Source organism: Muscardinus avellanarius, assembly GCF_963383645.1.
Source record: "Muscardinus avellanarius genome assembly, chromosome: 4".
Lineage (NCBI taxonomy): Eukaryota > Metazoa > Chordata > Mammalia > Rodentia > Gliridae > Muscardinus > Muscardinus avellanarius.
Genome location: NC_137789.1, coordinates 103,483,316 through 103,555,404, shown reverse-complemented (window position 1 = coordinate 103,555,404; position 72,089 = coordinate 103,483,316). Strand labels below are relative to the sequence as shown.

The 72,089-nt window shown below is 44.0% G+C and overlaps 1 protein-coding gene across 1 annotated transcript; it reads left to right on the top strand.

Annotated features, from left to right (window-relative positions):
- Nucleotides 1-43,915: 43,915 nt before the first annotated feature.
- Nucleotides 43,916-71,174, top strand: TMEM273 (transmembrane protein 273; the record flags this gene model as incomplete). Its single annotated transcript, XM_080694797.1, has 3 exons — nucleotides 43,916-43,961; nucleotides 69,697-69,750; nucleotides 70,873-71,174. The coding sequence occupies 3 exons, from the start codon at nucleotides 43,916-43,918 to the stop codon at nucleotides 71,172-71,174; spliced, it is 402 nt and encodes a 133-aa protein (XP_080550923.1).
- Nucleotides 71,175-72,089: the final 915 nt, after the last annotated feature.

The following is a 72,089-nucleotide window of genomic DNA, read 5'->3' as shown; positions in this document are numbered from 1 at the left end:
TCAACTGATGATTCGTGTCTAAATAAAATCTTTACAATTGACGAGTGACAACACCTCCCATTTCAAATCTACTTTTGTTTGTTGGCTTTCTATTGTAAAGAAGAGCATTTCCTTTCCATTGGTTGATTGATTAACATTAGGATTGATTCTTGGTTCAGTAGGTTATCACTTATTACCACCATTATTTATTTTGATGTTCTAATTTGTTCCAAATTAGAACAGTTCCAAATCTGACCAGTGAGAGCCCTTTGTGCTGAATCCAGTCATGTCGCCATACATTTTTGAGCACCTTATAACACGAGATGTTTCAGTCTCATCTTGTAAATGTCAGGCTCTAGCCTTGGAATCAGCTACTTTACTGAGCAGTGCCCGCTTCTCCAGGTAGAGATGGCACTTAGAAACTAAGGTGTGGCCACTAGCTGTGCACCTGTCAGAGGATCATTGCTTCCTGTGGTCCGTGCTATGAACACACCACACCCCACACAAACATGCATGTCTGTACATCTGCTTAGCTGTTTTACATGTATATCCATACATTTATAGTGGTGCCTCTAATTCCAATCCAACACCATAAGGCTCCTTTATCTTTCCTACATTCTTGATTTGTACTTCCTCTTCTCTACCATAACACACCTAGTTTCCATTACCCACCAAGTATTTGTTTCTTTGTGCCATCAAGTTGTTTGAAGTTTGGACATTTTCTGTCTTTTAATTGCAGAGTTTTGTGTGATTTTATTTGTTCTTTGTGGTTTGACTTTCTTTCTTTCTTTCTGGAGGTTATGTTGGGAAATTTAGGTTTAGTCAGAAACACAGTGTTGGCTACCAACTGTAATTTCTTTTCTTTTTTTTTTTTGTTACTGGGGATTAAACCCAGGGGTATTATACCTCCAAGCCACACCCCAACCCTCCTTATTTTTATTTTAAAACAGGGTTTTGCTAAGTCACTGGGGCTCTTGGTGGCTTCGAACCTGTGATCCTCCTCTCTCAGCCTCTGAAGCACTGGGATTACAGGCATGCGCCACCATGGCCGGCTACCAACTGTAATTTCTTAACACTATTGAATCCTCTGCTGGTGCCCAACTTCTCTTGATTTTCCATACACTTGACTTGTTTTGATTAGGATCTAAACAAATTTCCTATTTTTTCTTGGTAATAAGTCTCTTAAACTATTTAACTAATCCGCAATAGCACCCTTTCCATATTTATTTGTAGAAGATCTAAATTACTATGTAGAACTTTTCATGTTCTGGATTTGTTGGCTTTTCTCTGAGAGGTGTCATTTAGCCTGTTGCTCCAGCTCCCAGATTTCTTTTAGTGGGAAGTTGGGCCTAGAGCCATGGTCCTGGTCAGGTTTCACTTTGTTCTGGGAAAAGCTCTTTCTGGATGGATGGCATTTTTAAAAAATTTATTATTATTGTACCATGTCATAAGGAGCATGGTGTCTGGTGGTGCCTGACTACCAACCAGTAGTCTCAGGTGACGCCAGCTCCTGTTACCCTGGAGGCCCCATGAAGCCAAAGGCTGACTGAGGCCATCGATGACTATCATCGCAATTTTTTTCTTCAACACTATAACTATGGTTACTGACAGAGTTATATAGTTCAAAAGAGCTAGCAGGAAGGGCTTTGAGTGTTTTAACACTGCTCTTTGTCTGAGGTGGTGAATATGTCAGTCACCCTCCTGATCTTTACACCCTCCTGATCTTTACACCCTCCTTACATTATACCTAGGTATCAAAATGACACACTGGACCCCAGAAGCACATAAAATTGCTGTGTGACAATTAAAAATAAATTAATGAAAATTTTATTCCCTTGAGATAACAAAACTGATTTGCTTATTCTGTATGAATGCATTTTTTGTTTCCATGCTCTTTGCAATGTAATATACTTATAATTAAAAATATAAGTGAAAGTGTAGAGTCTTTTGAGCTCTTTGTATATTCTGGATATTAGCCCTCTATCAGAGTGGTGGCTGGTAAAAATCTTCTCCCATTCTGTAGGCTTCCTCTTTAGGTTCTCAATGGTTTCCTTTGATGAGCAGAAACTTTTTTTTTTTTTTTTGGTGGTACTGGGGATGGAATCCTTCTCCAGGCTACACTCCCAGACCTATTTTATATTTTTATTTGGAAACAGGGTCTCTTAAGCCAGCGAGGCTGGCTTTGAACCTGCGTGATCCTCCTGTCTCTGCCTCCCAAGTGCGGGGATTACAAGTGTGCTCCACCATGCCTGGTGAACAGAAACTTTTTAGTTTGATGCCATCCCACTTGTTAAGTTTTGCTTTAATTTCCTGTGCTTTGAAGGTCTTGTTGAGAAAGTTACTGCCTGTGCCTATATGTTGGAAGGTTGAGCCTATGGCCTCTTCTAATAACTTCACAGTCTCAGGTCTAATTTCTAAGTCTTTGATCCATGTCAAGTTGATTCCTGTGCACAGTGAGAGGTAAGGATTTAGTTCCATCTTTCTAGAGTGGCAAGCATAAATAAATCAAATAACAACAAGTGCTGGTGAGGATGCGGGGAAAGAGGAATTCTTTTAAATTGTTGGTGGTAGTGCAAACTAGTTCAGCCGCTATGAAGATCAGTGTGGAGATTCCTTAGAAAACTGGGAATGGATCCACCATATGATCCAGTTATATCACTCCTGGGTATCTTTCCAAAGGGGGTGGAAATCAGAGAACTACAGTAACACAAGCATACCCATTTTCATAGCAGCATAATTTGTAATAGCCAAAATATGGAACCAACCTAGGTCTCCATCAACAGATGAATGGATTGGAAAATTATGGGCAACACACACAATGGAATTCTACCCAGCAATAAAGAAGAACAAAATAATGTCATTTGCAAGAACATGGAAAGACCTGGAGAACAAGTGAGATTGCCAAGCACAGAAAGAGAAGGGACATATATTTTCTATAATATGCCCACTAGGGAGTATTGGGGATACCAGAGGGACTCCAGATAATGGAGGGGAAACCTCAGCAAAGCTAGAATGGAAGGGTAAGAGAGGAAGAAGGCTGAGGTTGATTAATGGAGGAGCTACATCCGAATATGTGTAAAAGTATGAATATAGCATGGTTAACCTGGACACTCATTGTTGGGAGGGGGAAATGGGGAGAGGAGAGGGCACCAAGCACGGTCTGAATGTATGCCATTTTCAATATGATCTACATAAAAATTTAAAAATAAAAAAAGAAGAAGAAAATATAATAGACCCTGGGGAAAAAATAAAAATATAAATGCATAAGAGTGAAATTTCTTGCCAATATCACTAGCAAGCAAGGGCCAAATAACATCATCCACGTGACAGATGTCTTAACCTTGGTCCCTGGTGGCCCCTTCATGAGCTCCTTAGGAGGGTCAGTAGGCATTTCCTGACTCTGGGGTTTATTTCAGGGTCAGTTGAAGCTCTGTGTAGAAGAAAAAGGATTTAAAATGCACATCCCATCACTCAACAATTTCCCTTTAGGTGTCAGCTCCAGAGGAATGAAGATTTTCTCAGGAAGTAGTTTTCATGGCCTGGAAGACAGAAATAATTTAGTGTGACAGTTTTAGGGTGGAAATCAGGAGAGATGCTTAGGTGTTCATGGCAGCAATGTCTATAATAAACTCTAACACTCCACAGGTAGTGGGGGGGGGAGGATAGGTTTAATGTACTCCTTGGAAACATAAGCTCACTACATAGCAGGCAAAAAGCAGATTTGGGGCTGCCTGAGTCAACTGAATAAATCTCAAAGTTAATGCTTAATAAAACAAACAAACAAACAAACAAACAAACATCAACAAGGTACAGAAACCCCTTTGCATGATGGCTATGGAAACAGAAACATGCCAAATGATATCATTCATTGTCTATGAATATGTGTTTAATTATTTCTCTCTCTATTATATTTATTTACTTATTTAATTTTGGTACTGTTGATTAAATCCAGGGACATTTTGCCTCTGAGATAAACACTCCAGGCTATTTTATTTTTATTTTGAAACAGGGTTTCACTAGGTTGATGAGAGTTTCACTACTTCCTGAGGCTGTGGTGAAATCTATGATTCTCCTGTCTCAGCCTGCCAAGTAGTGAGATTACAAACCTGCACTGCTATGCCCGGTCTGTGTGTAATTCTTTCTATTCCTATCCCTCGGTACCTGCAGGAAGTCAGATCCAGGAACCCCTGGAGTTCAAACCCATCAATGCTCCGATCCTTCCATAAAAGGATGCAATATTTGCACATGTACATGTACATCCTCTTGTATATTTTGTATCAATTGTAGATTATTTATAATTAATAATACAATGTAAATGCTGTAAAATGTTGTACTACATTGTGTACAGAATGAGGACAATAAAAAAGTTGGTATTATAGTTAGCCAAGATGCAATGTTTCTCTCCCTCAAACATTTTCAAGCCACCATTGGATCCAAGGTGGCGGATCCTGTGGATATGGAAGACTGACCAAATTATATAACTATGAATGAGTTGAGGACAATGCAGAACCCAGGCAAGAGAAAACCACGGGGTTAAGGTGAGGGTAAAGGATCTTAAATGTATTGGAAGTTTTTTTTTTTATCATCGGTTAATAAAAGCAATATATTCCATTGTAGTTTTTTAAAAAGTATACAAATCCCCAAATAGAGAGAAAATATCCCAAAATATTCTCAATAATGGTTAGTTCTCGGGTCTGAACTGTGGGTCAATGACTTTTTCTTTCCTTTGTATTATTCGTTATTTAAAAAAAAAAATCTAAATATTCTAAAAAGAAAGGCCTGATCTTCCTTAGCAGCAGCAAAAACACTTGTCTAAAAAGACTTGTACAGCAGGTATGGTGGTACACACCTGTAATCCTAGTACTTGGGAGACTGAGACAGGAGGAAGATTTGATCACAAATTCAAAGCTAGTCAGCAATTTAGCAAAACCCTCAGAAACTTAGAAAGACTTTGTTTCAAAATAAAAAATAGAGGCCTGTGAGATCATATATATATATATATATATATATATATATATATATATATATATATATATATAATCAAAGAGGTAGAATGCCCCTGGGTTTTATCTCCAGTATCACAAAATAAATAAATAAATAAATAAATGATTGGATGGATAACTTGTGCAGCCGGTCCCTTGAGTGATGGCCGCCTTTGGTGCAGCCGGTCCCTTGAGTGATGGCCGCCTTTGGTGGCTCAGAGGCTCAGCCGAGCTGGCAGCTCTTGTAGGCCGAGGCTCTCTCAGTACAGACTTGATCTCAACTCCTCTCCTGATCCAATCCTACCTGGATGTTTCCTGCAGACCTAAGTCAAAGACACCCAAAGAGACTGCAGAACAGGTCTTGGAGGGCAGGTGCCACCCGAAAATGAGCCTCTGGCCTGGGCAGAGATGTGGGCTCCTGCACACCAGGAAGCTCTGCAAAGGAGTGTGTTTGAGGCAGTGCTCCCAATGCCCTCATCTTCCGGAACGGATGATGGAGGAGTTTGCACATGGCTGGTTTTATTTTTACCCCACGTTTCTAGAGGAAGCTTAATGGCTTCGAGTGCTCCTCTCTGTTCATGAAATTTAAAAGGGGGGGGGAGCACACATAATTATAATCCCACAGCAGGGCAATGGCTCGCCTCGATTAGGTCCCATTAAAGATGTAATATCTGCGGTGTCCCAGGAGAAATTCCTACTTATTTATGCTTAGTATTAGGGTGAGTATTAGTTAGCATCAAAACAGGATGCAGCGGAGTCTCAGCTGATGTCACCAGCAGTGCTTGCCTTATAAACAAAATAAGTGGCAATTACTTTTGAGCCGAAGTAATAATTTTCTCCAGTGTTTCCATTTTCCCGAGAATGTCTAGCGAAGGAAGGTGTGTGTTTCAGGAAATGTCTGGGGTGTGATTTTTAATCACACTTTATTTAAATGTACACATGAAGGCTGAGAGCCCGCTTCTCCCTTCTCCTCCTCCCTGGATTTTCCTTTGGGACAGTAATTAGGAAATACAACCCAATATAGGAAATGAGCGTTGTTGCTTTTATGAGGATTTTAAACCAAATGGCTTTGCTCCTGTAGCGGAAGGAGCTGCTCTCTTGCTCAGAAGCCCAGCAGGTCCATCCACCCTACCTGGTGTTTCATGCCTTTTGGAAAAGGGCTCCTTGGCCTTTTGGAAAACCATTTCCAGAGAGAAAGGCTGGGGACAGGACTGAGGTGGGACCTGCCACAATGGCAGGGTTGGCTATCTAGGAGAAGTGGGCAAATCTCACTGCAGACTCAGACAGGGCTTCCCTGCCCACCTGTGCCAGATCCTGCATCATCTCCTGCATCTCCCCTTGTCCCAGGTCTGTGCTCCCCGGGTTCTGGCTGAGTCTACCGTCCTGGCTGGCAGCTGGTGACCATGCCACTTTGACCTTCGAGTCCCTCTCCCTCTGGCTCTTCCAAGGTGCACACTCAGCCTCCTGGGCCCTGGGTATTGAGTAAGGAGCGGACAGATGCTCCTGTGTTGCAGGATGGGGCCGGGGCTGAGGCTGGGATCCAAGTCACCTGCACCAAGTGATAGGAGGCCTCAGCAGCTCCAATGTGGAGGGAAGGCAGAGGTGAGAGCAGGTGACTTCAGCTCAGAGTTCTTTCTTCCGGAGAAAGAACTCCCGGAGCCTCTAAATGAGGGAGAAGATGGGAATGGAGATGCTGAGCCACCAAGATCCCAACCCTGGACCCCAGCTGGTCTCCGTGCCGCTGCTCTGGTGGACAAGGCCTGCACCCTCCCTGCTAGAGTCTGTTCCATATGCCAGCCCCTCTACCCACCTCCCCCAGCGCACTCCCAAGCAATGAATGCTTTTGTGGTCCTACAGCTGCAGGCGTGCCCGGGTAGGGGCAGGCTTCTGAGTGCGGGTTATAGCATCACAGAAACGTGGGTTCCCCTATCTGACTTGGGCATTCAGTAATAGCTCTGGCCCTTGGTTTCCCTGTGTGCAGTGGTGATAACTGTGGTCTGTACCCCTGTCATGGGGACTAACTGGACACTGAATGTGAAGCCCCAGCACTGTGCAGAGCTCAGTGACCACCCCAGTGGCCATGACTGGCTTTGAAAAATACAGCAGTCCCAAGGAGAGGAGTGAAGAGGCGTTAGAACCCAGTAGATCTGCCTTGCATTAGCCTCCTGTCCCACCTCAGCCTACACTTTATAATATCTAATGACATTTAATATCTACTTAATAAATCTTTCCCTTTCACAGGCATTCTGATGCAGGGGAGAATTTTTGAGAATTGCAGTGAATACATAGCTTGAAACACCCCTTTCATTTTGTAAGACTTGATGTTAATGTTAACATTGGGTAAGATCTGGCTGACTACAATAAAAATAATATGTTATCCCTGTTGACAGAATTATTTTGGAGATTCTCAAAGTCTTCAGCAAAGCTTTTTAAAATACTTTTATTGTAGAGGGGGGAGGGGAGGGGAGGGGAGAGAGAGAAAGGAAAAGAGAGAGAGAGGGAGAGAGAGAGAGGGAGAGAGAGAGCGTGAGAGAGAGAGAGGAGGGAGACAGAGGGAGAGGGAGAGGGAGAGGGAGAGGGAGAGGGAGGGAGGGAGGGAGGGAGAGAGAGAGAGAGAGAGAGAGAGAGAGAGAGAGAGAGAGAGAGAGAGAAGTTTGACTAAGACTGGTGTTCTGGGGATTGAAGCCAGGGTATTCTACCTCTGAACTCACCCCCAACCTTATATTATTTTTTATTTTTGAAATAGGGTCTCACTAAGTTGCTGAGGTTTTGAGTAAGTTGCTGAGGCTGGCCATGAACTTACAATCCTCCTGTCTCAGCCCCCCAAGTACTGAAATTACAAATGTACTCCCTTCTTAAGACACCCTGGATAGTGGGCAGAGAATTGGGGTCCAGGTTAGGTGTCTTCTACCCAGACTCCTTGCAGACCTGTTTCTTGGCTGGGCCTCTCTCAAGGTGAGCTTCCCTTAGACCCCTCTATACTTTGTTTTTTTTTTTTTTTTTTTTTGGTGGTACTGGGGTTCCTGGAAGCCCTTCTACCTCCGGGTTACACTCCCAGACCTATTTTTGCATTTTTATTTGGAAACAGGGTCTCCTAAGCCAGCACGCGGGGCTAGCTTCGAACCTGCGCGATCCTCCTGTCTCCGCCTCCCAAGCGCGGGGATTACAAGCGTGCGCCACCACGCCTGGCTATACTTTGTTTCCTCCTGATTCTTCTAGCTTCTGTCTTCTCAGTTCCCTACAAGTCTAGGGTTGGTAATACCTCTGCCATGGAGCTGGGCCTGGTGATACATGCTTATAATCCCAGTACTTGGGAGGCTGAGACAGGAGGATTGAAGGTTGGGGTCAAGTCTGAGCAGCTTAGTGAGACCCTTAGCAACTTAAGGAAATCCTCTTTCAAATAAATAATAATAATAATAATAATAATAATAATAATAATAAATAGGGCTGTGATATGGTTTAGAGGTAGATACCTCTGAGTTTAATCCTGAAAAAAAAAGGAAAGAAAGAAAAAGAGAAAAAGAAAAAGAAATATTGGTGCCATATTCTTTATGAGCTGGCTTTTAAAGCTTTCTCTTTTACTGTTTTATTAGCTATGTGTTTTACCAGTTACTGAGGGAGAGGTCTTAAAATTCTACCACTGTGATCCTGGGCTTGTTTAGATTCACTTTAAGTTTTTAATTCTTCTTATATATATTCTGGGGCTATGTAATTAGATGTAACACTTAAGATTTGCTCTTCTGCTTGGTGACATTTTCTCTATGATGAAACATCTCTGTTTCTAATAATGCTTCTTCCCTCAAATTTTGATATTTTTATAGACACTTTGACTTTCTTTTGATTAGTATTTGCATAATACAACAAATTCCATTCTTTAACATTTTAAAAATAATAAGCTGAAACCAGGTGTGTTGGCACACACTTGTAATCCCAGCATTTGGGAGGTTGAGACTGGAGGATCAAGGTTCGTGGACAGCCTCAGCTACTTAGTGAGGCCCTTTGCAACTCAGTGAGACCCGATTTCAAAAAACAGAAAGACCAATTGTGCTCAGAGGCACAATGCCGCTGGGTTCCATCCTTGGTACCACACACACACACACACACACACACACACACACACACACACACACAGAATAAGCTTAAAATTTTGTTGATGTGCTGTAATTGTTTACGATGGTGGGATTCATCGTAATCCATTCATGTATGCACACACATCATTTGCTCCATTTCGCCTCCTATACTCCTCCTTCCCCGCCACTTCCCTCTCTCCTGATCCCCTTTCACTGTCTATCACTCTTCTAATTTTTATGAGGTCCTTTTTCTTTCCTTTTGTCTCTGGCTTTCACATAGAAAACATGTGGCCCTTGATTTTGTGAGTCTGGCTGATCTCAGCATGATATTCTCCAGTTCCATCCATTTTCCTGCAAATGCCACAATTTTGTTCTTCTTTTAATGGATGAACAAAACTCTACTCTGTATATACACCACATTTTGTCGAGGGATACCTTAGTTGGTTCCATAACTTGAGTATTATGAATTGTGCTGCTATAAACATGGTTGGATGTAAAGAGAGTTTTTTTTTTAAAGAAAACTTTAGGTTCATAGTAAGATCTCACAAAGGAGATAGGGTTCCCATATCCCTTAGCCCGCACATGCATCATCAACATGACCCACCAAAGTGGTGCATGCCGCAGTTATCAACAGCAAAAGTGCATTTGTTACACTCGATGAGCATGAAAATCACCCACCCTTATCACTCAAGAGGCTGAAGTTTACATCAGGGGTCACACTTGGCACTGGCATTCTGTGGGTTTCCACAAGCGTCTAAGGATATTTATCTACCACTCACGTATCACACGGGATTGCTTCACTGTTCTCAAAGTGCTTTGGGCTCCACTGATTCACCCCCTCCTCCCCTCTGGCTCCTGATGGCCACATTTATTTTTACTGTCGCCATAGTTGTTCCTCTTCCAGGCGTCCTGTGGTTGGAATCCTATGGCAGGCGACCTTTTCAAACCAACTTCTTTCACCTAGCAATATACATCTAGGGTTTCCCCAGGCACTTTCTGTTCTACTTCTAACTGTTTTGCACCATCCAAAGCATATATTTTGCAACGAATTTTTCTCTCCAGTCCAACGATTTGCATCTTTATGGAGATATTTATTTTTATGTTTTTACTTATAGCATTTACACATATATTTAGGTTTATAGTGGTCCTTTCCACTCCTTTCTTGCCTTCTTTTAGATTAAGTATTTTTTAAATTATTTCACCCTTTCCCCTTTATTCATAAGTTTCCCACATATTACTTTACTAATTTTAATTGCTCCCTTGTATATTGCAACATGCATCATTGACTTATTAGCATCTAATATAGATTAATATCTTTACGGCTTCCTGTAGTATGTAAGGACATTATTCTTTCCTAATGTACTTAATTTTTTTATTTTAGGCTGGTTTTAAAAAATTTATTGGTGCATTATAATTGCACATAAGATTGTTTGGTCTGTTCCTTCTCTGAAGTCCCCTCAGGACGTTAGTTTTTATTTCCACTGTTTTATGTGTTTTTGCTATCACGCGTTTCAGTTGTACACCTCTTTAAATCCCACACGGCACGATTATTGCTGCGTACACAGTCAACAGCCATTTATACTTAGGTGCAATTCTTTTCTCTTTCTATTGCTCATCATTCGGCCCTTCATTTAGGCTTCTATCTGGAACAATTTCCCTCTGTTAGAAGAAAACCTCTGGCATTTCCTTTCGTGATCCATCTGCTGGTGGATAAACTATTTTTGTTTACTTGAAAACATCTTCGTTTTGATTTTATTTTCAAAGGGCATTTTTGCTGGACATGGAACCCGAGATCTGTGGCTGCTTTTCCTTCAGACTTTGAATAGAAAATTTTGTTATCCTGGATTCCATCATTTCTACTGAGACATCCGTGTGGATTTATTGGTGTTCTCTGGAAGGCAATTCCTCCCCCACCCGCACTTCTTTGAATATTTTCTGTTTATCTTTAACTCACCTTAGATTCCCTCAGATGTGTGTAGCTGTGGTTTTCTTGGTACTCATCCTGCTCAAATGAATTCCATAGGGCCCAGCTCTGTTGCCTCACTCTAGAGATGGAAAAGCCCAGCCATAGCAAGGACAAAGCATGGCGGCTGCAACCTAGTGTTCTGGGTCTTTAGGATCTGAGCTTACCAGCCCCAAGCCAGCAGCAGCACGCTCGCCCGGGCCCGGCACAGCTTCAGTCTTGCCTGTCTGCACTACCTTCCCTTTTACTCTGGGGTTTCTCATAGAGAACGCAGTAGGGCAAGCAGGTCTGGGATACTCTGGTGCTGCAGTCTGGATGTTTGCTCTCCCCAGGTTCATTGGCTGAAATGCTTCACCCTGAGTTGATGGTGTGAAGAGATGGGTCCTTTAGAGATTAGTTCACAAGAGTGGAGCCCTTAAAAACGAGGCCTGCTGAGATCCCCTCCTCATCGTACCATGTGGGGACCTAGCAAAAGACAGACAGCCTCAAGAAACTCACCACCAAAAATCAAATAGCCCAATCAAAAAATGGGCCAGTGAACTAAATAGAAACTCCACAAAAGAAGAAATACAAATGGCTAATAAGTATATGAAAAATATTCATCATAATTAGCAACGTGAGAGATGCAAGTCAAAACTACCCTGAGATTTCTCCTAACCCCAATTAGAATGGCAATCATTAAAAACACAAATAACAACAAATGCTGGCGAGGGCGTGGAGAAATAGGAATCTCGTACACTGCTGGTGAGATTATAAATTAGTGCAACCACTTTGAAAAACAGTGTGGTGGATCCTCAGAAGAATAGAAATTAATCTACCATATGATCCAGCAGTACTACTTCTGGGTAGCTATCCAAAGGAATTAAAATCAGAATTTCATAGTAACGGTTGCATATCTATGTTTATAGCTGTGCAATTCATAATTGCCAAACTATGGAACCAGCTGAGATATCCATCAACAGATGGATTGCAAAATTATTATGGGATACATACACAATAGAATTTTACTCAGCCATAAAGAACACAATTATGTCATTTACAGGGAAATGGATGGGACTGCAGTATATTATGCTAAGTGAGATTAGTCAGTAAAAAAAAAAGGTCAGCTGGGAGTGGTGGCACACGCTTGTAATCTCAGTATTTGGGGGGCTGAGATAGGAGGATCTGGGTTCAAAGCCAGCCTCAGCTAAGTAGTGAGGCCCTTTGCAACTCAGTGAGAGCCTGTTTCAAATAAAGAATAAAACATAGGGCTGGGGGTGTTGATCAGAGGTAGAATGCCCCTAGGTTCAACCCCTGGTACGTACACACACACACACACACACACACACACACACACACACACACGGGTCAGCTGTTCTCCCTTATATGTGGAAGCTAGGACATAGTTGGGACTCAGGAGGGACTCCAGACTAAGGAGGAGAAACCGTAGTGAAGTGAGGGAGATGGGAGAGGGGAGGAAGATTTGAAGAGGGACACATCTCAGTGGTCATGATGTACGTACAAGACTTAGGGGAAGGAGGGGGGGAAGCAGGCTGGGAACTGGGAGAGCTCAGTGAGTACTGTGCGCATGTATGCCTCTGTCACCCTGAACTTCATCAAGATGTATGATTACAGTGCACCAAAAAAATAGACAGACAGATAGACAAACAAGACAGCCATCTCCAGATCTGAGGTGAGCCTGCACCTGACCCCAAATCTGCTGGTGCTTTGATTTCAGACTGCAGCCTCCAGAGCTGAGAACAACAAAAGTCTGTTGTCCACAAGCCACCCAGTGGATGGTGTTCTGTTCTAGCAGCCTAAGTGAACGGAGACATTCACAAAGAAACCTTCTTCCAGAAATGCCCACGTGCTCAGGCTGGTGGGGATGGCATCAGACAGGACCTCTCCTCCTCATCATGTACTGAGAACCTCTATTTAGAGATTGCTTAGAATGGCAATTAAGGTCTAGTTCTTGGATCAGATCCCCTGGGTGTATGTCCCAGTTTGGCCACCCAGTCTTCTGCTAACTGTGTGACAGAAGGAAGATGCTGTGGTTTGGATATATGCCCCTCACAGGTCCACATGTTAAAGGCTTAGTCCCCAGAGTAATGCCATTGGGCAGGGCTGTGAGCCTTTAAGAAGTTATGCCTACAAACACAGATGTGCCTGCACTGCTCTGATAGCCTGGGTGATACCCAGGAGTGGTATATGGAACTGAAGAGTATTATGCTTAGTGAGATTAGTCAGTAAAAATAAATAAAAAAATAAAAGGTTGGATGTTCTATCTCATATGCAGAAACTAGGGAGAAATTTGAACACAAGGCTGACTCCAGATATAGGAGAAGAAACCTTTGTGGAGTGAGGAAGGGGACCTCAGAGAGGGAGGTGGGAGTGGGGAGGAAGACTTGAAGAGGGAAGCAACTCAGTGGTCACGAGGTACATACACAACTTATCAGAGTCCATAGCTGTGCTGAGCGCGGGAAGGTGGGGAGGGGAGGGAGAGGGAATGGGATGGGAACTGGGGAGGGCTCACCCAGTGCTGTGTGTGTATGCCTCTATCACCCTGAACTTCATCAGGATGTATGATTATAATGCACCAATAAAAAATATTAAAAAAAAAAAAAGCCGGGCATGGTGGTGCACGCCTGTAATCCCCATGCTTGGGAGGCGGAGACAAGGAAGATCACATAGGTTCAAAGCCAGCCGTGCTGGCTTAAGAGACCCTGTTTCCAAATAAAAATATAAAATAGGTCTGGGAGTGTAGCCCGGAGGTAGAAAGGCTTCCAGGAACCCCAGTACCACATAAAAAAAAAATCATAAAAAAAGCCACTGTGGTGGCACACGCTTGTAATCCCAGTACCTAGAAGGCAGAAGAGAAGGGTCATGGTTTGAAGACAGCCTCAGCTTAGTGACACTCTCTGCAAGCGAGTGAGACCTTATTTCAAAAATATAAAATAAAAAGTAGGGCTGGGGTTGTATCTCAAAGGTAGAATGCCCCTGGATTCCATCTTCAGTAACACACACACACACACACACACACACACACACACACACACACACGGGTATGCCTAGCAGGAGGTCTTTAGTCACTGGGGATGTGCCCTTGAAGGGGACTCTGACACCTTGAGCACTTCTTGTTTCTCTCTTTGCTTTCCTAACCATGTGCTACTGCCATGGTGCACCACAGGCCCAAAGCCAATTTTCCCTTCCTAAGTTGACTATCTCCAATACTTTGTTACAGTGACGGGGGAATATGACTGACATAGAAGGTGATGCGGCGGTCCTTCAGTTTTTATCTGCAAAATGTGTGGCTGAGTGAGTGACTTTGTCTCGTAGTGAATTTTTTTGGTTGTTGTTTTTGCCCTTGAAGAACAAAGTAATTATTACCAAGAAGGTATTAGAAGAGTGTCTGAGATCAAAGTTACCTGTTATGTTTGTCGCGTGAAGGACCTGGCCCCTGTCTTCTGCATATGTACAGTGAGTGGAACCGGGGAACACGATGGATGACAGAGACTGTACAGAGCCCAGCGCAAGAGATGCAGGCCGGAGCCTCTCAGGGTCTCTATGACTGATGCCAGCAGATTGGTCCGTCCCTTCTGGTCTGTGCATGTAGTATCCCTGCCAGACCCCAGGCCTGCCTGTCGGGTATACAGGTGACCCACTTTAAAGGAAAGAGGACTCCATTTAGTGTAAAAAAGGTCACGGACCCAAGCGCGAGCTCATCAGCACTAATCGAGCCTCAGCAGCCAATTGGCCTCATTTCTGCAGCCACCAGACATGGCTGCTCTCATTTCCCCCCAACAATTAATAGAGGAGGCGTCGAGAGCTATTTCAGGGAACATGAAGAGCCACTCAAAGTGGCCAAATTGCTAGCAGCCATGCCTTCAAGTACAGCATGACAGTAATGCTTAATTCTAGAGCGACCACTGTCCCTGAATGCTAGGGACAGATGACATCCCAGGGGAACTGCCTGTCCTGAATGCCTGGGGACAGGTAACATCCCCAGGGGAACCCTTTACTGACTTCCTCCGTGGTGTTTTTGCTCTGAAGCGTTAAGGTGTGAAAAGCACAGGGGTTGAGACAGACAGGCTCAGATGTGGATCTCAGTTCCTGCCTCTGTGAACCTGGGCCAGTCTCCCAGCACTGCCCAGCCTCAGCCCAATGTCCTCAGCTGGTGCCTCTGACACTATTACAGGGGCTTCAGATGGGGCACACAGGGCAGAGGAGTTCACTGCCCTTCAAGCTGTCAGCAGGCTGGTTCTCCCCTGATCCCACTGGACCTGAAAGCCTTGCAGGGCTCTGGAGCCTGATTTCCCAGGAACTAACTAACTTCCTTCCTTCCTTCCTTCCTTCCTTCCTTCCTTCCTTCCTTTTTTCCTTCCTTCCTTCGGCATTCTACCTTTGAGATGTATTCCCAGCTCTATTTATATTTTTTGTTTTTATTTAGAAACAGGGTCTTCCTAAGCTGCCAAGGGCCTAAGTTGCAGAGGCTGGCTTCAAACTTTCCATACTCCTGTCTCAGCCTCCTAAGTACTCAGCACCACCGTGCCTGGCTAACTTCATTCTTATGACCACTTCCATCTGGAGATCCTCACTTCCTTTATGGGGACATCTTCTCTGCATGACATTGATACTAGCCAGTAACTCAGTCCTGGCTCTCTTAGTGCCATGGGGCACACTTACACCTGTGGAAATGGGGTAGGGGGAGGAGTCAGAGAGAAAGCCACAGTCAGACTGCCTACTTGAAGCCAGATGTGTAATTACAGTTGTGATGCATGCTTGTAATCCCAATACTTGGGAGGCTGAGACAGGAGGATTGAGGTTCGAGGACAGCCTCAGCTACTTAGTGAGGCTTCTGCAACGTAGTGAGACCTTGTTTCTAAGTAAAGAATAAAAAATAGGGTTAGGGGTGTATCTTAGAGGTAGAATGTCCCTGGGTTTCATCCCCAGTACTGAAAAAAAAAAAGCTTATTATTACTTTTTTTTTTTTTTTGGTACTGGGGAATGAACCCAGGGCCTATCTCTGAGCTATACCCCTAGCCTTATTTATTTATTTATTTATTTATTTATTTATTTATTTATTTAGTGGTACTGGGGGTAGAACCCAGAGGCTTTCTACTTCCGGGCTATAATCCCAAACCAATTTTTATATTTTATTTGGAAACAGGGTTTCACTAAGTTGCTGAGAGCCTCACTCAGTAGCTGAGGCTGGCTTCAAACCTGTGCGATCCTCCTGCCTCTGCCTCTCAAGTGTGGGGATTACAAGCGTGCATGACCACGCCTGGCTATTATTCTTTTATTTTTGAAATTAATTCCCCCCCCCCAATCCCCTGGGTGCCTTCAGCTAAGCTCTTCCCTCGATCCGTCTCTGCCAGTGTCCCTCCTTGGCTCCCATTCCTCATCTCCTGCTGTATCTTCCTCACCCCATCTGCATCAGGGAGCCCAGGAATTACAAATTCTTCTCTCCTGATTTCGCCCCAAATCTTCGGCATTCTACCTGTGAGACGTATTCCCGGCTCTATTTATATTTTTTGTTTTTATTTAGAAACAGGGTCTTCCTAAGTTGCCAAGGGCCTAAGTTGCAGGGGCTGGCTTCAAACCAATTTGTATTGGGGCAGAGACTGAGATGAACCCTTGGGGACCCGGGAAGCTATGTGAGGAGGCAGGAGTGCAGAAATAGGGAGGAGGTGGGGAGGGAAAAGCCCATGGAAGGCATGTCAGCAAGATGATGTGTTCAGACAGCAGAGACTGGACAGAAGGAACCGCCGAAGAGAGTCATCAGGAACCTTCTGGGTCAAATTCAGGAGGCTGAATATGATTTGTCTCCCAGCTCCCACCTGCCACCCGAGTTGCTGAGGGAGAAATGACTGGAATCTCTGCCTTTCTAGGCTGCATTTCATCTGAGTAGATTGCTGTATCCTTAGAGAATGCTCAAAGGCACAGAAGTTAGCAGACCTAGAGCTGGCCAAGTTGACATGAAATGAGAAATTTTCAGCATCTGCCACGTAGCGGAGCCCTGAGTGTGCCCAGCACAGGCCTGACATTCAGAAAGGGCACAGGCGACCTCCCTCCCCTCTCTCTAGTGGATCCTTTGGCCCTTCTTGCTGTCTGGCTTTCCATGAGATGTTGATGGGACCAGGATCCCAGCCAGGGCTGTCTGATTGAATTTAAGTGCCCTCTTTCCATGACCTCAGCTTGTCTTTGATCAATTTATGAGTGGAAGCAAAGCTTGGTTTCAGTTCTTATGTCGCTGGTTTGTCTCTGGGAATTAGATATTTGCTAACTCTCATGAAAGGACATAAGAGATCAAAGATCTGGCAAGCTAGCACTTTGCAAGTGCATCAAATGGAGCCCATCTCTTCCTTTAAGCTTAGAATGTATTGGGAGAGAAAATGAATGGAAGATGGGGTCAGGACTCTGCAGGGAAAGGAGAAAAAGAAGAGAGGGCAGCCCTTGGAGACAGGTGAGCCCTAAGGGGTACACCAGATGCGCCACCTTATGTAGGATGTTTCAGATACATGAAAGCTGGATTTCCAAGTATGGCCTCTGTGGAAGTGAAGACTCAGAGGGAACAATCTGATATAATAAGAAAAATTCCTTTCACTTGCTTGCCTTCAACCAGTGACAGCTCACCTGATGTTTTATACTGGCTCTAAAATGAGCTTTAATTTTCTTCCCAACAAATTCACTTTTGGAGGACAAAACTGTGCCTAATTCAAGGAGAAAGAGAGGTAGGCACTCAGTTGTAGGACTGATAAGAGATGGGTTAGGAGAAAGGAGACCCAAGTCTGATGAATAACAGCCCAACAGCATTGGGTCCTCACATCCCCAGCCCTCACGCCTGCTCCAGGTGGGTGAGCTTAGGTATCCTCCCAGGCTCTTTCCTTCTGCTCGGTATGTATGTCCTCCTTCCCTGGGAGGGCTTTTATGAACATCAGTCGCTTGGGGTTTAGTTGGGCAGGCCCAATGGAGATGGGGCAAACAAAAGCATTGAAGACATGTGGCACAGTAGAAATCAAATTGTAGGAGTAAATGCCTTTGAGACTGAAAGCCATCACACGTTGAATGACCAAAGGGCCTTTCCACACCCAGCTTTTAGAGCCAGAATAGGTGCCAAGGCCATCCTTAAGGTGGTGGAATTCACGAGTGGTCTCTTATCCAAGATGCACACCCAGAATCTCTTGTTGCTTGAAGTAGCAGTCACAGAAATCAGACACAGGAGGCTGGTTCCTAACTGCTGATGCAGACATACTCGGAGCTTCTGGAACCACTTCTTTTGTGTGTTGGCTCTTTAGGAAAAAAAAATCAGCACTAAAGATATTTTAGACAGTCCAGATAAATCAATATGGTGGATACCACGATGATTCCTTTTATGAACAGCCTTTGAAATGCTAAATGTCTTTCCAGTTGTGCTCCAAAAATCATTTGATCCCTGTAACCCTGAACCACTCGGAAGATCACAGCTAATCTGTTCTTTGGTCCAAATCCTATCATGGGCCTTTGGCCAGAAGTGATAAAATCTGACCTAAGCCACAAACCCTATGCAGAGAGAAAGGTGCAGATAAATTTATTTTTCTTTTCTGTAATTTTTAAATTCTGAAAAATAATACAATAGAATAAAATCATGTCAGGCAATGGTTTAATTCCATCCTGGAGCTGCTGTCAATTTCCTTTCTAAGGGGAAAATTGATTTCCTGGAAGGGCGAGAGAGGCTGTCCCTGGCATCTGCTTTTTTGGGTTGAGAAGTGCATCTGGGTCTTCAGTTTCCTTATCCAGACAACTAACTGCCTCCTGTGAGATGACTGGCTCCAAACCAGCCTCAGAACCCCTGGCTGTCTCCTGCCTTTGAAATGGAAAACAGTTTCTGAAACCCAGACTCAAAGGCCATTAGGCAAAATGATAGCTGATAGAATTGAGAGGCAAAATTAAGAGTGTGAGTCCCCCCCAGCATTAGCAATCAGATTCACAGGCATTGCTTCTGTCCCACATTCATCCTAGGAAGAGAGGCCAGCAAAACCCACACAGAAACCTCTTTACACAAGACCCTGACATGGGTAAACGGCTTCGGGCCCTGTGGGGTACATAGGAGATCTGAGGAGTTGCTGAGTTGCTGCAGGAGTTTCGTCTCTTAGAATCAGCCCTTCCAGGGCAGTCCTCAATGCTGAGGGCCTGGCTCTTTTTTTGCTCAGGCTGAACAGATTAAAGGAGACCTTTTTCTGTGAGAACTGTGTGGAGGATGTGAGGAGGCATCCCGCGACTCTCCCAGTTGGTAGCAGTGGCCAAAGATGTCTTTTCTAGCCTCCATTGTGTTTTGTTTGTTTGTTTTCTGGTGTGTGTGTTATTTGGGATTGACTACAGGAACCTTCTACTGCTGAGCTACACCCCCATCCCTGTGTAATTTTTATTTTGAAACAAGGTCTTACTAGGTTGCTGAGAGTCTCATCATATTGCTGAGGCTGTTCTCAAACCTCCGATCCTGTCTCAGCCTTCCAAGTACTGGGATGACAGGCATGTGCCACCATGCCTGGCCATCCTTGGTACTTTGAGTGTTCCTCTGCTTTATCAGGGTGCATTTCCATCAAAATGCCCAGGAAGAACAGTCCTTACAGAGGGCATGTAAATGATGCTTCAGCATTCTTCCTTAGGTTTTCACAGTGGGAGAAGAGAAAGGTCAGGTGCTGGGGAGATCTGGACTTCTCTGTGCAGAGGCGAGGACTCCCACAGGTGTGGCTGCAGATCTGGGAGGAGAATCACTTGGCTTTTATTTCAACTTAGCCATGAGAGGAGGCAGCTGTCCCCCCCCCCAAATAGCATCCAGATACTATTTAGATGGTTTAGCCAAAGTGGTCAAGCTTGGCTTGAAAGACCTTTAGAATCCCTGGCTCTACCTCTGTGGACGACCTCCAACTCCTCGTGAGCATTGCTTGGGCTTTTCGAGTGGGGAGGCCGTGGGCTTAGGAGCCATGCTGCCCTGAGTTTTATCCGTGTTGATCCTGGGCAAGTTGCTCATTGCTTTGAAAGTCTGTTTCCTCATCTGAAAAAGAAATCTCATGGCCCAGGGCCTTTGCTCAACATGTATACATATACACACAGATAAGTATTTTTGTGGTAGTAGGCAATAAACCTGGGGATATTCTACCTCTAAGCTACACTCCCTGCCCTATTTTATTTTTTATTTTTGAAGCAAGGTCTCATTAAAATGCTAAAGGTCTTGCTAAGTCATGAAGACTGGCCTCAAACCTGCTTCAGACCTCCTCTTGCCTCAGCCTCCCAAGTACGGGAATAACAGGTTGCACCACCATGACCATATTTGCCCAACATATTAATAGTGGCTGCTGTTATACACGGCGTTTCTGGGGAGCAGCAAAGCCCATGGGTGTGTTGGGGGGGCACTTCTGGAGGACTGAAGAGTTCTCTGCCTGGGGGAGGAGGCAGAGGCCTGAGAGGCAAGTCTTTGTAGAATGTTCGCCAGACTCTGCTGCAGGAGCTCCCACCGGAAGGGCCATGACTTCCTCATGGTTCCTCTTTGGGGAAGGGATTCCCTATCATCCTGAGTTCCACCTCACCAGAACACGGTGGCATGCCTGAAGGTGTGCTGACTCAGCTGTGTGTGGGGACTCGGGTTGGCATCTGGAGCAAGAATGGTTGAAAGGGAGAACCCGCCTCTCTGCTCTCCTGAGGGAGCCGAGCAAGGGCGGCGGGGACCTGTGCTCTGTGCTTCTGGGTGTGGGAAAGATAAAAGGGAGCCAGCTGCAAGCTTCCATTGGTGCTTTGACTCCAGGGCCTACGAGTGGGTGGGAGGTGAGGTGTGCAGTAGCTGGCACCCAGGGTCTTTTTGTCACCAGCACCCCTTGTCTATGTCTTGAAAGGAGGCTGTGAGTCCTGAGGCTGCAGCCAGCCTGATGCTAGAAGGCCTGTGAGCCCCCATTTCTGCCCAGTGAGGGGCAGAGGGTGTTGGGAGATGAGAAGTAGGCCAGGTGGCTCCAGGTGGGTACTGCAGAACTAATGCCCCCAGCTTGGGAAGGAGGGAGCTCAGCATTGGATCCAACCAAAGACAGCTGGATGTGGGCCAGGGGAGAGAGCAAGATGTGCTCTGCATCTGGGGGGGGGGGCTGGGAAGCCAGTTGGGACTGAGGCCAGGGTGGGGGGTCAGTGTGAGGTGTCCCCACCATGCTCGAGACACTGTTCTGGTCATACAGCAAATGCTTCTTGTGGGGTGCACAGAACTCTATCACCTTGCAGCTGCCAGCTCAGACAATGTCAGGCAGGTCACATTGTCATCATCCTAACCCTGCAGATGGGGAAACTGAGGTCCAGGGGGCTAAGTGCAACCCCGATGGCAGAGTGTATAAGTGGGAACATACCGGGACCAGAAGCTTGGCTCTTGGGGGAGCTCCTTCCTACCTGTGCACCACTACATGAACCCCACTTTTTGGAATGGCGCAACCTCCTGGCAGCACTGTGAGATGACTGTGCCTCATCTCACATTGCTTCACAGTGAGCCCTGCTCAAGACCAGCTGGTAAGGGATGGAGCCAGGACTCTACAGGCCCAAAGCCCAGAACCTTCTTTAGGTCTCAAGAAGAGCCTGGATCCCCAGGGCGGCAGCTGCAGAAGCTTAGGATGAGGCTTAGCTTCCTGTTTTCTGGTTTATTTTGGAGAGCTGCTCTTTCAACCCGATATTGTTCACTGTCTCTCGCCTGTTTATTTTTGATCCTGGGCTCTGTATTTTTCCTCCGCATCCCCCACCCCCAACTTTAATTAGTGCTCACGATCCACTTAGGAGCTCGTTCTGTGCACCAGCTCCCCGGGGCTCAGCTGACTCCAGTCTCTCATCTCCTTGTAGAGAAGATGGCAGAGGAAGAGGCCCCACGGTTTAGAGCTCAGGTAATCGGTGAGACGAACCTCCTGGTAGATAATGTCACACCCAGAACCGCGAAGGCCAGGCTGGAAGGTGACACTTGAGAGCGCTCTCCCCAGCTGTGCAGACAGGCAGAGCTCCAGGCAGAGTGAGCTGGAAGGACCAGTTCCAGGGACAACGACATCAGGGTGTGGAGCCTCGGAAGATGGCTGTCCCGACGGGGACCTAAGGCAAAAGTTTGTCACAATGAAGCCTTGGTGATGTGTATAAAATAAAATGAGATGGAATCTCAAAAGCAAGGGACAATTATGCAGAGTTTAGTTTAGCTCTGTGACTGAGAGGGGCTGTATATCTCCAGCGAGGTTGGATTTGTGTTTCTGTGAGCAGAAGTCATCAAGGGGCTAAATGCAGAGATGCTTCTAGAAAAAAAAACCAAAAAACTCCCTAGGGCCAGCTAGTTTTCTAGGAAGACAGAACTTGCAGGAGCACTGGGCGAGGCCCGAGACAGATTAGGACTCAGGCTCTGTTAGCGTGGAACTGTTACTGTGGTGTTGGAGAAATGTCTGGAAAATACAGAAGAATTAAGAGAAGATGTGGATTCTTCCATGGGCATGTAGTCCAGACCGTGGCTATCATCATTTTATTAGGCTTGGTTACGGCCTTTTTTCTCCATATATATTTAAGGTCATGTTGTATAACAAATTTGTTATATGATATTCTTGCCAAAAGATCTCCATGTCATTATTTTGTAAAAATTTTTTAATCAATTACACTATATCTTAGTGTGTGTGTGTGTGTGTGTGTGTGTGTGTGTGTGTATCCTGATTTGGTATGGGCTTCTTTTAATATTTTGGATTATTTCTAATTTTTCACTTCTCTAAGTATGTTTGTACACAGGACTATTCAGGAGTATTCTACCTCTGAGCTTTATTTTTTATTCTTTATTTTGAATCAGGGTCTCACTAAGTGTCTGAGGCTTGCCTCAAACCTGCAATCTTCCTGTCTCAGCCTCTCAAGTACTGGGATCACAAATATGTGAACTGATGTGGCCTGGCTTAGTTTCGATTTTTGATGTTAATTTCTTATAAAAGATCCTCAGACACCTGCCAACCCCACTAACATGTATGTGAAGGGGAGTGGGGAAGCAGATGGGATCTGAAGGGAAACTTACCCAGTGCTGTGCGCATGTGTGAATGTATCACTTTGAACCTCACTATGATGTATAACTGCAATGTACCAATAAGTTAAAAAAAAATCCCCCAGAAATGTAATTAGCTTGTCAGAGTGTATACCTATTTTGAAAACATTTGCTAATAGTGATCAACTGATTTCTCCAAGGAGAACCCCATTTTATAGGGTGACTGCCTATGAGCCAATGTCCAACATAGGATTTGGCTTCTCTTTGCCATTTTCTCATTCATTTGTTTGTTCATTCGTTCATTCACTCATTAAACAGTTACTGAACTCCTATTGTACACCAGGCACTGCTGTGTGTGCAGTGGAAACAAAATTGAATTAGACAACTTCTTGCTCCTCAAATCATTCTCCCATTTGAAAGAGAAGGCAGATAGCAGAAGAGTGTGCCTTCTGGGCAGGCCTTGTGGACACAGCAGCAGGTTTGCTTTCTCAGGCCCAGATTCCCATTCCTTAGCCCCACTGTTCCCGGGAGCACTGCCCTCACCTCTCCTTTCTGCAGAAACCCTCTCCTCTGACTTCCTGCCCATCTGGGATCCTCATGTACAAACCATGGATGCTCAGCTCGCCTGTATTCCAAACTACATCTACAGTCCCAGCCCAGCCACCCAGCTTCTGCAGATGGGCTGTGCAGCCACACGGCCTGCCCTATTGTGTTTTTACTCTGCAGTCCAGGACTCTGGCCCGGGCTCCCAGACCCTTGGGGCTCCCTTCTCTGTACATCTCAGCCAGTCCTGAGTTTCTTGCTCCCTGGTGTGGGATGAGACAGAAGAAGTAGCTGTATGTACGGAGGTCCTTTAGATCCTTTCTACCAACATTCCACCACCTGGGTGGGTCTTTGGAAAAGAGAGAAATAAACAAGTATAGCTATTTCAAGGGACGGAAGATTGTTCCACTGCAGTGACATTACTTGCAAGTTGATGGTCTGAAGTTTTAATGTTCTTCTCAATTTTTTTCTGTCATAACCTGTTTTGAGGTAGGGACTGTTTATTCGGTATGATCCCTCTCCCCTTTCTTTTAATCTCCAACTCCTGCATAGAGGCAAAGTTGATAAGAAGGAAGTAGCTTCTTCCCAGTCCCAGAGGACCGCAACAGTAACACTTTAGCTTGCCTCTAATTACAGCCACCATGACAGTTCATATGTTGTGGCAATAAAAATAACCATAAACCTTACATAACCATTAAAGTTAAGCAAACAGCCCCGTACTGTATCGTAATGTACAGGTAGTTGCTAATAATCCAGGAACAGCATTGGGGCATTCAAGGAACATCTTTCCTATCTCCACAGTTTCTTAAACAACTTCAGAGACATATTTTTATTAAGTATATGCAAGGCAGATGATCTTAAACCTCAAGAAGAGTGTGCGTAATAATTGTGTACTCTTCTAATGCTCTCTAAGGACCTATTCAGAGTCCATGCTGAAAGACAATAATATATCAAGAAGTTCTGCAAACTTCCTCCTAATGAAGACATGCCAATTTGAGACCAAGAATGTGGCCTCCAAGGATAAAATAACCACTGCTCTCCGTCTCCCGGTATTTTGCTACTTTATTTCAGAGTGATTCAAAATCTAATTAAATTTCTAAACTCTAATGAAATTACAGAAGAAAAATCATTTAGGATTATATTATCTGCAATTACTCATGGCTGAAAATTACAGTTACCCTCTTTCACCAGGATAGAATCTCCTGGGACAACCCTTGTTATTTATCCACTGCACACATCTGACACTTCTCCCACTGTTTACAGGTTGGAGGTAAAGCTGAGTTAATTAAATGTTTACATTTAAAGGTAGGAGGGAGAAGGAGGAATTGATGGGCTGAGATCTCCTGTTCAAGGAAGTCTAGGATGGGCCAGGATAGACTAATGATGGGTCTCTTCAACGGTGCAGATGCTGTGGACGGGGACTTTGGGTCACACACACTGAACAGGGAAGAGCTTGAGAGAGCTGAGACCTGGATGTGCACTCCACGTTCTGTTGGGCTTGGAGAACCTTAGCTTGTTTCTCTCTATGTTAGAGAAGAACTTTTCACCAGAAGACGGCTAAGGATAGGGGCCTGAATGTCTAGTTTACAAGGGTAGGATGACTAGATTATCTAGTATGAATAATCAGACTTTTTGGAGTATCCAGAAATTTTCTACAATTCCTGTGCATGTGGTCATTCCTCTCTATGAATAGAGAGCTTCGAAGGTACCATTGTAGTTCTGAAGGCTGTAACTCAGAGTGGCAAAGGTGGATCTGGGGACCTGCACTTCCAAGAACGTGTGCTCAGTCATTTGAACTTTGCTTCCCACTCATGACAAGGAATGCTGGATAAAAACTATATAAATGTTTAAAATGCTATGTATATATCAATATATAATTATGTATAATTATATGTAATCATATATATCTGTGTATATATAATTATATATTAAAAAATCTGTGTATTACATATAATCGCACATCTATATAATCTCTAGCTGTGTCTCAGTGGTACAGTGCTTGCCTAGTATGTGTAAGGCTTTGGCTTGATCTCCAGCATTGCAGCAACCCCTGCCAAAAAGAGTCCAGCCAAAAAAATATATATATACACACACATATATGTATGTATATTGCATATCTATTGGTATATTTTGCTCCTATAGTTCTTCCATACCATGTCAGGGACTTGTTAAAAATAGCAATCAGGCACACGGGAAAACAAAAAGTTACACATCCTTGCATGTGCATAGACAGATGGACAGACAGACACACACAGAAAACCAATAGCCAATATATATATGTTTAAACATCTGTTTGGGGGTATCAGAGAGCTATGAAGACCATGAAGAATGATGAGACTAAAATCTGGGAGAAGAAAACCCCAAAAGAACTTTAAATGTGAGAAGGTTTTCTCCCAGAGGCATCTTGAAACCCTAGAAGAGGCAGGCCCAGAGGGACTGGGCAGAGGGAAAGCTTTAAGTGCCACCAAGGCTAAAGGTTGGAATGACGTGGTCAGTCTCTCAGTTTGGGTTAGGTTAGCTAAAGCGCTAATCTCTAGGAGAAGTGTTGAGGTAGAAATCCTTTGAAGGGACTGAAGTCCACTTTAAATCATCATAATTGAGCCAGGTGTGGTGGTGCATGCTTGTAATCCCAGTATTTGGGAGGCTAAGACAGGAGGATCCCAGGTTTGCGGGCAGCCTCAGCTACTTAGTGAGACCCTGTTTCAAAATAAAGAGTAAAAAAGACTTCCGGGAAGATGGCGACCGAGAAAAGCGGGGCTTAAGAGCCCCGCTAACAACAAATCTTCATTACCACAAAATCAGCGCCTTTCAAAGCCAGAAAATAACATCACCAGAGAAACAAAAAAAATCACCAGGCTCCAGAGAGAAAGCGGACTGAGAACAGAGCCACAGAGGAGATCCTCACGCCCGAGGACGCGGCAGACGCGGCAGCAGCGCCATACTGCTGGCGGCACCGGCGAATTCACGTGACGGCCACAGAAAGCCGAGGGGAGCCGCTGCAGAACAGCCAGGCGGGATTTCTCGGCGCAGAGGACATCTAAAGCTCCCAGTGGCTGAGCTCAGCACATGCTGCAGGGATTCAGAGTGGAAATCAAAACCAAGAAAAAAAACACGCCAGCCCAACAGCCGAGGGCGTAGCAGCGGCGCCATATTGCCACTGGCGGCAGCAGGACCGAATTCACCGAATTCAGTACAGCTACATCTGCGTACTCAAGAACAGTGAGTCAAATTGTGGGCCACAGAGGAGAAATCCCAGTACTGTACTCACTGGGACTTGACCCAGTGGGAGAGGGGCGGTGGCAGTGATATCACACCATACGAGAACGTGCAACCTGGCACCCCCCACAGTCTAAAGCAGCCTCTATCGACTCTCTGGGTCGGAGACTCTGTGATACAACCCAGTAAAGGAGTAGTGGGGTCTGAGATACTACTGACTCGAGATCCAGAACACCTTAAGTGAAGTCATAGTGACCCAAGGGAAGAACCCAGAGAAGGCACAAACTTCCGAAATCATGGGAAAGAGGAATAATACTGGAGCAATGAATGCTCACAACCCCACAACATCAGAACCCGATAAAACAGAAAATCAGAGATTTCTAGAAGATCAAATCAGGAAAATAACTGTAGAAATAATAGAGGTGCTTCGAAAAGAACTCAGAGAGAGCCAAAAAGAGATAAAGGATGCAATTAATGAAGTAAAGGCCTCAATTCAAAGCACAAACAACCGATTAGATCACATGGAGAACAGAATCTCGCTCTTAGAAGATGAGCAATCCAAAAATGAACGCATAGTTTCTAATCTAGGAAAAAATATCCGACAGCAGGAATCTGATATTGAAGAAATATGGGCCCATTTTAAGAGAGCTAACCTAAGAATAATTGGAATAGAGGAGGGAAAAGAAAGTGAAACCAAAGGGATCAACAATCTCTTCAAGGAAGTAATAGCAGAAAATTTTCCAGACATAGAGCAAGAGGTCGATACACAGGTCCAGGAAACTTATAGAACTCCCTTTAGACAGGATCGGAGAAGAGGATCCCCACGCCACATAATTGTCAAAATGACCAATGTGGAAGCCAAGCAGAGAATCTTAAAGGCAACAAAAGCAAAGGGCCAAGTGACATTCAGAGGCAAACCAATTAGAATCACTCCAGACTTCCCAAACCAAGCTATGAGAGCCAGATGGGCTTGGAGTAACATATTCCCAATTTTGAAAGAAAACAACTTCCAGCCAAAAATTTCCTACCCAGCAAAACTTTCTATCAAATTAGATGGAGAAATAAGAAGCTTCCATGACAAACAGAAACTGAAGGAATTTATGTCTTCAAAACCAGCACTAGAGAAAATACTCAAAGAGATTAACTACAAAGAAGAAATAGGTAATACACACCAGAACCAGAGAAACAAGATTTTCCATCCAACAGTCAACTAAGATTGGTTATCTGTGGAGATTCATTACTTATGTTAGTCTTTTACCTATCTCTAAATGGTATTGTTTGCCTTTATTGTTGTTAATGTTTAGGATTTCTAGTTGGAATATTAATATACCTTCAGATATAGCATTTGGAAATATTTTATCCCATTCTATTAGTAACTGTTAACTCTGTTTACATTGTCTTTGGATATACAATATGTTTTTTATTTTTTAGGGAGTTTGTATACTCTTCTGTTGCCTTTGCCATTGAAATCATAACCAAGAAATCACTGCCAATTTCAATGTTGTGAGGTTTTATGACCCAGATTTTCTCCTAAAAGTTTATAGTCTTAAGATTTATATTTAGGTCTTTTATCTAGTTTGAGTTAATACTTGTATGTGGGATTAGGTAAGGGTCCAATTTTATTCTTTTCCATGTAATTATTATTTTTCAACAATATTTAGTTAAAAGATTATTATTTCTACCACCAAATGTTCGTGGAAACCTTGTCAAAAATAACTTGACAATATAGGGAAGAATTTAGGTCTAGGCTTTTATTTAACTCCAATGGTTTATATATCTGCCTTTAGAATAGTACTACACTGTTTCAATTATTGTAGCTTTATATGGTTTGAAATCAGATTATATATCTTCTGGCTTTGTTCTTTTTCAAGATCGTTGTGGGTACCTAGAGTCCATATTCCATATTAGGATAGATTTTTTTTTTCTGAAAAATAAATATATAAATATATGATAGTTTCACCTAAAAAATAGAAAAAATAGATTCTCTGGTAAGAAAGAAAGCAAAAAGAAATATTGAAATGTTATCTTTAAGACATCAAAAGCTTGGTATCAGACAAATGAAACTGTTATGTGAGATTATCATTTTTAATTTTTGATAAATTGCTATAATACTAGATGTCAATCACTAAGCCAAGCATGGGAGGGGGGGATAGGGAGAGAATGGGGTGGGGATCGGGTGGGGGCTGACTGGGCAATGTGTGCATGTATGTCTACAAAAGTATGTATCCTACTATGATGTATGAATACAGTGCACCAATTAAAAAATAAAATTAAAATAAGAAAAAAAAAAAGAGTAAAAAAATAGGGTTGTCTGGGGGTGTAGCTTGGAGGTAGAATGCCCTTGGGTTCCATCCCCAGTACTGAAAGAAAAAAAAAAAAAAGAATAGTGCGGGCATCGTGGTGCATCACAACGCAGCAGATGGCATCACTTGGGGATCTGGTCGAGGGAGGGGAGCTGGCACATGTGGAAAGGAGGGAGAGGGCAAAGGGGCTGACCTGCTTTTTAACTAACCCATTCTCTGAGAGCTAATAATGAGCAAGACATTAATATTTCAGAAAGGCTCCACTTTTCAACACTACAACACTGGCGACCAGACGTGAACATGGGGCAGGAGGGTGAGATGTGCAGTTATATCAGTCAGGGTTCGATAGAGAAACTGAACTCACTGGATGTGTGTATGGTAAAGGGGGATTTATCAAACCAGCTAACAGTCCAAAGTAATATAATACCAAGTGGCCACCTCACCAGGAAACAGAGGAAAACCAGCAGTTTGTAGAACAGTGTAAGAGCTGTAGTCTCAGAATGGGAGCATCCAATAATGTAGTCGCCATCCAAGATAGAAAGGCCAGAAAACTGGAGAATCAATGGTGAAAAGTCTAGTGGGAAGAGCTGCAGGCCGGTATCCCAGGCGAGAGCAGCTGCGCTTTTCTCAAGAACCATGCATGCGTTCACGCAGCATTCTCCTCCTTTTTACTCAATTCTTGAGCCTATAAGAAGAGCATTGCTCAAGTTCAGGGCAAGAATTCTTCAATCTGTCATTACATAAGCCAATCATCTCATCCACACATCCAGAGTCACATAATCTCAGGTGTTTCATAATCCATTCAGGTTGACAATGCATATTAACCATCACTGAGCAAAAGCTCAGGGCAGGGCAGTGAGCACCCACCTGTTGGTGGTGTTCATCACCTCTACCCGAGGATTCAGCAATTTGAATTGACTACCTTCATCTCACATGGGCTTTACTCAGGCAACTGGGGTGATAAGTAGAGAGCTTTCCAAACTTTGCCATGATGTCCAGGCCTCTTCAGCTCCAGGCTTTTGATACCTGCATGCACACACTGGAACCCCCTGTACCCTTGTGTTCTGTTGAGGATTCCATGTTTTGTTTTTTTTTTTTTCCAATCACAGAGATTCATCTATCTCACATCTGTAAGAGAAGTTCTGTGTGGGTCAACCAGAGACCTGTGCCAGCCAGGAGCAGCAGTAAGTCTTCATTATTTAAATCATCCTTTCTCTCTCTGCTTCCAGCTGCCATGAGTTGAACAGCTTTCCTCCACCTCACCCTGCCACCATGATGTTTTTGCCTTGGAGCTGGCATTCTATGGACTGAGCCTCTGAAACCATGAGCCAAATAAAATTTTCCTCCTCTAGGTTGTCAGATATCTTGGTCACAGAGATGAAAAGGCTAAGTAATATACTCACAGAGCCTTCTGATGGCTGAGTATGGCTGAAATTGGATGCTCAGTCTGAGAAAGATGCTTCGTCCTTAGATATTCCTTTGAACTGGGAACCAAGCCCTGCCTGTTTTTTTTTTTTTTTTTTTTTTTTTTTTTTGCCAGGAATCTCTGATCAGTGTTTCCTTGGATTTAGCCCTTGGCACTATTATCTGTGAGTTTGGTTCATGGCTCCCCAAAGTCACATCTGTGTAAGATCAGCGCCTTACCTCTCATGGGGAACTGAAAAAAATTGAGGGTAAGAGTTGCTTTTGGGTTTTGGTGGTTTCATTATTTCAAGATTAATTACTTTAATAATAAAATTTGCATTAATACCTTAATGGACTTTAGACTTTTTATCATGACCTGGCCATATTTGAGAAAATTTAGAATCATAATATTATTCTTGGGTCAGCAACAGATGTGTGCACAGCCATGCAGAGATAGGGAAAGAAATTAAGCCATGAGTCTGCAAAGGCATAAATATAGTTTTTATAATCGGGAAGTAATATTAGAATAACAACACATCTCTGTGTATTTATAGTGAAATTGGATCACATTTATGTGGATGATCCTCTTTAGACTGCTCCTTAGGCCCACAGGTCCTCACTTTACCTTACTATCTCTGCTAACCATGTTCCAAGGTCACAACATCCTTTAATTGTAAAGGGTTTTGATGAAGTGGGCTGCAGCCTCCGACCAAGTATGTTTACAGCTTGCACGTTCCTTCTTTCCCTGGAAACAGGTGTCTCCACTGGTTTGCTTATTGAAACTCATGGAAGCCGGGCATGGTGGCGCATGCTTGTAATCCCAGCATTCGGGAGTCTGAGACCGGAGGATCACGGTTCGCAGACAGTCTCAGCTACTTAGCGAGGCCCATTGCAACTCAGTGAGACCCTGTTTCAAAAATAAAAAAAACAACTAAAAGATAGGGCTGGGGGTGTAGGTCGGAGGTAGAATGCCCCTGGGTTCCATCCCCAGTACCGCAAAAATAAAATAAAATGAAAAGAAAAAGTAAACTCATGCAAGACAATGCATCAGAAGGAGCTGTCATTTACTCGTGTGTCCTCCAGTATACCACTATCATGTGAGATGTGTACCATGCAAGTTGGTTCTTGTCTTTTGCTCATTTTGATATTTAATTTTTAATTCCTTGTTGAGCATTCTTATATACCTCCCTATACATTTGTTTGGTTACTTCCTTAAACTATGTTGTCCTATGTGGGCCAGATCTTTGTGTAAACTGTGTTGTTTTTGGGTGATGCCAGGGTTGGAACTCAGGGACTCCTGCATGCTAAGCACTAGCTGTCCCACTAAGCTACACGCCAGCCCCAGGTGGAAACTTTGAAGCCATTGGTGCTTATTGCTGGAATGAGTGAAACAATTTAAATTTCTTTCAACACAAAACCTTGCTGGTGTTAATATTTGTTTTTGGTTCTGTTTTAATTATGTAATCTAAAATGTAATTGTCAGATAGTCTATAACATATGTGGGTCAGAATTGTGATTATATAATCACTCAAACCAGCACTTTCATCAAATATTTGGGAGTTTTTTTTTTTTTTTTTTTCAGAGTTTTTTTTTTAATTTTATTTTATTGGTGCACTGTATTCATACATCATAGTGGGATACAAACTTTTGTAGACATACATGCACACATCGCCCAGTCAGCCCCCACCCGATCCCCACCCCATTCTCTCCCCATCCCTCCCCATGCTTGGCTTAGTGGTTGACATCTAGTATTATAGCAATTTATCCAAAATTAAAAATGATAATCTCACATAACAGTTTCATTTGTCTGATACCAAGCTTTTGATGACTTAAAGATAACATTTCAATATTTCTTTTTGCTTTCTTTCTTACCAGAGAATATTTTTTTCTTTTTTTTAGGTGAAACTATCATATATTTATTTTTCAGAAAAAAATCTATCCTGATATGGAATATGGACTCTAGATACCCAAAACAGTCTCGAAGCAAAAACAAAGCTAGAAGATGTATATTTTCTGATTTCAAACCATATAAAGCTACAATAATTGAAACAGTGTAGTACTGTTCTAAAGGCAGATATATAGACCATTGGAGTTAAATACAAGCCTAGAGCTAACTTCTTCCCTATATTGTCAAGTTATTTTTGACAAGGTTTCCACGAAGATTTGGTGGTGGAAATAATAATCTTTTAACTAAATATTGTTGAAAAATAATAATTACATGGAAAAGAATAAAATTGGACCCTTACCTAATCCCACATACAAGTATTAACTCAAACTAGATAAAAGACCTAAATATAAATCTTAAGACTATAAACTTTTAGGAGAAAATCTGGGTCATAAAACCTCACAACATTGAAATTGGCAGTGATTTCTTGGATATGATTTCAATGGCACAGGCAACAGAAGAATATACAAACTCCCTAAAAAATAAAAGAAAATATTGTATATCCAAAGACAATGTAAACAGAGTTAAAAGTTACTAATAGAATTGGATAAAATATTTCCAAATGCTATATTTGAAGGTATATTAATATTCCAACTAGAAATCCTAAAAATTAACAACAATAAAGGCAAACAATACAATTTAGAGATAGGTAAAAGACTAACATAAATAATGAATCTCCACAGATAACCAGTCTTAGTTGTCTGTTGGATGGAAACTCTTGTTTCTCTGGTTCTGGTGTGTGTTACCTATTTCTTCTTTGTAGTTAATCTCTTTGAGTATTTTCTCTAGCGCTGGTTTTGAAGACATAAATTCCTTCAGTTTCTGTTTGTCATGGAAGCTTCTTATATCTCCATCTAATTTGATAGAAAGTTTTGCTGGATAGGAAATTTTTGGCTGGAAGTTGTTTTCTTTCAGAGTTTGGAATATGTTACTCCAAGCCCTTCTGGCTCTCATGACTTGGTTTGGGAAGTCTGGAGTGATTCTAATTGGTTTGCCTCTGAATGTCACTTGGCCCTTTGTTTTTGTTGCCTTTAAGATTCTCTGCTTGGCTTCCACATTGGTCATTTTGACAATTATGTGGCATGGGGATCCTCTTCTCGGATCCTGTCTAAAGGGAGTTCTATAAGTTTCCTGGATCTGTGTATCAACCTCTTGCTGTATATTTGGAAAATTTTCTGCTATTACTTCCTTGAAGAGATTGTTGATCCCTTTGGTATCACTTTCTTTTCCCTCCTCTATTCCAATTATTCTTAGGTTAGCTCTCTTAAGATGGGCCCATATTTCTTCAATGTCAGATTCCTGCTGTTGGATATCTTTTTCTAGATTAGAAACTATGCATTCATTTTTGGATTGCTCATCTTCTAAGAGCGAGATTCTGTTCTCCATGTGGTCTAATCGGTTGTTTGTGCTTTGAATTGAGGCCTTTACTTCATTAATTGCATCCTTTATCTCTTTTTGGCTCTCTCTGAGTTCTTTTCGAAGCACCTCTATTATTTCTACAGTTATTTTCCTGATTTGATCTTCTAGAAATCTCTGATTTTCTGTTTTATCAGGTTCTGATGCTGTGGGGTTGTGCACATTCATTACTTCAGTGTTATTCCTCTTTCCCATGATTTTGGAGGTTTGTGCCTTCTCTGGGTTCTTCCCTTGGGTCACAATGGCTTCACTTAAGGTGCTCTGGATCTCGAGTCTGTATTATCTCAGACCCCACTACTCCTTTACTGGGTTGTATCACAGAGTCTCCGACCCAGGGAGTCGATAGAGGCTGCTTTAAACTATGGGGGGTGTCAGGTTGCACGCTCTCCTATGGTGTGATATCTCTGCCACCACCACTCCCTCACTGGGTCAAGTCCCAGGAGGCACAATACTGGGATTTCTCCTCTGTGGCCCGCAATTTGACTCACTGTTCTTGAGTACGTAGATGTAGCTGTACTGGACTCGGTGAATTCACTGCTGCTGCCGCCGCCGGTGGCAATATGGCGCCTCTGCCACGCCCTCGGCCATGATGCTGGCGTATTTTTTCTTCTCTGGTTTTGATTTCCACTCTGAATCCCGGCAGCGTGTGCTGAGCTCAGCCACTGGGAGCTTTAAATGCTGTCTGCGCCGAAAGATCCCGCCTGGCTGTTCCGCATCGGCTCACCTCGGCTTGCTGTAGCCGTCCGCTGAGTTCACCGCTGCCGCCGGCAGTATGGCGCTGCTGCCGCGTCCTCGGGTGCGTGTGTCTCCTCTGTGGCCCTGAGCTCTGTTCTCAGTCCGCTTTCTCTCTGGAGCCTGGTGGTTTTTTTGTTTTTCTGGTGATGGTGTTTTCTGGCTATGAAAGGCGCTCTTTTTGTGGTAATGGAGATTGGTTGTTAGCGGGACTCTTAAGCCCCGCTTTTCTCGGTCGCCATCTTCCCGGAAGTCAATATTTGGGAGTTAAATGGAGTCTTATTATACTTGCACTAAGATTATGAGCATAAACCAGGAGTTAACTGGAAAATGCTCAGCATATAATCTATTGATGAACTATAGTAATGACAACTGCCCACACATCCACCTCACAATGAAAAAACTAGAATGTTTCTTTTGAAACTTTTTATTTTTTCCTGTCTCCCCTGTCTTTAAGAGATAACCCTCTCTTTGTGGTGATCATTCCTGAGATGTCAAAGAAATATAGAATGAGAAATAAGCAAACATCTCCAGACTTCATACTGTTGAAGTTTGCTCCTTTCTATTAACTCATAAAAATAGTATTGTTGTGTTTGTCATCTTTTGCAATTTTGTTTTTTACACACTATTGTTTCTAAGCTTTGTCCAGGGTGTCCTATACTGCTGCCACGCTCTCATTTTCTACATGTACATAATTTTACTCCACTGTAAAATTTATCGCAAATTATTTGCTCCTTCTCTCACCGATGAACTTGGTTGTTCTCTCAAAGCGTCCTTTTCTTTGGTGCTCTGTCTCTGCGTGTGCGCGGGGAGGAGAGTCTTTGGTGTATTTCCAGGAGAAGAACTGATGGATCACAGGACATACTAGTCTTCAACTTCACCAAAGAACAGAAAATTGTTTTCAAAGATATATTTTTTACGTTTTCACTTAAGAGAATATTACCCAAGATTTTTATTAATGGCAGTAAAAGTGTAAAATGGTATCTAATTGGGATCTTGACTCTCATTTCTCTGATTACTTACTAATCAGGTCGAGTATACAGCCTCACTGACTAGAGATCAATTCGAGAAGAGTTGTGTCTTGACAGTTTTGGAGTTTTTCTATCCACAATGACATACTTTTTTTTAAACTTAGGTTTTCTTTAATGATTCATGATAGTGTTTCTTCACATGAATCTTGAGAGATCTGTTTTTTAGATCATTGTACATATATGTGTAAAATGTGTTACATGTTTATTATGTTCTATAAATATATTGTCATTGTCACTGGTGGTGGTATAATTTTTAATAGTTTTATTTATTATTTAGTTGACAAAATTATATATATGTGATGTGAATATATATATATGATGTGCTTTTTTTTTCTTTTTTTTCTTTTTTTCTTTTTTTGGTGGTACTGGAGATGGAACCCTTCTACCTCTGGGCTACACTGCCAGACCTATTTTTTTTTTAAATTTGAAAACAGGGTCTCTTAAGCCATCAAGGCTGGCTTCAAACCTGCGTGATCCTCCTGTCTCCACCTCCCAAGCGCAGGGATTATAAGCATGTGCCACCATGCCAGGCGGAGTATGATGTGTTTTGAAGTATGTATAGATCATGAAAGTGTGGTTGTATGATTTTAATTTTTAAAAAAATGACATTATGCTAAATGAGATTAGTCAGTCACAAAAAATAAATCAAAAGCTCCAAAATATGCGAAAGCTAGGGATAAATAAGTCATAGGAGGAACTCTAGATGAAGGAGATTCTATAGATGAGAAATAAGGTGATCTGAGAGAATGGGAGGGTGGGAGAGGGAAATTCTCAAATGCATATGATGTACTTTAATAAATATATGAAAGTCAATCACTAAGCCAAACATGAGAAGGAGGGAGGGGGAGGGAATGGGGCGGGAATTGGATAAGGGCTAATTGGGTGATGTGTGCATGTATGCCTCTACCATCTTGTACTCCATTAAGATGTATGACTACAATGCACCAATAAAAAATTTAAAAAATATATTGTTATTGCTATATAGAAATTCAACTACTTTTAAAAATATAACCCTGCTTTCAGCCATATTATTATTTTTATTTGGTGCATTGTAATTTTACATCATATTGGGGTATAGAGTGTCAGACAGATACATGTACATAGTTCTTGGTATAATTTTTAACAATCTCAGAGACTTAGAGGCTTTCTGTGTTGATGAATATATAATTGGAAAGTCTAGTTTTTTCTTCTCAATTTTTTATGTATTCTTGTTTTTTGTTTTTTTTTTTTAAGAAAAACTACAAGTCTCCCTTCTATTTTTATGAGAACTTTGTTTCCTTTTCTCTCTCTAACTTCTACATATGAGAGAAAACATAATATTCTTGACTTTCTGAGACTGGTTTGTTTTGCTTAACACGATGCTCTCTAGGAGGAGCAGGAGGAGGGGAAAGGAGGTGTTGGAATTAAATTGATCAAAATATGTTATGTGCACATACAAATAAGTCACAATGATTCCTTCTATTGCACATAATTATAATGCGCTAATAGAAATTTTTAAAAGGAAAAAGTGTACTGACTAGGATTCTAGATAATATTGAATAGAAATAGTGTCTTACTTCTCTCTCTCCATATATATATATATTATATATATTAAAAATTTATATACATATACATATACATATACATATACATATATATGTGTGTGTGTGTATATATATATATATATATATATATATATATATATATATATATATATATATATGGTACTGGGGTTCCTGGAAGCCCTCCTACCTCCAGGCTACACTCCCAGACCTATTTTTATACTTTACTTGGAAACAGGGTCTCTTAAGCCAGTGCGGCTGGCTTCAAATCTGTGTAATCCTCCTGTCTTCGCCTCCCAAGTGCGGGGATTACAAGCATGTGCCACTAAGCCCGGCACTCCTATTTTTAAAGAGATTATTCTTGCTGTTATTCTAATGGCAACAATTTTGCTGTGTTTTGTTTTGTTTTGTTTTTTAGCAAATACCTTTTCATGATATTCAGAAAGGTCTAATCTATACCTGGTGTATCAGGAGTTGGTATTAAGGAGGTGGATTTTAACAAATGCTTTTCTGATTCTATTGAGTGATCTGCTTATGCCAGTCTAATTTAACTTACTTTTTTTTTTTGAGGTACTGGGGATGGAACCTAGGGGCATTCCACCTCCGAGCTATACCCCCAGCCCTATTCTTCATTATTTGAAACAGGTCTGAGTTGCAAAGGACCTTACTAAGTAGCTGAGGTTGTCCGCGAACCACGATCCTTCTGTCTCAGCCTCCCAAATGCTGAGATTACAAGTGTGCGCCACCATGCCCAGCTAAATTTTTTTTTAATATGAAAGTTTAAATCAAGGAAAGATAGAAAACAAAAAAAAAGCTCCCCCACAGATGGAGAAGTCCCAGAAAGAGTAAACCAACAGTTTATTCTTTAAATGTAAAGAACATACATGATATGTATTTTGTGTACACACATACACACACACCACTGAAATTCTTTTCTTTTTTCTTTTTTGTTTAGGATCTTATCTTTTGATTTGTGGGTAAGGTTAGGCTAACCTTCTTTCTTTTCTTCTCTGGTCTTGATATTAAGGTTAGGTTACCCTCATAGAATGAGTCAGAGACTATTCTTTTTGTTTTGGCTTTCTATTATCCAAAGTAGCTTGTTAATTTTGGAATTTTCTATTCATTAAAATTTCTAACATTTTCATAAAACACTGTTAAGTAGTTTGGTTGGTCTTTCCTGTGTGGCAATGTTTTTAATCACTTGGATAAAGTTTTTGAAAGGTGCTAGGACTCTTCCGGTTTCTGTTTTCTTGGGTCTCTTTCCAGAAGTTATGTTTTCCTTAGATTGTGTCCACTTCCTCAAAGCTTTCAAAGTTATTGGCACTGGATTGTTATTATAGCCATATTTCATTATAGACCTTTTCTGTATCATGTCCTCTTTTCTACTTGATAATATTTTTTTTTGTTCTGTCTTTTTCTTATTCAATTCTCTTTTTTTCGTTCTTTGAGAATTTGTTGTATTGTTGGGGTTTTAAATTTTTATTGGTGCACTGTATTCATACATCATAATGGGATAAAAAAGACTTTTGTAGACATACATGCACACATCGCCCAGTTAGCCCCTACCCAACCACACCCCCCCCGTTCCCTCCCCATCCCTCCTTCCCATGCTTGGCTTAGTGGTTGACATCAAGTATTATAGCAATTTATCCAAAATTAACAATGATAATCTCACATAACAGATTCATTTGTCTGATACCAAGCTTTTGATGGCTTAGAGATAACATTTCAATATTTCTTTTTACTTTCTTTCTTACAAGAGGATTTTTTTTCTTTTTTTATAATGTGAAACTATCATACATTTATTTTTCAGAAAAAATCTATCCTAACATGAAATATGAACTCTAAGTACCCAAAACAATCTTGAAAAAGAACAAAGCTAGAAGATGTACATTTTCTGATTTCAAACCTTATAAAGCTACAATAATTGAAACAGTGTAGTACTGCTAAAAGGCAGATATATAAACCAGTGGAGTAAAATAAGAAGCCTAGACATAAATTATTCTATATATGGTCAAGTTATTTTTAACAAGGTTTCCAGGAACATTTGGTGAAGGAAATAATAGTCTTTTCACTAAATATTGCTGAAAATAATGATTATATGAAAAAGAATAAAATTGGACCCTTACCTAACACCATATACAAATATTAACTCAAAATAGATAAAAGACCTAAATATAAATCTTTAGACTATAAACTTTTAGAAGAAAATCTGGGTCATAAAACCTTACAACATTGAAATTGGCAGTGATTTCTTGGATATGATTTCAATGGCACAGGCAACAAAAGGGTAGACAAACTTCCTAAAAAATAAAAAAAAATTGTACATCCAAAGACAATGTAAACAGAGTTAAAAGTTACTGATAAAATGGGATAAAATATTTCCAAATGCTATATCTGAAGGTATATTAATATTCCAAATAGAAATTCTAAAAATTAGTAACAATAAAAGCAAACAATACAATTTAGAAATAGGTAAAAGACTAAAATAAATAATGAATCGCCAAAGATAACCAATCTTAGTTGTCTGTTGGATGGAAAATCTTGTTTCTCTGGTTCTGGTGAGTGTGACCTATTTCTTCTTTGTAGTTAATCTCTTTGAGTATTTTCTCTAGTGCTGGTTTTAAAGACATAAATTCCTTCAGTTTCTGTTTGTCGTGGAAGCTTCTTGTTTCCCCATCTAATTTGATAGTTTTGCTGGGTAGGAAATTTTTGGCTGGAAGTTGTTTTCTTTCAGAGTTTAGAATATGTTACTCCAAGCCCTTCTGGCTTTTATGACTTGGTTTGGGAAGCCTGGCGTGATTCTAATTGGTTTGCCTCTGAATGTCACTTGGCCTTTTGTTTTTGTTGCCTTTAAGATTCTCTGCTTGGCTTCCACATTGGCCATTTTGACAATTATGTGGCATGGGGATCATCTTCTCTGATCCTGTCTAAAGGGAGTTCTATAAGTTTCCTGGACCTGTGTATTGACCTCTTGCTCTATGTTTGGAAAATTTTCTGCTATTACTTCCTTGAAGAGATTGTTGATCCCTTTGGTTTCACTTTCTTTTCCCTCCTCTATTCCGATTATTCTTAGGTTAGCTCTCTTAAAATGGGCCCATATTTCTTCAATGTCAGATTCCTGCTGTCAGATTTTTTTTTAGGTTATAAATTATGCGTTCGTTTTTGGAGTGATCATCTTCTAGGAGCGAGATTCTATTCTCCATGTGGTCTAATCGATTGTTTATACTTTGAATTGAGGCCTTTAACTCAATGATTGCATCCTTTATGTCTTTTAGGCTCTAAATTCTTTTAGAAGGTCCTGTATTATTTCTACTGTTATATTCCTGATTTGATCTTCTGGAGATCTCTGAATTTCTGTGTTATCAGGTTCTGATAATATGGGGATGTGGGCATTTATTGCTCTATTGTTGTTCCTCTTTCCCATGATTTCAGAATTTTGTGCCTTTCCTGGGTCACTATGACTTCACTTAGGGTGCTCTGTATCTCGAGTCTGTGGTAATCTCAGCTGCCACTACTTCTTTACTGGGTTGTATCGTAAAGTCTCAGACCCAGGGAGTTAGAGGCTGCACTAGACCGTGGGGTTGCCGGGCTGGGTATTTTCCCACAGGGAGCTGCAACTAGGGTGTGGTATCTCTGCCACCGCTACTCCTTCACTGGGTTGGACTGCAAAATCTCAGACCCAGGGAGATTATCAAAGTCCCTGGGCATGCAGTAGAGGGATTTCCCCTTTAGGGGCTGCAATTTCACTCACGGTTATTGTGCGTGTTGATCAGGAGCTGTTGAGGGCGCGGTGAACTCGCTGCTGCTGCTGGCAATATGGCACCGCTGCCATGCCCTCAGCCGTGAGGCTGGCACTGCTGGCAATATGGTGCCACTGCCACGCCCTCGACCATGAGTCTGGAGCTGCTGGCAAGATGGCACCACTGCCACGCCCTCAGCTGTAAGGCTGATGTATTTTTTTTCTGGTTTTGAGCTCCGTTCTGAGTCCCTGGAAGGCATGATGAGCTTGACCACTGCAAGTTTTAGACATTCTTTGTGCTGAAAGAACTGCTGAATTATACCTGAGTGATCCGCAGCTGCTCACTTCAGCTCCTTGTTTACCTTTCCTCTCTGGATCCTGGTGCTGTGAGGGAAGATGTTGCACGTGCGGCCCCGCTGCTACATTGTGGGCCTGATTTCTGGTCTCTGGTTGTTCTTCTAGTCTTTCTTTTTCTCTGTCCCTTGTGTTTACATTTTTTATTTCTCTGCTGATGGCGTTTTTTGGCTATGAAAAGCACTGATTTTGTGGCAATAGAGATCGAGTTTTAGCAGGGCTCGTAAATGCTGCTTTTCTCAGTCACCATCTTCCCGGAAGTCTCATATTGTTGGTTTTTTAAAGAGAAACTTTGAGGACTTACTGACTCTTATTGTACCTTTGATTTTTGGTCAGTTCACTTGTTTTTACATCTTTTATTTCCTTCCTTCTTCCCTCCTTCTCCTTGTATGTTTGGAGCTATTCTTTTCCTAATGCTTGATGCTGATGCTCAGCTTCTTCCTTTTCTAAACCTTTTTCTAAAAGGATTCATATCTACACATTTTGCCCTAATCACGATTTTGCTGGCATTCTTCAAAATCTGAAGTATGACATTTTCATTATCATTTGGTTCCAGCTGTTTCTTTACCATATTTTAAATCTACCAGTTATTTAGAAATGCTTATAAATTTCCAAATCTATTCCATACATTTAACCATACATTTTTCCCTACTGTTATCTCATTTTGTTGCATTGTGGTAAAGAAATGTGACCTGTATGTCATATCTAGTCCTTGAAATTGCATTGTGGCTTAATCTGGTGGGTTTATTTATTTATTTTTTTTGGTAAGTAGTGCTGCATGCATACTTAAGACAAATGGCTAATTTCTAATTGTTGCATGCAGAATTTTATATAAATCCAACAAATAATTGCATGTAATATTTTTAATTCCTTCTTTTCTTTCTTCCTTCCTTTTTTATATTGGGGATTGAACCTAGGGAAATCCTACTTCCAAGCTACACTTCCAGTCTTCTTTAATTTTTGTTTTGAAACAGGGTCTTGCTAAGTTCCTAAGGGTCTTACTAAGTTGCTGAGGCTGGCCTCAAACCTGCAATCCTCCTGTCTCAGTCTCCCAAATCCTGGCTCTTTAAATTTCTTTTCCATTTCCCCTGATAATGATAGTTTGAGGGCCCCTCTTGTCTTGCCTTAAAGACATACACATGAGACTTGTGAATCCCCGGGGTTCTTCAGCTGGTTCTTGGGGTGCTGGGTGGACAGAGGTTCTTCTGTGCTGGAGGTGGACACAGTATTGTGAGTACAGGGCAGGATTTTAGCACTGCTGGAGCAGGGCTCACTCTGCTGAGTGGCAGTGCAAGTGACCTGCTGGCCTCAGGGGACATTTCAGCAGTCCTGCCTGTGGGCTGGGCTGGCTTGGTCTGGGTTTGAGCTGAGGGAATTAGTTGACACCTTCATCTACAAATACTACTAGGGCCTGCACTCCGTTGGGCTCTGGGCAACTCTGGGAGCCTTTCAGGCTCCCCTTCTGCAGAGCCATCGAATACCTGTGAGAGCAGCATCCTCTGGGTGGAAACCCAGCATCCCTCATAGGAGTAGGGGAGGCACCCCTTCCTATAGGGGCATCATGCCACACCAGAAGACAAAGGAGCCATGGCCAGGGGTCAGGTCAGCTTGCAGAGCCTGCCTGAGGGGCATCTTAAACCTCTCCCTTCCCCCTTCTCCCTTCTGCAGGCCTCAGGATGTTGTCGTGGCACGGTGAGAAGCTGAAGTGGGCGTAGATACACCCCTTCCTGGGTATGGAGCACAGGTCAAGCTCCAAAGAGATTTTGAGCAGTGTTCTAGAAGAGAAACCCCTGCTGTTGAGTGCATTAATTCACCCCACGGGGAAACATTTGAAAATCAGTTGCTGACATTGGAAAATGAGCGAGCTGACATAAAAATGAGACCCCTTGATGCACCTGGAAGCCTTGGGCTTGGTCTACGCATAGCTCTGTGACCTAGCACGCGAGTGACTTGATCATGAGCAGAAGTGGCAGGGATCTTCCCCATGTGTCGGCTCCTACAGTCATCTGTAAGTACCATCCACACTTACAACTGTAGGGAGGTAGTGTTGCTATTTTATCTCTACTAGATCTATTTGCTATGTGATAAAGAAGCCCATATAGTTTATATAATTCATATCACAACTTTATTTTTAAAAACATTTTCATAACATTTCTCTCCTTTTCCTTTCCTTCCTTCCTTCCCTTTTCTTTTTTTTTTTTTTTCCTTTACAGTACTCTGAGCTACACCCCCCAGCTCTATTTTATTTTTTATTTTGAAACAGGGTCTAAGTTGCTGAGGCTGGATGTGAATATGCTATCCTCCTGGTCTCAGTTTCCTAAATAGGACTAGGGGTGTATCTTGGAGGTAGAATGCCCCTGGGTTTAATCCTCAGTACCGAGAAAACAAAACTTGGAGAGCCATGGCTTTCCCCAGCTTGGAGGGACCTTTGGGGCTGATAAAGACCAACCTCCTCAGACACACTGGATTCCTGCACTCTGTGGGGAGGTATGCAGCCGATGGTGCTGGATGCAATGCTCAGCGTGCCCTCTTTATATGCCAGCAGCCTTTCAGTGCCTGGCAGAGGCCAGACAACAGGGCTCCCCTCAGCCCTGTGCGGCCCACGGGCTGTGGCCTTGGCTTCCTTCCTTTTAGTCACGTGGGCCTGGCTCCTGTCCCTGGAGCCTCGGGTCACACCGCTCACTGCGCCTGCCCTTCCAGGGGAGCGGGGCACCAGCATGAGCCTGGGGGTCTGTGTGCTCAGAGCCCTCCTCTTCCTTCTGGGTAAGTGCAGAGTGTGGGCCTGGGGCCAATAGTACTCTTTGCTGGCTTGGGAGGGGGTAGTGATCAGGAAGCTTGTGGCTGTCAGCCCCCTGGGGCTCCATTCCTAAAGTAGGGATATATCTTTGGACAGATGGCTTTTCTTTCTTTCTTTCTTTCTTTCTTTCTTTCTTTCTTTCTTTCTTTCTTTCTTTTCTTTCTTTTTCTTTTTTTTTTTTTTTTGGTGGTACTGGGGGTGGAACCCAGAGGCTTTTTGCCTACAGGCTATACTCCCAGACCTATTTTATATTTTACTTGGAAACAGGGTCTCACTAAGTTACTAACAGCCTCACTCAGCAGCTGAGGTTAGCTTTGAACCTGTGTGATCCTCCTATCTCAGCCTCCCAAGCATGGGGATTACATGCCCAGCAGACAGATAGCTTTTCTGGTGTGTGTGTGTGTGTGTGTGTGTGTGTGTGTGTGTGTGTGTGTGTGTGTAGGGGGGAGGATACTAGAGATTGAATCCAGGGGGGAGGATACTGGAGATTGAATCCAGGGCCATTCTACCTCTGAGTTATATATACTCCAGCACTTTTTATTTTTAAACAGGGTCTCACTAACTTGTTGTCACTAAATTGCAGAGGCTGGCCTCTAACCTGTGCTCCTCCTGGCCCAGTCTCTCAAGTACTGGGATTACAGACTTCTGACTTTGACCTGACAGTGAGCAGTGCTCTTGTTTGTTTCATCTCGGCTGCAGCGTACACATGCTCCTGAGCTAAGGGAGAACAGGAGGGGTCAAGTGGCAGGAAGAGTTTCAGGCTTGAGGTCTAGAAAAATACGCCTCAACTGTAGCTTCATTGCTGACAAAAAAAAATAATCTTCTGAAATTCTCTGAGTGTCAGTTTCTGAGCTGATGAAGTGGGAGATAATAACATTTACTTTTTAAGATTATGAAATAATCAAGTGAAATTTAACAGAGGCAAACCAAGATAATGTAATTGAAAGAGAAAATATATACACAGAATATCCACAGATCATGGTGAATCAACAGGCCCCACAGTGGAGCAGACCTTGTTACCCAGGGTGACTTATTATTTATTTATTTATTTGGTGGTACTGGGGTTCCTGGAAACCCTTCTACCTCTGGGCTACACTCCCAGACCTATTTTTATATTTTTATTTGGAAACAGGGTCTCTTAAACCAGGGAGTCTGGCTTCGAACCTACGTGATCCTCCTGTCTCTGCCTCCCAAGTGTGGGGATTACAAGCGAGTGCCACTACACCTAGTGTTCCAGGGTGATTTTTTAAAAGTCATCTTCAATGCTGTGCATTGTAAGAAGAGAAAGTGGGAGAAGCACAGACTAGCAGAAAAGTATGATCAGGTGGAAAGAGGAATATAAAGTCAGAGCAATAGACAGAGAGGAAGAAACCTAGAGAGATGGAGATGGAGGCTTAGTGAGAAGGCTGAAAACATGTGCAGAGAGAGAGAGAGAGACAGACAGACAGACAGACAGACAGACAGACAGACAGACAGACAGACATGCTACTCAGCCAAGTCCCCTTGGACATCAGCAGTTGTTTCTCAAAAAGGCAAAGTCATATACAAAGACGCCTTTTCCCAGAACTTGCTTTGGACAGCACTCCAAGGCAAACAGCCTGTCTCCAGATATAATCTTCTGTCTTCAGAGCTGTAGCAGTATGAATCTCAGATGTGGACCAAATTATTCCCAGGAACGGGCTCTCTCTGAAGCTTGAACTAAACAGGAGAGAAACTTTGTTCCCTGAAGTTAGCAAGTCAGACAGACATCTTTCAGTTTACAGGTGAATGCAGGCCCCTGACAGCGGCGATGATGGGTTGGCAGGAACCAGCCATCAGCAACTCAAAGCATGCCTGCCCCAGCCAAGCAGCAGAACAGAAGGGAAGCTCTCACCCCACGTTCTGCTTTTGACCTCTATAGATAGCAAACCAGTATCTCAGGGAGGGGGAGCGGGTGCAAAAAAGGAAGTCAAATTTAAGAAACCGGAGGAAAACAAGTGCAAATTATATAAGTAGGCAATTCATTGAACAACTACAAACTTTTCAATTGCTTAAACCGACAGTAAAAGAAATAGTGGCACCCACCATTTCGACTGTTTCTGATGAGCTCTGTACTCTTAAATTTATTGGCCCTCTCAGGCTGCACAGCGGCTCCGTGAGAAGCTACCACCATCACCTGTGTTACATGGATGAGGTTTTAATTCTGTGGCCACAAATTTCGGCTTGCTTGTGCTTTCCTAGAGTGTTTAGAGATACCCGGTGGTGGGAGGATGGAGCTGGTCCTACATCTCCTTAACCCTAGCATTTCTGAGAAATGGGCAAGTTATTCCACCTCTCTGTGCTCAGTTTTCTCAATCCTGAGTCAGGGGTCATGATCCTAACTATGGCATCCGGCTACTGAGAAAATTATGTTGCCACATTCAAAACTCAGCGCAGCATCTGGCTCATGGTAGCACTCGCACTCCACTGGATATTAGGGGACCAATCGACATGACCCTCCCAGAAAGCAAATTGGTAACGCAGAGCAAAGCGCGAGAAGTTCGCAAAGTTTTTACCTAGAAATTCTACTCTGCGGAAATTTATCCTGATGAAATAACAGTGTAAAATCTCCTGAAACACTGACCAGAGTGTAATCCACCACCGCAGAAATCATAGTGAAAGGCAAAAATGAGTAAGTACAGGACCCACTGACCCTTCAGGCGTATCCAGTATGTTTAGAAGGAAGACACGACTTTCTGTGACTGGCAGGGGCAGCTAGAAGTGACAGATGGCAGTGACAGTCGGAGTTGAGTAGGTAGAGCTGTGCTTTACACGCTTGCTTTCCTCTCCAGAGAATCGACTGGGAGGAAACCCAGGAAAATGGTCTACCAGTGCCCTCACTCTTTTCAGGAACGGAGGTTATTTAGTTTCTCTGTATTGGAATTTTAAATAATTTTTTATATTCTTTTCATTTCTTTTTCTTTCTTTTCTTTGATATCAGAGATTGAACCCAGGGCATCCTACCTCTGAGCTATACTCAGACAAATTTTATTTTGAAACAGGGTCTTACTAAATTGCTGAGGATATCATTAACTTGCTGAGGCTGTCCTCGAACCTTCGATCCTCCTATATTAGCCTTCTAAGTACTGAGATTACAGACAAGCACCACTGCACCTGGCAGTATGTTTTAAATTTAAAGATCAATTTACTGGAGATAGTAATTTTTCCTATTTTATGAGAAAACCAGTTTTCTTTTTCTGTAAATTTTCATTTTATACCTTTTTTTTTTTTAACCAAGTGTCACTTGGTCATTGGTCTCTCATCTGTTGTTTTTTTTTTCTCGATATTAATTATCTTGTGTTGAAAATGCCTTTTCTAAGTGTTTTATTTCTCATATCTGTGCTGTGAAAGGTCTCTAAATGTAATAGATTTATCAGCCCTTTCATATTTTGTGCTTGTTTTTTCTTTCTTGTCTAAAAACATTAAAAAAATTTTTTTTTGGAGTTGGGCATTCTGGCACACGCTTATAATCCCTGTACTTGGGAAGCTGAGACAGGAGAATGACAGGTTCAAGACCAGCCTTGGTAACTTAGCAAGACCCTTAGAAACTTAGTGAGACCTTTTCTTTTCCTTTCTTTTTTTCTTTTCTTTTTTTTTTTTTTTTGTGGGTTTGGGAATGGAACCCAGGGGCATTTGACCTCCGAGCTACACCCCCTGTCCTATTTTTTATTCTTTATTTTGAAACAAGGTCTCACTAAGTTGCGGAGGGCCTCACTAAGTAGCTGAGGCTGTCTGCAAATCGCGATCTTCCAGACTCAGCTTCCCGAATGCTGGGATTACAAGTGTGCACCACCATGCCTGGCGAGACCCTGTTTTGAAATAAAAAATAAAATAGGGCTGGGGGTGTGTAGTTCAGAGGTAGAATGCACCTGGGTTCGATCCCCAGTATCATAAAAAACAACAAAAATATTTTTTAAAAGTGGTTGATTTCTTCATGATTGAGTCTTTAAATGATTTGAAATTTTTTTAGTAGATATCTAAGTTTAATTTGAACACTATCATAATATTTAATGATCTTTCCTTCCTCTGCTGCTTTGCCACATTTCAATTCTACGCCCATTTAATAGATATTTGAACGGTTAGTGGGCTTCCTGTTCTGTGCCGTTGTTTGGTACCTGTCTATATTTGAATCATGGCACACCCTTTTATATACAATAGCTTATGAATCTTGGTAACTGTAGGAAGGAAGAGCGCCCCTTCTGTTTGTAGTTGTGGAATCTTCTAGGCTCTGAGTTGGCCTGACTCTCCCATGGAGAGCTCTTCCTGGAAAGCACAGTCCAGTCCCACTTCCTGAGAGTTGAGCCTGACCGAGCTCCCCACAGCGGCCCTGTGACTCCTTCCTTTCTCACACATGATCCTGACGCTGGCGGCTCTTATTATAATCACGTCCACTATGATTGGCAAGATATCTAGGGCATGCAGAGGGAAAATGGCTTACCAGACGCCAGACAGCAGGTGAGAGGCAGCGCTTGGGTTCAAACGGAGCCATTTTGATGCCTCCAAGCTGCATTTTTAGTTCTGACAACAAACCATCTCTCAGTGGAAAGTAGAAAAGGCTGGCCTCATGAAAAACTAACATGGCTTCTTGAACTCCCCCCCATCGCCCCCGGCCCCATTTACATTTCAAACCTTAAGGAATGTTGCAAGAATAAGAGCAGTATCTTCTAGCATGGTGCTGCATGCCCGTAATCCCAGTACCTGAAAGACTGAGGCAGAAGGATTGCACATTTAAGGTCACTCTCAGCAAGTTAGCGAGACCCTCATCTACTTAGCAGTCCCAGCTTCAGAATGAAAATAAAAAGGACTGGGGGTAAAAAGTCCCTGGGTTCAATCTCCAGTGCCAAGAGGGTGGATGGGGGGTGAAAATAAGAGCAATGTTGTTTCTGTCTCTCTTTTTTCCAGTACAGATTTCTTTTTAATTTTGGAACCATTTGGGGGCAAAATTGTATATATCAAGAATTTCCTTTAACCCCTAAATACATTAGTGTCCAGTGTTTACCCCCCCTCTCTCTTTCCTTCCTTTTTTTCTTCTTTGTCGTCCTATAACAGAAATTGAAACAAGGAACATTCTACCTCTAGGCTACACCCTCAGCCCTATGTTATTTTTTATTATGATTTTTTTTGTTTTGTTCTTTTTTGGTAATGGGGATGGAACCGAGGGGCATTCTACCTCCAAGCTACACACCCAGCCTTATGTTTTATTCTTTATTTTGAAACAGGGTCTCACTGAGTTGCAGAGGGCCTCACTAAGTAGCTGAGGCTGGCTGTGATCTGCAATCCTACTGTCTTAGCCTCCCGAATGCTGGGATTACAAGTGTGCACCACCACGCCTGGCTTATTTTTTATTTTGAAACAGAGTCTCACTAAGTTGCTGAGGCTGGCCTTGAACCTGCCACCCTCCTCCTGAGTGCTGGGATTATTGCAGTAGTTCACCACTACACGTGTCGTGTGTATTTCTTAAGAATAGAGCTGTTCTCAGTAGTGTGGCTGGAACTAGAGGACTTCATGTTAAGTAAAATAAGCCAGGCGCAGAACGACAGCTAATGCTTGTTTCTCACTTGGGGAAGCTCACAAATTCACTCTCATAGAAGAACAGTGGTCACTGGGTGAGTGGGTGAGTGGGTGAGGTGTGTGATAGCACGCATAGACTATAAGACTATACGATTAACTATAAGACTACAGTAATTTATGATATACTTCAAACTAATTAGGAAAGAAGCATTCCAACTTCTATGTAGAAATAATAATGCTTGAGATGGAATTTCTAATTACTCTGATTAGATCATTACATATTTTATACATGTATTGAATTATGATGTCATGCTTCATAAATATGTACAAATATGTGTCAGTTAAAAAATAGAGACATTCTCTTATATAACCTTAGTATAGTCATCAACTTTAGGAAATTATAACTAAATACTTTTGTTTATCTTTTAAAATTCTTGTGGTACTGGGGATTGAACCTTGGGACTTCTACCTCTGGGCTTCATTCCCAGAAATGTGTGTGTGTGTGTGTGTGTGTGTGTGTGTGTGTGTGTGTGTGTGTTGGTACTGTACCCAGGGACATTCTACCTCCAAGCTACACCCCAGCCTTATTTTTTATTCTTTATTTTGAAACAGGGTCTCACTGAGTTGCAAAGGGCCTCACTAAGTAGCTGAGGCTGTCCACGAACCGCGATCCTCCAGTCTCAGCCTCCTGAATGCTGGGATTACAGCACATACCCCACACCTGGCTATTTTATATTTTATTTGGAAACAGTATCTTGCTAAGTTGCTGAGAGTCTCACTAAGTAGCTGAGACTGGCTTTGAACTTGTGTGATCCTCCTGTCTTAGCCTCCCAAGTACTAGGATTACAAGTATGTGCACCATGCCTGGCCTAGCTAAATACCCCAATATTTCCAGTGGTCATTACCATGCCCCTAAGACAGACTCAGTTAAGAGATTATGTAGTGTGGGGTGACCTTGTCACCATAGCCTCCTGTGGTCTGGAAGGACTCCATGGCCTTTCTTTGTTTTTGTGACAGTGATACTATTTTTGAAGTTTAGGGCTTGCCTGATGTTCCCTGATAACTAGATTCAGCATATCCACTCCCAGTGGAAGTGTACATGGCCAGTGCTGTCCTGTCAGAGCCTCAAGTTTGGAGGCTCATGTATGTGAGAAGGGCTGATCTCCTTTAGACATAATGAGAAAAGACCCAAGGCTAGGTTTCAGATTAAAGATGCTGTGACTCTAAATAAGTAATATTACTTAAATACAGAATGATCAATATTTTTAAGTTTAAAATAATCATCTCAGAATAGCTATGGAATTAGGTAAGGACTAAATGGGCGATGTGTGCATGTATGCCTCCACCATCTTGTACTCATTAAGATGTATGACCACAGTGCACTAAGAAAAGTTAATAAAAAAGAATAGCTATTGAAAATATCTGGCGAAGCTGGGCATGTGGTAGCACAGTCTTGTAACCCCAGTACTTGAGAGGCTGAGACAGGAGAACTGTAGGATCAAGGCCAGCTTCAGCAACTTGGCTAGATTCTTAGCAACTTAACCAGACCCTGTTTTAAATAATAATAATAAAAATAAAAATAAATAATAATGACGATGACAATAAATGGGCTAGGGATGGCGTTCAGAGTTAGAATGCCCTGGATTGAATCACAAGTACCAAAATATCTGGTGAAATTTCTAGGCGTTTTATTAGAGGTCTGTATCTTCTAAAAAAAAAAAAAAATCTGCCCCATAAAATATTCTAATTGCCTCTAATTCCAAAGGAAGCGTCAGCCATCTGTCTGGTTTCAATGCTGTTGGAGTGAATCCATGAAATCTATGTATTATTATAATCAGGATAATAAAAGAAATACAATATCACTTTAATTACATCTCAGTGCCTAAAACATTCTTCACGGAAGGAGCCAGAGTTATTGAAGAGAGCAGAGGCTTTTCTTCTGCCTTAATGTATAATGAAAAGACGAGAGAGGCCGGGGTAAAGAGAATTAAATTCGTTTTTATCTTACAAGTCAAAGCCATCACTTTATTCCTTGGCTCTTAGTCCCTGAGATCTTTGTAAGAATCTTTCCTGACAGCTTTTCCCCCGCTCCGATTGCCTGCCAAGACGATGGTGTAGACTGGTTCTGGGTGTTGATGTTAGTAAGGGAGAATTCTTGGTGCGTTCATTTTTCTCTTCTGCGGAATAAATCATTGCAAATGTAACAAAAGAAAGCGAATACCCCGGGGCCTCTCAGCCAGTTAGCAGAGGTGAGGAAAGAGACTGGTAGGCAAAAGAAAGTTCTAGATAGAACAGAAATTCTCTGATGGTGGGTTCTTTCCTTGTTCCTGATCTCAGTGGGAAGGTACCATGTTTCCCACAGTCACTATGACGTTTGCCGCAGGGTTTTTTGGAGGTGATCTTTGTCAAGTTAAAGAAGTTCCCCTCTATTTCTACTTTGCTGAAACATTTTGTCATGACTCTGTCATGAGTGAGGAGGGCGCCATCTTGTCCGATGTCTTTCTTGTGTCACACAGCTTTTCTTCTTAACTTCTTAGCATGGCAGATGATCTTGACTAATTTCCAAGTATCGAAGCCACTTTGTATCCTGGAAAACTCCATCTGGTCTTAATGTTTAATTCTTTTTTATTTTTTCTGTACTGCTGAATTCTCAAACTCCTGGACTCAAAAGTGATCTTCCCACTTCAGCCTCCCAACGCCGGGACTCTGTGCAAGTGCCACCATTCGCAGCTTCCGATATTGTTGAATGCTGCTTGATAATAGTTTTTTGAGGAGGGTTCATGTCTATATTCATGAGGTTTACTATTTATTGTTGGTGTTTCTTGCATTCTCTTTGTATTTAATATCAGGGTAATACCGGTTTTGAAAAATGAATTAGGAAGTGTTCTTTCCTCTGGAAAGGGTTGTTCAGAGTTGTTAATAATTCTTTAAAGACTTACTAGAGTCTCCCATGAAATGGTCTGGCTCTTTTGGGTGAGTCTATAAATTATGAATTTAATTTACTTTGTAATTAAAGGGCTAACTCTGTTTCATATTAGATGAGTTTTGGTAGTTTGTACTTTTTGGGAAATTGGTCCATTTTCCTAAGTTGTCAAATTTTTGTGTAGAGTTATTTGTAGCATTCCATTATTATTTCTATTATTATTATTTTAGTGTCTGCAAATCTGGTGTGATCATCTCATTTCATTCCTGATTTTGACAACTGGTGCTTCTTTTTTCCTTGCCAGTCTTGCCAGAAGTTTTTCAATTAGACTACTTTTTTCAAAGAGCTATTTTTTATTTTGCTGATTTTCTGTATATTTTTCTGTTTTCAATTTTATTGATGTTAGCTCTTGCCTTTACTTTCTTCTGTTTGCTCCAGGTTTGTTTGGCTGTTATTTTTCTAGTTGTCTTGAAGTGGACTCTTAGATGATTTAAGTCTTTGGGAATGAAAGCATTTAATACTATAATTTCCCCTCTCACAACTGACTTAGCTACATCTCACAAATATGTGTATGTTAAGTAGGGCATGGTGGCACATGCTTGTAATCTCAGCATTTGGGAGGCTGAGACAGGAGCATCCAGGTTCTCAGACAGTCTCAGCTACTTAGTGAGGCCTTCTGCAACTTAGTGAGACCCTGTTTCAAAAATGAAGAATAAAAAGAATGGGTTGAGAGTACAGCTTGGAGGTAGAATGCCCCTGGGTTCCATCCCCAGTACTGCAAAAAAACAAAAACAACAAAAATTGTGTATGTTTTTATTGGCACATTATAATTATGCATTGTCATGAGATTCGAAATGATACATTAATACATGCACACAGCACTTGGTTTATTTCCCTTTATATCTCTCCCTGCTTCTCCTCCCTCCCTCCTGGTCCATGTCAGTCAGATTGGTAGTTACACCTTCATAACATTACTTGATCTCTTCCCTTCTCAGGCCTTGTCCTCCCCGCCTTCACCTCCCTCCCCCAATCCCCTCCCACTGCTCTATTGGTCTCTCCTCATTCATCTGAAGGCCCTTTTGTTTTTTCTTTTCTCTCTAGCTTCCACAAGTTAGAGAAAACATACAACCCTTGGCTCTCTGAGCCTGGCTGGTCTCAACATGATCTCTAGTTCCACCTATTTTGCTGAAAAGGATATGATTTTGTTCTTCTGTATGGCGGAATAGAATTCCACTGTGTGTATAGACTATATTATTCTTTTATCTGTTTGTTGATGGATACCTCGGTTGGTTCCCTGATTTAGCTATTGTGAATTGTGCTGGTGTAAACATGGTTGTGCATGTATTGCTAATAGTATTCTGACTTTAGTTCTTTTGGAAAGATACTGAGGAGTAGTATAGCTAGGTCATATGGTAATTCAACTCCTAGTCTTTGGAGGAACTTCTTTACTGAACTCCACAGTGGTTGTATTTTAATGTGTATTATTTTAATTCAGCTAATAAAATGTTTAAGTTTCTTAGAACTTGAACCTACTAAGCAGAGTGTAGGGGTCAGAGCAAAAGGAAAATGTAGGAGAAAGGAGAGAGGGCTCCAGGGTAGCATGAGGACCTCTTTATTCTTATGATCCCTATTCATGAAAAGAAAACACACAAAGTGCCAGGGTACCCACCTAGCTGAGGACTCCCAGCCCCAGGTCCTAATGCCTTGGGAAGATGAACGGTAAGTGATGTCACACCCAGGGAGCCCTCACTAACACCCTGAAGTCTGTAGTAATTGCCCAGCCAGGGTATTGTTGAGCTGAGCTGGCCCTCTTGCGGTACTGGAAATTAAACTCAGGGCCATTCTACCTCTGAGTTATACTCCCAGCCCGATTTCATTTCTAATTCTGAAACAGAGTCTTGCTAAGTTGCTGCCTCGATAAGATGCTGAGGCTGGTCTTGGCCCTGTGATCTTCCTGTCTTAGCCTCTCAAGGACTGGGATTAAACGTGTGTGCCACCGTGAGCAGCAGGATGCCTTTATCTAAAAGGGCTTTGGCATACACAGATGTTGGTCTATGTGGGAGTCCTGGAACAAGGCCCCTGTGGACCCAGGACAGCTGTAGATTGCCTTTCTTAGCCTCTCCAGTGATTGCTCAGGTATCACACTACATATGTAGCATTGCAGTCCACTGTTGTCAACATTTGAATAGTTCAAGTGAAATGGGGAAAATGTGCCACTCTGTTCCTTTGCCTCACTTCATTTACAATAATTTTGTTTTGAGTATTTCTTTTGCAAATTTTAAGAGCTATATCAGACAGTATTATAATTCTTTAGCTTCAATCAGCAAGCATAGTTTGTAAATATTAAGAGGAGAATGAGAGTATTTTACTCATATTTTTACTCTTTCAAGTGGGTTTTGTTTTACCTGACTTCTTAAAGTTTTAAGATCTCTTATTGTATCATTTCTGTTTGAAGAACTTCCTTTAGCTATTCTTGCAAGGTAGGCTTGCTGGTGGTCATTCTTTTCAGTTTTCTTTATTTAAGGATGTCTTGATATTGCCTTGTTTTTCTGTAGAATATTTTTAAATGGAGATGGAATTTGGAGATTTTTTTTCTCCTTTTCACTTCCTTCTGGATTTCATATTTTCTGATGAAATACCCATTGTTAATTGATTATGTATTTTTATTGTTCTCGAGTTTTATTTTAATTTTATTTTCAAAAGCTTGACTGTAAAATGTTTTATTATAGATTTATTTACATTGATTCCATTTTGGGGGGTTCTGAGGATGGAACCTAGGGGCATTTTACCTCCAAGCTACACCCCAGCCCTAGTTTTTAGTCTTTTTATTTTTTGAAATAGGTTCTCACTGAGTCATGAAAGACCACCCTAAGTAGCTGAGGCTGTCCAAGAACTCAATCCTCCAGTTTCCACCTCCCAAATACTGGGATTGCAAGTGTGTGCCACCAGGCCCGGCTACATTGATTCCATTTAGAGTTTGGTCAGCTTCTGGAATTTTAATATTGCATCTTTTGCCAAGTTTGGAAAGTTTTCAGCAAATATTTCTTCAAATACTTTTTAATTCCCATATCTTTCGTTTTTCTGATGACACAAATATTCGATATTTTGTTAAAATCCCACAGTTCTTGAAGCTCTGTTTTATTTGAAATTCTACTTCCACTCAATTGTTCAGACTTAAATATACCCCTACACATACACAGAAACAAGCACATGTGCACACACACAGTCTTCAAGTTCACTAATTCTTTTTTATCCTCTTTATTCTGCTATTGGGTCTATTATGAAAATTTTATTTCAGTTATTGTATTTTTCTGATCTGAGATTTGTCTTTTTTTTCTGGTGGTACTGTGGATGGAACCCTTCTACCTCTAGGCTACACTTCCAGATCTATTTTATATTTTTATTTGGAAACAGGGTCACTTAAGCCAGCACAGCTAGCTTCAAACCTGCACTATCCTCCTGTCTCCGCCTCCCAAGTGCGGGGATTACAAGCCTGTGCCACCATGCCTGGCTCATTGTCTTTTAAAAATGTCTTCTAGCTTTTGTTTAGCTTTTCAATTTCAGATTTTTTTTTAGATTTTCTTGTTTTCCAACTTATTTAAATATTTTCATAATGTCTCATTGAAGCATTTTTTAAATGGCTACTTTACAACTCTGTCAGATACTTTTGATATCTGGGTCAATTTGGTGTTGGCATCTGCTGATTGTGTTTTCTCTTTCAAAAAAAAATACATTACCAATTCTTACTATGATAAGTGATTTTTTTTCTATTGTAGTTGGACCTTTGGGGTATTATATTATAAACTGAACTCTTATCTAGATCTTCTAACGGGCATCATCATATATCATTTTGGTGGGAGAAAAGGGACATTTCCTTATTTTTGCCAGATGGTTGGAAGTATTTGGCCTCTCTTGGCCTCCGCTGACACCAGGTGACAGTTATTCTCCTCCTTAGTACTGGGCCAGGGAGGGATTCAGATTCCCAGGTAGTCCTTCCAAATACTAGCATCCTCGCTGGGATGGCCACTTGTCCTCCACTGACATTGTGGAGCAGGATGGCCTCATGAATGCTGGGCAGTGGTGATATCCCAACTCCTTGCTAGTCCTTCTCTGCAGGGAGAGTGAGCAGTACCTAGTTCCAGCCATGTGCAAGTAGAAGTCCAGGTTCCTTACATGATCTCTACTGATACCACCAGTATCTGGTGGGAACATTCCTCATCTGTTAGGGATGAAAGTCTCCAGGTGGCTCCCTAACAGCAGCTGGGGATCCTCATGTAGCCAGTGAGGGTGGAAGTCTATGGCTGTACTTGGCTTTTTTGATGTAGATGGGGATGGGATGGGCTAGTGTTTTCTGGGCTGTGACCACAGTACACTGGCTATTATTTAATAACTTTGCCCTTCTACGGTACCCCTTTCCTGGCCCCTCAGTAGTGAGAACAGGCTTTTCTGGGGATGTCTATACCTATGCCCCTAGGCATTTCTGGATTGCCAACTTTCCCACTACTTAGTCTGAGATATCTAAGGCAAGATATGAATCTGAGACCATTCACTTCTCCTATATTCCCGAGGACCCATGGTTCCTAGCCAGTCTTCCTTCTTCTCTCTACCTTTTGTGTTCTAATGTTTGTTTTAAAATATAGTATCTATGGTTCTCAGCTATATTTATTGAATGAGGGTGAAAGTAAGCTTATTTCAACTTTGCAGAAATTGAAGTCTGACATGAGTTGCTAAGTACTTGGAGGATAGATGATTTGTAGTAATTTTTGGAGAGCTTTTTTGAGGAACAACACATCCCTCAGATACACATCCCTGATCTTGAAGGGGAGGAAATATCCCATATAATGAAGGAAGGAGGGACCACCTAGGTAGAGGGCAGAGAGTAGAGGGCAGAGGGCCTGCTAGGGGCGCCCTCAGTCCTCAGCTCCCTATGAGAGCCACAGCTGAGAGGCCAAAAGGCTGAGCCAACCTGCCTGGTACAAAAATCAGAAGATTATTTCCACTAACTCTCAAATTAAACCATCTGTGCTTCTACCTTAAAGCCTCTGGAAGCATCTGTGCCCCATCCAGACCCTCATTCATCCACCAGCATTGCTTCAACTACTTCTGTTATTAACTTTGATTCCATTAGATAACTGGCTAATGGCTCTCCTTAAGATAAACTGGTCTTTCTCTGCTTCTCCTCTGCATGAAACACAGGAGCAGCTGCTGAGAAATTCCTGCCTAGAACCAGTTTCATTCACCTCCTGGACCTGGACAAACCTGTGCAGACTCTCTGGCCATGACATCAAGATATTACTATTCAGGGGAAAAGTGGAAGGGTCTGCAACCTGACCCACAGGCTGTCTCAGTTGGGACCAAGCATGGCTTCTTCCCACTCTGCCCATAGGACCCTGCCACTGATGAGGAATTTTAGAACCTGAGCATACCCCTCCACAAGAGGACCCCAGGGAAGGGACTTGACAGGCCCTGAGTGGGGGGTTGTACACTGAGCTTTTCAGGTGGCTTGATTTATATTTTAAATATTTAGGTATGTGGCATGCCCTGTGCTTAGCAAATGTCAGGAGCTGCCTTAAAAATGATAAAATACATACAGATGCCCAGGGCAGACCAGAGTTCACTGAATAGCACCCCTTGGTAAACTGACGCAGATGACTCTGCATGGCCTTTCTGGGCTTCCTAAGGGCTCCAGTACTGGTGGCATGCTGTTGTTTCTTTTGCAGCTTTAAGGCCTTTCCCATGAGCTAGGCCAGCTGTGATCCCCAGCCCCACTCCCTGGGCAAAGCTCCCCTCAGCCACATCCCTCAGGGCTCCCTGCTAAGCTTCCTAGAGGCTGAAGAGCACAGCATGAATATTGCATGAATAATAATAGCCCACCACTTAGCGGTTATGCAACGCTTTCCTCTCTCACAGTACTTTACCATCATTAATTAGTTATTCTGCACTGCTTCCAGCCTCCCCTGCTCTCTTTGCAAAGGCAGTCCCGGAGATTCACTCTGGAAAACAAGCCTGCTCTGATCTGGAGCTTCAGCGTCCAGTCCAGTGCCAGCCCTTCCCTGCTGGAATCTCCCAGGCCCAGGAAGACTTGGCTCGGCCACTTCTCAAAACAGTTAAGACATGTGTCCTTGCTGGAGGTGCCACCCCTTTCCTTATCTGAGTGCCTCCTCTGGGGCACTTGGCTCCCACCTGTCCCCATGGCTCCTAGAGAAGCACAGGACACTGGCCTCAGTAGACAGCATGCTTGCGAGTGGAATGACACTCCTGCCTGCACCTTGCTTTGGGTACACACACTGGAGGGGGATCCCCTTCTCTGGGGTTTACTGAGTTTGGAGCTACAACATGTGGCCTAAGACCACTGGATGGGCAGTGGGTTTGCAGAGTGGGGAATCTTGGTTTCAAATATACTGCCCTGGAATATCTCCTGATTACAGCGTTCTTCCCTCCCACCCTCTTTGGAGTCACACACCCTCATGGACGGGTTCGAAGATGGAGCAAACTCATTCCCCAGGGCGAGCAGGAATGGAGAGTGTTCTGGCCAGTGGTCTTCTTGCCTGGTCTTCCCTGGACTGTACTGCCCATCTTGCTAGGACAGCCTAAAGCTCTCCCTTCTTCCAGCACCTGTCTCCCTTGAGGCTGCAGCGGCTTCCTCCATGGTGTGGTTTCCTGTCCCCAAGCTAACTGTCATGTCACTGCCTCCTAGTCAGAAAGGACCTGGGGCAGCTGTGCAGGGGTGGTGGTGCACACCGGAACTCCCAGTATTTGGGAGGCTGAGACAGGAACATTGCAGGTTGAAGCCGGTCTCAGCAACTTAGCAAGACCTTCAGCAACTTAGACCCTATTTCAAAACAAGAAAAAAAAAGGACAAGAGATACATTTCAGAGGTGGAAAGCTCCTGGGTTTGAGTTTAATCTCTAATACCATTAAAAAAAAATAAAGAGTGGAGCTGGGAGACCCTCTTTGCAAGAACTTCCGCGCCTGGAGCACCCAGGGTTCTATCTTTCAGACTCAAGCCAGCTCCTCCCTACAGTCCCTCCATTAGCCTGAAAAGGTATTGATCAGTTTGGCTTCTGTGAGCTGAGTGTTTTAATCCCAGTGTGTGAATCTTTAAGAATTAATTAGCAAAGATTGCTCGAGAAGAAACAAGTGGGCATAAGTTTTGAGACTGTCTGGTCACCCACCATTATCGCTCCCCTCTTAATTAGGGCACTATTTCTGGAAGCCAGAGGCAGTCATTCATGCTCCACAGCCTCCCTCCGCCTTCTATGGCCTCTTGCTTCTTGTTCGTGCCAGGGTTGCCATGTCGGGCTGGCCATGCCTCCATGGACCCGAGAGTCCAGACAGCCTTTGCTCCTCTGTGTGGGGTGGTGTGGATCAAGAAAGAGACACAGAGGTTTGTGGTAGGTAAAAGGTGACAGAGGCCAAGTCCTCCAGTGCTGGAGAGTAGAGAGGTCAGAGTGGTTCCAGATGGTGAAGGCCAGTCCTGGGACCCTCCTCTCTGCTTGTCCAGGGACCCTCATCTGTCCACAACACGGACAGCATCTTATTCTGGTGTCTTGGCTGCTTCAACCTCACTGAGCTGCCTTTCCTGGCTTTTATTCCTGTCTCTTCCTTGGTTTGGACACTTTCCCTGCCTTCCCCCTATCACCCACCCTTCCCTTTTCTCATCTCAGTTGGTTCCTACTGGTTCTTTTGGCTTTAAGTAATACATAATAACCCTCCGGAGAAGTTTCTATGACACCTCTAGGCTGGAGGGGGACTGGGTACCCCTTGGTCCCCTGGGCTGGCCAGTCCCCTGAATGTTCATGTCTTTAGCTAGGACTTCTTGGGTGTGACATCACTTGGTCTTCCCAAGGCATTAGGGCCCGGGACTGGGAGTCCTCAGCTGGGGGTACAGAACAGGTGGGTGCCCTGACATTGCACGTTCTTGTGCTGTGGATGCTGGTGATCTATGGAAACCAAGGGGTATTTGCAGCCCTCCCAAACCCCAGCCCTGTCTGTTTGGCCGTCTTTCCTTTCTCCTTTGTTTTTCTTTCACTCTAACCCACACAGCTCTACCTGGTGATCTGGGGTTCTGCCCCAGGATGGGATGCAGAGAGCCATGAGATGGGAGGGGGGTGGACTTCCTGTTTACCTGCTGTTCGGCTGAGAGAGTCAAACTCTGATGAGACAGGAAGGGGTGACCCAGGAAGAGCACTCTGGGTGGTTTCTGGCCTAGTGACTGGGCTTCTGAGGTTTCTGCAAGTCATGGTGCTATCAAAGCAGGTTTCTGGCCCAGTGGAAGCCACCCAAAGGTGAAAGTGGGGGGCCTCATAAGCTAGGTAGCTCGCCTGATCCCTGGCATTTGCATGGAGAGGGCTGAAGGGGTGATGCGTTGTTGTAGGTAGATGTGCACTGTTGCCAGCTTCAAACAGCCCGCGCAGGGCTGGATGGCCAAGCGGCAGGCCGAGATTTCCTGAGCTGTGTGCCCATTTTAAGTTCTGAGGAAGGGAAGGGGCTGCCGGCGTCCATCCGCACCACCTAAGCCAGCTGGATTGGAAAAGTGCAACTGTGTGCTACTCTGATGTCCAAGATGAGCTGGTGTTGCTGCGAGGTGCGGCATTCAAGGTCAGAGAGGAAGGAGCTGCCATAGTGGGATTCTTTATACACACCAGGGTCTTGGGTCCCCATTTCTCAAGGAGAAAAGTGAGGTCTAGGATCACACAGTGACGTGAAGCCCAGCTGGACTGTCCCCTTTGACTGTGCCTCTCCCGTGCCTCTCTCATGCACTCTGAGGGCCAGCTGTGTGTCCCCAGACCCTGTATCCTTGCTGGGACTCCCGGCCTGCTGCAGAAGATAGAGGCATTCATGGTAGCTGTGATTGATTTAATTCACAGTAGTTATTGCATGACTTAATTCTCCCTGGCTGAACTTGGCTTGGGAGCCCCCAGGTCTCTCAGTTCTAAAAACCTGATCTTGTTATTCCAAGCAACTTCTGGTTTAATGTCCAGTAGCTTTGGGGGCAGCTGTGCAGTCAGTTCAGGATTCCCTCTTCTACTTTTCTCCTGTATCTCTCAAGTACCAAATGATCTCACATGTCCTGATCCTGGGGAGAAGCAGCTTGCATTGGGTTATTGGCATCCTCCATGCCACAGAGCATGCCTCTGAAACTAGCACAAAGGGAGAGTTATAATAAGGTGGCAGGGATGGTCCTGGGCCAACAGAGACCAGGTAGCTTTTGCGCTGAGCTTACTTGAAAGATAAGAACTTTCGACAGGGACCTGAGAAAGGCATTTTACAGAAAGCAGCATATGCAAAGGCCCAGGGGTATGCAGGGTCGCTTTGCACATATTCCCATTAGGTTTATTTGAGGCTGTCCCAAGTAGTTCCTATGTAGTTTTGATGTAGTCAGCATTCTTCACTCTTATCCCCACCTCACCCACTTGATTTTCAGCGATGCATCAGGACTGTCACCTAACTTATTAGAATTCTTCAGATGGCCAGTGACAGTTACTTAGCTCAGAAAAAAATTAAGAAAAAGAAGCTATTTCTCCATAAGGCAATTGAAAAGTCCAAGGAGAGATGCTTCAGGTGTAGCTGGGTTCAGGGGCTCAAAAGCTGTTGTTAGGACTTGGTCTCAGCTCTGCCCTCTTCAGTCTCAGTAAGCTCTCTCCCTCTATTGGGCAGCCTTAGGCCTCCTTCAGCCCCATAGCTATCAATTCCAGAAGACACTCCTGTGTCTCTATACTTTTCTCTAGATCCAAAAGTTGAATCTGATTGGCCTGAATTGGGCCACCTGCCCCACCCCTTGACCGATCACTGTTGACAGGAAGAAGAAATATGCTAATTGATCAGGATGGGTCACATGTTTATCTGGGAGTCTTTCCCATGAGAATCACATGAAGGTAGTTTCCCAGAAGAAATCCCAGCCACTGCTAGCAGACAAGGTCAATAAATGCCCACCCTGGCCCTGTTCAGACTCCATTCAGCTTCTAGAGATCCAGGTTTGCAGGAGGATGCTGAACATTAATTGTGACTTTGACTTTTTCTTGAACAAGAATCTTGTCTCATCTCTCTGTAAACTCCTCTATGGAGACCCATCTCCTGGGTCTTCAGTTTCCCTTGGATTTCTCCTGTGTACCAGGGATCCTTGGAGCACCCTGAAAGTTTCTTATTTGTGCAGACTCTGCAAGGAGAGGATGGATGCCTGGTCTAGACATTGGAAACCCTTTACGCTAGCTGGGAATGTTGGAATTCATGAGATCTAAAGTTAGGAGCCATTCCACAATATTTAAGTTCCAGGATGAATAAAGCCAGGCATCAATTGACAAACACTTAGGGCAGCCTCTTCCTATTTTTAGTTCAGATACTTATAGAATGACATCTGAGTGCTTCTACGCCTACTGATCCACAACTGGGAGTCACACAGCTTGATTCTGCCCAAATAAGGGTGGCAAAGAGTTACAGTCCCCCAGTGAGGGTGGACCCAACAGGTGGACAGCACGGAGAAGTCTGGATGCCAGGGAGGGGCTCTTAGTGGGTCAGATTCCAACTGAGATGAGGAAGGCTGTGCCACGCCTTTAGCTCTCTCCAAAACAGCTCTAACAGTCTGGGCTCTATTCAAGAGCCCTGATGACTTCCTCTCACAGTCCTGGGGCTCACAAGGCCTTGGGACTGTTTACTCCTGCAGGAGGCTCCTTGACACTTGCAGACTGAGCCTGAGATCGGAGAGACAAGAGAGGGAATAGGAATGTGACATTTTGGTAGTAATCTAGTCTGCTATCCCACTGCTGTTACCAGAATACTGCATATGGACAACATAGAGGAGGATTTTTTTTTTTTTTTTTTTTTTGCTTCATGGTTTTAGAGATATAGTCCGCAGTTGGCCAATTCCAAGGCAGACATCATGGTGGCAAGGCATGGTAGAGGACATCTGCGCTTAATGCAATGGCAGCCGGAAGCCGAGACAGGGAGTGACCAGGGACAGATATAGTCCCCGTGGCCACACCCCCAGTGACCCACCTCTTTCAGCCACATTCCTGCTGCCTAACTCACCACCCAGTAAATCTATTCAGATGATCACTTCTTCTGTGGATTTATCTACTGATGAGATTGGAACCCTGATTAAATTATGTCACCCTTAAATGTTTTTGCATTGCCGATACCTGAGTTTCTTCAGGGGACATCCTATATTCAAAGCATAACAAGCAGGGAGGGGTGGAGTATCAGGTCCAAACAAGGCATCAGCGAGGAAGCAGAGGCCCCAGAATTGAAAGTCCATGGAGGACAGTTGTGCACATCAGTGTCCTCGCCAGCCACCATTTAGGGTGCGTGGCCAGAGGCCATGGAAAACTCCAGGAAGCCCAGGAATCTCGTCATCTTCGGCATCTAGAGGCAGAGGCAGGGCCCATGCTCTGGCTCTGTGCTCTGCTTGCTTGGTGGGGATAGTCCGAGGGAGGAACGTCAGCCAGGTCATGGGGCTAGGACAGCAGGTGGATGGGTTCCAGCCACATGTGGCCACTGCTGTGCTTCCTGCTGTCTCGGTGAGTGTACTGGCCAGATGTCCCTGTTCCCACCCTCCCTGCACCAGTGGCGCAGTGTGATTGCCTCCAGCCTTTGCCTGGCTTCCTTGGACCCTACCCTGAGGCTGAGAACCCATCCTCTGGGCACTAAGCTCCCTCCTGGTTTTTGCATGAGAGCCCAGAGAATTCCCTCAGTGAATGTGCTGTGAGGTGTGAGCTTCCTTCTGGTGTCTGAGCAAGGTGCAGAGGCTTCTGCATATCCTCCGAATGTGCCAGCAGGTAAGTCCCGCTAGGACTATCCATCTACAGCCCAGGATTCCCCCCCACCCCACCCCCGACTTATGACCCTGGTAGGATGCAGGGTCAGGCACTTGGAGCTGATTTGCTCAGGAGGGAACCTCACCCAGGGGCTCATTAGAGCAAGGGCCAGAGCTCCGCGTGCAGGCGGAGTCTGCATGGAGGGAGGGATTCAGCTCCCTGAGGAGGGGAAAGGCTGCCGCCGAGTGGCCACTGGGCTGGCTAGCAGCAATTACAGGACCTTGCCTGTTAGAGTGCACAGCTCAATCCACCGCCCAGAAATCTGCGGACGATGTTCACTCAGCTTCTAATGCAAAGCTCAGGAGAACAGCCTGGAGCTCAAAGGACCAGGGACTAGGGGAAGCCTCGGGGCTTGGAGGGGACACAAGGTGAAGCATGATGGGAAAGGGACCGGCTCCTGCAGGGGGCTGTGCTGAGCCAGCTGTAGCTCCCCAGCCCAGAGAAGGGCAGAAAGAGCCAAGTGTTCAGGATGATGCATTTGGTGGCTGACGTTGAGGACCTCCGGTGCTGGTGAGAGCAGGGCAGGCCTCCAGCTTTTATGACACCAGGGGATTCCTCCTTTTTCATTCTCCTTCCTCCTGCCAATGATCGGAGCTGCCCAGGCACAGCCTCTGTGTGGGTTGTGTTTTTCTCTCCTTGTGTCTCTCTCTCACTCTTTTTCATTCATGCTTTTATATCTTTCTTTATTCAAGTTTTATCTTAAGTTGACAAAAAGTTTCAGGCTTCCAGGGAAGATCCTGGTGGTGGGCACCAGGCCAGATGTTAGCGAAGGGCAGAAGCTGGCTGGCCCTGAGGGGCCTGCCCCACCTCTGCTCAGGTAAGCCAGAGAGAGGCAAAGATGCCAGGAGGTGCCTGGTCTGGGCTAAAGATGAAGTGCACACAGCTCTGGGTGTAGGGTGTTGGCTCAGAAATCTGACTCTACCCACAGCCATTCTGTCCATAAAAGACCTAACTAGAGTTGCAGGATTTAAATAATAAAAAGGATAATGTAATGAAGCTTACTGGGATCTTTAGAGATCAAAGTCAAGGTCTTTGTGTGCAGTGTGTGTGTGTGTGTGTGTGTGTGTGCGCGTGCGCGTGCGCGCGCAGGTGGATATACCTGTGTTAGCTTTTTCATTGTTGTGAACAAAATACCGGACAAACGCAACTTAGAGGAGGAAAGGTTTATTTGGACTCTCAGTTTCAGGTGTTTGTCCTGCAGAAACTGTGGCAGGAAGGCATGGAGGAGGGATGCTCCGCTCACATCATTGTGGATGGAAGCAGAGAGAGCAAGAGGAGTGGGCCATGGACCTAGAGTCCTCAAGATCTCACTCCTAGGGACCCACCTCCTCCAAACACACCCCATCTCTGAACCTTGTTGCACTGGGGGCATGCTTTCAACACATGAGCTATTTGGAAAAATTCCAGACACAGACCATAACTCTTGCCTCTGAAGGAGAGTCACAAATTTCCAAAGGCCGGTGATTAGAATGGGGCATGAACTCCCCCTTCAGAATCACTGAGTTTGGCTGCGGAGAAACTTTTGAACTCTGTTCCATGATCCCCTCTCCACCAAACAAAGGGCAGAGCTGGCCTCTGCTGCACACCGCACATCAGGCATCACTGGGGGTCATGTCTGTGTTGGCGTCTTGGATGCTGTCAGGTGATGGTATGTCTGTGGACACGGTTGTGTGGAGAAGGTGTTTACTTCAATTCACAGAATTCTTAATAAAGTGGAAAAGGTTCTAGAGGACCATTGGCGAGACTGTCACAGTGAGCAGTGCCCAACCATGATCTGGCCATGTCACCTCATAAGAAGCCATTTGAGAGAGCCCCCAGAATGGCTACAAAGGCCTTTGCCATTGCTGAGTTTTTGTCCACTAGTACAGGGTGCTTTGAGTGGTGACCTATTGGACACCAAGATAGTGCCTCTGGTGGATTGGTGGTTTTGGATCTGATTTGTTGGTTTAGGCTTTTGGCTTTGCTGCTTTTTGTGTGTGTTTGTTATTGGGCTGTACTTTAGCTTTTTTTTTTTTTCTCTGTTAGCATTGTTAGTTGCTACTGCAGCTTTCATTGTACAGTGCTAGGAGAGAGAGTAGAGAGGCCTGGCCAGGTCTTGTGGCTAGCTCTCCCTGCAAGGATGTTCTCATGAACCATTATATGGTCCCGAGGGACATCAACAAGGGTGGTTGCCATATCCTCACCAAGACCGAGGTAGCTGTGAAGGTCTTGCCCGCGTTTACTGGCAACCTTTTTGTTGACTTGACATTGCTATCATGAGGGCAGTGGAGCACCCGAATATTGTCCAGCTATTTGAGATCGTAGACACGGCTGACTATGGTGGCTTAGAGGAAGAGGAGGCCTGGAGTGTGTGCTACTTGCACACGAGAGGCATCCTGCACAGAGACCCAAAGCTGCGTAACATCCTCCTGGACTCGGAAGGGAACGTCAAAGTCATTGACTTAGGGCTGAGCTGCCACTTCAAGGCACAAGCTGACCACTCTCTGTGGCACTCCCTGTTACTGCACCCCAAGAGGTTTACTGGGGCCACGGAGATGGCCCTGAGGTAGACTTCTGCAGTCTGGGGGTCGTCCTCTATGCTTTCAGGCTGTGTCCCGTTCACCGGCACCACTTGGGAGCAGCTGCAGGAGAAGGCACTGCAGGGAAGGTACTCGGCGTCCCCTCACATCTCTGTCCAGACATGAATCATCATCAGTGGTTAACTGGGACTTGAGGGCCACTGCTGACAAAATTGTAGCGCTCCCTTGGCTGAGACAGGAGCATTCACCTCTTCCTAGGGAACTGCTCCCCAAATGTCTGAACCCCACAGTCTTAAGAGTCATGTGTTGCCTGGGTTATGACCCACTCCAGATCTGGCTGTGTCGAACAGGACGTTTGACAACTCAATGGCCACATACTTGCTGATCCAACACCATGTGAGCCACAGGCAGAGCTGAGCTTCCACAAGCAGAGCTGAGATTCCAGGCCGGGCTGAGCTTCAGTGTGTTGCGCTGCCTCCAGCCCCAGCTGGTCCTTCCCTCTGCAGCCCAAGAAGAGAGCCAGTGAGCCCGACCTTCGCACCTCCCGGTTCCTGCCCTCTAAGGACGACACATAGTCGAGGAAGAAGGGCAGAAGAGACAGTCTGCCTGCCATTCCACTGAGCTGCTTGCTCCCTGGGGGTCCTGAGGCCCCCAGGCCAGCACCAGGCAACCCCATGGTGCGCCCACCTCCAGCCCCGGGACAACAGGAGTGGCTGGAGGTGGGTTACCAGAAGGACTGTTAACCCACATCGTCCGCACATGCTGCTGCTGTGTGCTCGCCTCTGGAGTCAAGAGTCACTCCAGAGAGGAAGAAGGCCAGAGGTGCCTCAGACTATTCAAAAACAGAATTGCTCCGGAGACTCCAGACAAACAGGTGGATGAAACCAATTCCCTGGTTCCTGACTTCGGCTAGAGTGGACTCAGCTGCAGGACAAGGTGCTCCAACTGCCAACTGCCGTGGACGAGGCGCTCCAACTGCCAACTGCCAACTGCCACCTGCCATGGGCTTCTCCACAAAAATTCCAGTCGAGAGGCCCCTGCCTGGAGAAACCAAGGACATTTTTCCCCCCCAGGAAACTGTCCTGGATTTTTAATAAATTATTTCTGAATTTTATAAAAATAATCATTCTGCGTTACTATTGTTGATCTCTTACTGTTCGGAACTTGCAAACTTTATCATGGGTGTGTGTGTGTGTGTGTGTGTGTGTGTGTGTGTGTGTGTATAGAAAAAGATGTAGCATATGTAGGGCTTGGTGATATCTGTGGCTTCAGACATCCACTGGGGATCTTGGAAAGTATTTCTCTGTGGATAAAGGAGAGTATGGAATTAGTAATCTCTGATATAGGGCGTTCTGGGCTCCTGGGTAGCGCTGCCACTTTGTATTTCTCTTGGCCCTTGGATACATTTTCAATCCTCTGGTTTCTCATCAGGTGGTGAGAGTCACAGTGTCTATCTCTGGAGCTGTTGCTGTGAATATTAAATATATGCCCGCCAGTGCCACACCCTGTCATCTGTCTCAAAGACTAACTAGCCCTCACTTTCCTGTCCAAGGCCCACAGCCTCTCCAGACCATCTGTGGGACTGCTGGTCCTGTTTGTGAGAGGCATCTACCTGTCCCAAGGTTTCAAGCTTTGGGGAGAAGTGTGAGGAATCCCTGCAGCATGTGCTGATGCCATCATTCATTCATTCACTCACTCATTCATTCAAAGACATATTTATGCCTCATAGGTTTCAGATGCTAGGTCAGATGCTGATTGCTGCCCTCCATAGCCTCTGGAGAGACTAGTGAAAAGATGCTGCCAGTGAGTCCAAGTGGAAAAGCCTGCAGGAAGTGCCTGGCACACCGTGGTAGTGTGTATATGCTGTTAAGTCCATGCCAGTGTAGTCAGTAAATACACACACAGGCTGGGAGCCGCTAGGAGAAACAGCTGACGCAGTATGGGGAGTAGAAAGAAGAGAGCAGATGGGGCTAGCAGAGGGAGTGGCCCAGCGGCAAGAGATGGCCTGGCCTGACCTGGGGACCCGGAGGCAGTCCAGTGCCTTCTGGCTGGACTAGGGTGTCAGGGTAAAGGAGAAGCCTAGTGGGCAGCCTGGGGCCCTTGAAGACTGTCAAAGACCTGCCTGGATGCAACAGAGCCTCTTTCCTGAGCTGGGTCTGACAAGGGTTCTAACATCCCAGAAGACCCCAAGACTCTGGGGCAGTCAGGAGTCCGTTGAGCTCCTGAGGGCAGTGGCCAAGTGGGGGTGGGTGGCTGGGGTCACAGGCCTGACCTGCAAGCCCCGGCTGCTCTCAGAGTTCTGTCTGTTCAGTCTGGTTCTGGGTTTCTAACTGTCATAGGGTGATAATCTCTCCTAGAAGTACATTATTATAGGGTATGATCTCTTCCTTGATGCTTACTTTTTTTCTGAGAGAAAGATTTCAAACAGAAAGCAAAAATAGGGGATCATAAGAGGTTTACATAAGGAGGTGGGATATAGTTCAACAGAGGGCCGTGATAAAGGGGTTCCATCCCAGAGAAAGGGTCTGGAACTGGCTGCTTTCCAGAGTGGAGAATGGTGGTGTGTTCAAGCAGCCAGCTTTATTCAGCCTGGAAACCTTTCCCCTCATGCTTATGCATGGGACAGGGCACCATCTCTTTTTGCACCCCAGCTTAGCGTGTCTACTCCTGCACACTGTTTGCCCCTGTTGGAAACTTTCATTGTGCTTAGGTGAGACCCTACAGCTGGTAGTAGTGAGGTCAGCCTCCTGATCCCCCTGCCATTCTCTGACTCAGTTCTATACCTGCAGATAGGCTTTCCATATTTTCACTCAGCAGAGCTGCTGAACGTTCCCTAGGCTATCCCAAGCTCACCCTTTCCTGTTTATTTCTTTCTAGCTCCTTGTCATAACCAGACTCTGGTTTTCTTTCCCTGCAGATGTTGGAGGAGCTCAAGTGTTGGCAACGGGCAAGTCCACTGGGGCTGAAATTGGTAAGTGGCTGCCTGGCTTATTCTGTGTGCAGAGTCGAGGGAACGAAAAGAGGCCTCCCCAACCGTAAGCACATAAAAGCGTGTAGGTGCTGGTGCTGGTGTCCTCGGTTCACCATGCACAGCAGAGGCAGGCTCACCCATAGGCCTGCCTGAGCGGCCCACCCAGCTTTATCCTGGGTCAAGGTCCTGCACCAGAGCCGTCCTCAAAGAGAATGAGAGACACCAAGGCCACTTTCACCTGTCCTCTGTGTCTGACAGGCAGCTTTGGCCCCTGCAGTGGCCCGCACTTTAGCCATGAGCACCCAGGCCCCCAGGGCTGCCACGCCAGCCCAGCTATGTGGCATTAGCTGAGTTCCTTTTCTGTCTTCCCCAGCAGACTCCAGGCCCCTCAAAGATGAGACAGGGTGTTTCCATCAGCACTCTCACAGCCGTAATTTAAAGACCTGACCATGTGACTTAGAGGAAAGAAGATTTATTTTCTTATGGTTTGGGGTTCAGTCCATGTGAGGCTGGGGACCCAGGCTCTCAGGGCATGGTGGAGGGAGGTAGGGAGAGGAAGAGCACATGGGCTGTGTTCCTCACATCATGGAGGCTGGAAGCAAGAGAGCGAGCAGGGGGAGGGGAGCCATTCATATAATTCCAAGGTCGCACCCCAGGGACTCACTCCAGCCACACACTACTTGCCTACTGGGAATCACCTAGGTAAATCTGGGATTACGACCCTCATGACTCATTAATATCAGCTTCAAACATTAATAAATGAGCTCTAGGGAGCATTTTATATCTGTAAGACAAGGCCTTCTTCCTTTGCCTTTAGGCTCACCATGCAGCAGGCAGTTAACACATACTCACTAGTGGGTCAATTAATTAAGGAATAAGTGAGGAAGAGCTTCAGCGGGTTGGGGGCTAGGCTGGATGGCCAGGTCCCATCAGGGGTTGGGCTTGAATGACCCTTTAAAGGTAGGAATCATGTTTCTAGGGAAAGAGGGAGGGCTGGGAGTGAGCATGCTCTCAGGAGAGTGGAAACCTAGGTTGGCCTGACTTTGGACTTCACCCAGAGCCCGAGGAGACCCTTGCAGGTGGTAATGGAATCCTGTGTTACTCCCTCCCCAAATGCTTTAGATTTCAAGTATGCTATTATCGGGACTGCCCTGGGTGTCGCCATATCTGTGGGCTTCCTGGCCCTGAAGATCTGCGTGATCAGGAAGCAGCTATCTGATAATGACTCTTCAGACCTGAGGAACACACACCCAGCCTGCAGTGGTAAGGGACCCACATCTGACCCACAGATCCCCTCTGCCCCACCTAAGAAAAGGCAGTGTGCCCATCAGCTTTCAGTTACTGTGAAAAAATTACCTGAGATTATCAACCTGAAAGGAGGAAAGGATTATTTGACTTATAATTTTGGAGGTTGCAGCTCGTAATCAATTGGTTCTGTTGTTTTGGGGCCTGTGGCAACACAGTATGTCATGGCTGGAGTATATGAAAAAGGAAACTCCTTCATCTCATGGCCAGGATGAGAAAGAGGGAAGGAATGAGGGGGGAGGGGGAGAGACTGGGGTCCCACAAGCTCCCTCAAGGGCACGCCTCCAAGACTTAAGACTTCCTACAGGGCCCCACCTCTTAAAGGTCCTACCACCTCCCAATAGCACCATGGCCTAGGGATGAAGCCTTCAAGACATAGGCACCTGGGGATATCCAGATCCAAATTATATTAGTGTTCTGTAAAGCCAACCAGCATGGGACACTTGGGGCAATTCCATAACTGAGTAAGTATAAAAACAGCAAGCTTTGACAGAGCCCAGCAGGCTTTGAGCAGGAAAGAAATGCAGCAATCTGTCTCTGCCTCCATCTCTGTCTTTTTTATGTGTTTCTCGGTAGCTTTGTTTGAACCATGACTTGTTCCTGGTGTTCTTGAGAACTAGATTTCCTGGAGATTGGTGGAAAGGAGATCCAAAATTGGCTTCAGATAGAATTTTCTATTTTCAGCCAGGTGTGGTGGTGCACACTTGTAATCCTAGTACTTGGGAGGCTGCGACCGGAAGATCACGGTTCGTGGACAGCCTCAGCTACTTAGTGAGGCCCTCTGCAACTTAGTGAGACATTATTTCAAAATAAAAAAATTAAAATAGGGCTGGGAGTGTACCTTGGAGGTAGAATGTCCCTGGGTTCCATCCCCAGTACCGCAAAAATAAAATAATTTCTATTCTCATATACAAATGATGTGATCAGATGAAATGGCTCCCCAGAGGCACAGGGTGGTCCCAAGCAAGGGTGGGTGGTAGGAGGTGATGCCAGCGCTGCTGTGAAGGCCAAATTGGGCGAGCCTATGCAGAGCA